The sequence below is a fragment of the Semicossyphus pulcher genome, unplaced genomic scaffold (assembly GCF_022749685.1).
Source record: "Semicossyphus pulcher isolate SPU_LCO1_2020_fin unplaced genomic scaffold, fSemPul1.0.p SCAF_48, whole genome shotgun sequence".
Lineage (NCBI taxonomy): Eukaryota > Metazoa > Chordata > Actinopteri > Labriformes > Labridae > Semicossyphus > Semicossyphus pulcher.
Genome location: NW_027211724.1, coordinates 137,673 through 209,761, shown reverse-complemented (window position 1 = coordinate 209,761; position 72,089 = coordinate 137,673). Strand labels below are relative to the sequence as shown.

Below are 72,089 nucleotides of genomic sequence, written 5' to 3'. Positions count from 1 at the left end.
AAGATAGTATGCGGTTTGGGACACACCCTTTGTCTGAGGAAACGTGTTTTTCAAACACTTGTCTCGTGTTTTTCTCTTGTGGATTTTTACCTGGACTCTTTTCGGTTTTCCTTGTGGCTCCTTGTGTTTGGTTGGACATTCGTTGGACTTATGTTTCCCTGATTTTGATTAGTAAGCTTTTTGTTTGTCTCCTTGTTTTGTATATTTTGTTATATTAAATATCACTGCATCTGGGTCCTCTCCATTTTGGTTTAATCTTGAGACTGCGTTATGTTTATAGTTTGTGAAAATCATTTGCACTTCGTTAATTTGCACTAAATATATTTCTCTAATTGTATTTAGTTTGTAAAGACTGTTTCCACTCTTTGGTACAAGGTTTCCAGTTGTGCATGTTCAGTTAATAATACACTGCCTGGCCAAATCATAAGCCACACACGAATATTTAATTATCCAATGGAAGGCTCTCACCTATTTGCTTCGTTAAATCCAGGCGGTGACTTTTTCTCTGATAAAAAGTCACCTTTGCTTCAGTGTCCTTTTGTGATGATATAATAACATTTCTATTTCCTCTCAGAACTTTTTGGACACTTCTACAGGGTCAGTAAATGGTACTAAATTCTTCACTGAAAAATGCCTAAGGTAATACTACAATAAATGGAGACTTGGAGGTTTGATGGTGACAAAAATTAATCTTGAAGTCTAAAACATCGAAGTCCAACTTTCTAAATAAACTTCCTGATGTTTATGTTCATGAGTTCACAGCAAAAAAAACAACACATTTTCATCAATTATCAGACAAAACAAATGTAAAACTTTTACAGGCGCCCCCAAAATGGTCTAGGTCTCTAAGGGTTGTTTAAGGGTGATTTCTTTCTGTGATGGACTTCAGTCTTTGATACAAGCATCAGTCACAAAGCATTGTGGGAAACATTCTCTGTTTGATCCTTCCGTCTCTAAACACATTTTTCACTCACCCCTCCTCCTGCCCTGCCAGCGGGCTCAGAGACAGCTTCGACAGGTTTTTGGCGTATTCTTCTTCAATCTTTATCCTGAAACACAAACAGGAAGTTTGGAGCCCGAGCTGCCTGGCTCAATGGAGCACGGGAACTGCTTCAGTGAAGGAACAGGCTTTAAAGCTTCAGGTTAGAATAAAATAAAACGTTCAGTCTTGTTAAACATCCTCTAAGACAAACATCTGATGCTCCTGTTTGGTCTGAAAGCTACGAATGCCATGCTAAATGATGCTCTGCAGCGTTAGCTCGTGCTGTATTATTACATGATTATAATCACTCTTAATAACACATCATTAACGGGTGTAAACAGGAGAACAGCTGCTGTGTTTTGATATACCGAAAGACCCCATATTTTAATACTAATTTTTTAATCTATTCTCATTTTTATACTCTATATTTACTGACTTGCTATTTTGTCTTTGTACTGCTGCAACACCCAAATTTCCCCCCGGGGATCAATAAAAGATTATCTTAGCTTAAATAAGTATTTGTAATAAATATCTGAGTGTAACCAGGAACAATTCAAACGCAGTCTCAGGAAGATCGGCAGAAACTTGATGCTTTTTAGAGGGTTACTATTACACACATGAGACCCAAAATCATCATCATATTGGGTCCATAAAAGCCTGCTAATGGACACTTCCTAAAGAAAAATATAATCTAGAAATCAATCAAACAAAGGTCAATATGGTCTTTTTTTTAAGTGCTGTTAAGTTTGCTGTTAAAATGTAAAGTTCTTAACAAGCTGTCACTCTGTTTCCTGGTGACATCTGAAGGTCTGACTAATAAACAGTCATCACCATTACATAATTCTGATTCAACAGCTAATGCTATGCAAGTAATATTCAAAGTCGATGACTATTAACTATTAGATTTTTCATGTTTTACCTCTCATGGATGAACTCAGACATCTCCTTCTGCATCTGTTTCCCCTTCAGCTGCTTCTGAACAAGAACCTCAAACCCCCCCACAGAGGGTGTCCCCTGAGGGTCCTTCTTATCCGTCTGAGGAACAGGAGGAGCAGGAGGAGCAAGAGAAGGAGGAGAAGAAATTGGAGACAAGTGTTGTACCGAGCAGCATGTTGCATCACAGATATAATAATCCTTATTATTGCAATAAACTTAAAAATATATCAATATAGTATATACGATAAGTGTAAATATATGTATATAAATAGAGTTTGTATAACTGTCTATACTCAGTACTGTGCAAAAGTTTTAGGCAGGTGTGAAAAAATGCTGTAAACTAAGAATGCCTTAAAAAATATAAATAATAATTGTTTATTTTTTATCAATTTACAAAACGATCAGTGAGCGAACAAAAGAAAAATCTAAAGCAAATCAATATCTGGTGTTACTACGCTTTGCTTTCAAACCAGCATCAATACCTTGCACATCAACCAATTGTACCAGACAGGTGCTAATGATCATCAGTGTCACATGTAGGTTGAAACACAGTCATTAAGTGAAACAGAAACAGCTGTGTAGGAGGCTTAAAACTGGCTGAGGAACAGCCAAACTCTGCTACCAAGGTGAGGCTGTGGAAGACAGTTTCATGTCACAGGTCAGACACCATGGCAAGACTGAGCACAGCACCAAGACACAAGGTAGTTATACTGCATCAGCAAGGTCTCTCCCAGACAAAGATTTCAAAGCACACTGGGGTTTCAAGATGTGCTGTTCAAGCTCTTTGGAAGAATCACAAAGAAACGGGCGACGTTGAGGATCGTAGACGCAGTGGTCGGCCGAGGAAACTTAGTGCAGCAGGTGAAAAACACATCGAGCTTATTTCCCTTCCAAACGGGAAGATGTCCAGCAGTGCCATCAGCTCAGACCTGCAGCAGAAGGCAGTTTGTTCGCCAAAGGGCTGGAGAGCGCTACGATAATGAGTGTCTGCAGGCAGCAGTGAAGCATGCTGGAGGTTCCTTCAAGTTTGGGGCTGCATTTCTGCAAATGGAGTCGGAGATTTGGTCAGGATTAATGGTGTCCTCAATGCTGAGAAATACAGGCAGATACTTATCCATCATGCACTACCATCAGGGAGGCGTATGATTGGCCCCACATGTATTCTGCAGCAGGACGACGACCCCAAACATGCAGCCAATGTCATTAAGAACTATCTTCAGCGTGAAGAAGAACAAGAAGTCCTGGAGCTGATGGTATGGCCCCCACAGAGCCCTGATCTCAACATCATGGAGTCTGTCTGGGATGACATGAAGAGACAGAAGGATCTGAGGAAGCCTACATCCACAGAAGATCTGTGGTTAGTTCTCCAACATGTTTGGAACAACCTACCAGCCGAGTTCCTTCAGAAACTGTGTGCAAGTGTACCGAGAAGAATTGATGCTGTTTAGAAGGCAAAGGGTGGTCGCACCAAATATTGATCTGATTTAGATTTCTCTTCTGTTCATTCACTGCATTTTCCTTTTGTACTTTTGCACTGTACTGTATATTTAAATGCAGTATATACAATGACTATAAATATATATATCAATACAGTATGACTGCAATGTTGTTTTTATGCCATACACTGTTTGTCAAATGTGTTAATTTGTATTGTTTTTTAATTGTATTATAATGTGTGTTTTTTCAATCTTCCTGCACAGGGACCACAGATTAGCTATATAACTAACTCTGGCCCAGCAGTGGTGTTGTGCACGGCCCCTGTCAAATAAACTAATAAACTAAACTAAATTGTAAATACAGTATATATAATGACTGTAAATATATATGTGACTATATAAGAACTGACCCAGAAATAATCACAGTAACTCCACTCGTTTGGTTTCAGCAGCTGCTGCTCTGGACCCTCACCAGGCAGAGGAAACGTCACCCCGTTTATCTGAAGGAAAGAAGACAGAAAAGAGACAATGACAGACCAGAGAAGAAGACAATAAGAAGAAGAAGTGTTTGCAAAAGAGATCTGTGACTGAACACAACATGAGAGGAGCTGAACTCATGTCTGTAAGACAGACAGACAGACAGACAGCTCTGCCCACTGAGAATAGAAATCTTCAGTAAAACAACAAAGTGAGTTCATGTTTCTGCAGCAGCTTTAGTTTCTCTCAGGCTGTAATTATGTAACATTCAGCATCTGCTAACACTGCTGAACACACACACACACACTAAAGGAAACATGGAGCATCACCAGCTGACATAAACTGATTATTCTTGAATCACTGACCAAAGGAGGTCAGTTATAATGTGTTAAAGTTACTGTTGGAGTGTAAACAGGGTAATATCTTTCTAAAGTCTCCTCTATGGCCACCACCGAGTCTCTGAGTCTGTCGGCTGTTTGCTGAACAGGTAGCATACCTCAAGTTTTTTAATCTTCCGATAGACTTCACATAATCTATAATCTATAATCACTAACATGAATTCTTTACAGACAGAAATAATGACAACAACCTAAATAAATGAACACACTAACCCTAACACACACTTTCATCACACACCTCCTTATATCACACACAACCTTCTTCACACACCTCCTTTATCACACACGCCTCCTTCATCACTCACACACCTTCTTTATCACACACACCTCCTTCATCATTCACACACCTCCTTTATCACACACGCCTCCTTCATCACTCACACACCTCCTTTATCACACACACCTCCTTCATCATTCACACCTCCTTATATCACACAGCCCCTTCATCACACACACACCTCCTTTATCACACACACCTCCTTCATCATTCACACACCTCCTTTATCACACACGCCTCCTTCATCACTCACACACCTCCTTTATCACACACACCTCCTTCATCATTCACACCTCCTTATATCACACAGCCCCTTCATCACACACACACCTCCTTTATCACACACACCTCCTTCATCATTCACACACCTCCTTTATCACACACGCCTCCTTCATCACACACCTCCTTTTATCACATACCCCCTTCATCACACACACACACCTCCTTTATCACACACACCTCCTTCACCACACACCTCCTTATATCACACACAACCCTCATCACACATACCCCCTTCATCACACACACACACCTCCTTTATCACACACACCTCCTTAATCACACACAACCTTCATCACACATCTCCTTTATCACACACATCTCCTTCATCACGCACCTCCTTCATCACACACACCTCCTCCATCACACACCTCCTCCATCACACACACCTCCTTTATCACACACATCTCCTTCATCACCCATCTCCTTTATCACACACACCTCCTTTATCACACACACCTCCTCCATCACACACCTCCTTCATCACACACACCTCCTCCATCACACACACCTCCTTTATCACACACATCTCCTTCATCACCCATCTCCTTTATCACACACACCTCCTTTATCACACACACCTCCTTCATCACACACACCTCCTTTATCACACACACCTCCTTCATCACACACCTCCTTTATCACACACACCTCCTTCATTACACACCTCCTTATATCACACACAACCTTCATCACACACACCTCCTTCATCACGCACCTCCTTTATCACACACATCTCCTTCATCACACATCTCCTTTATCACACACACCTCCTTCATCACACACCTTCTTTATCACACACACCTCCTTCAGCACAAACACCTCCTTCATCACACACCTCCTTTATCACACACACCTCCTTCATAACACACAACTTCTCCATCACACACACCTCCTTCATCACACACATTCATCACACATCTTCATCACACACATCTCCCTCAGCACACACACCTTCTTCATCACACACCTCCTTTATCACACTGATACATACACAGTTATTTATATATTTGTGTGAGGATGTGAACTTGTTTCGTCTTTAATGTTTCAGTTTGACACGAAAACAAACGGAGCCACAGATCTGTGACAACACATGTTGTCCTCATTCTGCTTCATAAACATTCAGTCTCCTGAGGTCTGTCTCCAGGCTGCACACCACGCTTCATTACACATTATTTATATATTAATTATACATATATATATATATATATATATATATATATACATATAGAAATAAATGTATTTAATAATATGTCCTGACATAGTAGAAGAAGAAACGATATGTAACATGAGAGAAAAAACGTTTGCAGTCGATCGTTTGGGGGGTTGGGGTTAGGGACTGGAGGATGCTGCTGCTGTCGCTAAGCAACAAATACCTTGCATCCACACACACACACACACACACACACACACACACACACACACACACACATACACACAGCGAAACATGATATTAAACATTAAAATAAACACTGTCATGAAGCAGCAGCAGGTGTGAAGATGAGATAAAGGTGTGAAGGTGAGACGAAGGTCACTCAGCTTCTCTCCATGTAAGCATCTCCATGACAACAGTCATGTGTCTCCATGACAACCCCTGAGGTTGTGTAACTCAGTGAAAAAAACGTGTCTGATGGCATCACGTTTGTTGCCGATTTCATCAATACACCTGCAGCGATGTTTTTATTTCACCTGCTGCGCGTGTTCATGTTTGTTTGTTGTTTGTGTTTGTTCAGAGGAATGTTGCTGTTTCAGCTCTTTGTGACATTTACCTAAACACACACCTGAAGATCAAAAAACACAGCTGATAATCGATGTGTAAAAATAAACAAAATACTGTTATTCCTTCTTTTCTCTCTCTCTCTGCCCCCCCTCCTGTTTCCATTATTTCACACAGTCGGTGCTCATGCTGTCGTCACCATGGAAACTGGACCTGCTGCAGCCTGACATCAGAGCAGACTGCAACACACAAACCTGTCCCCCTTACCCCTCCACCATAGGTCAGACCCCCCCCCCCCCATCATGGTAACAGATTACATAACAGCTTCTCTCTGATGATGAAGATTCTCCTCTTCATTCTGAAAGCACACAGTGTTCGGTTCACAAACAAGCTGTTTGACCCGTTCTGCCCCACCAATCACAGATCAGAACCAAAGACCTGCACCTCCTCTTCATCCCCCCACGACACACTGATGAAGAAACAGCCCCCCCACCCCCACCCCAAGAGTCCAGAATGCATCAGGAGTAAACTTCGGAAGAGGAGAGAGACAGAGAGGAAGAGGAGGACGAAGCTCCTGTGTGTGCAGAGAACAGGAGGATGATGAGGACGAGGAAGAGGACGAGGAAGCTACAGTACTACAGATAAAAAATGATAAAGGAGGTGATGAATAGGGCGAAGATGGAGGATGATGAAGAGGATGAACATGAAGGTATTTGTACTCACTGTGGTCTTGGTCTCCTTAACCTCGTTGATCGCCCTCCTGGCAGGGGAGAGAGAGCCAGGGGGCTGGGGGGTGAGACAGGATGGGTCGTCAAAACTCTCTTCTGTGTCAAAGCTGGCCTCCATCTTCATCATCCTCCTCTTCCTCCTCCTGCTGCTTCCTCTCCTCCTCCTCTCCTCTGCACTGAACACCTCGCTCTGTCGCTCCTCCTCTCTCTCTCCCTTTTTTCTTTCCCTCCCTCTACCCTCCCCCTCTCTACCTCTCTCTCCTCCTCTCTTCTACATTGGAACACCTCGCTCTATCGCCGTTCTTGGCTAAGTGAGGGGGAAGGAGTCAGGCAGGAGGGGTGGGGGGGGTCGCGATGAAGTGTATCCTCAGGTGATGCTGCAGTCACACCAGTGTCTTTAAGGAGGCTCCTGTGTGGAGATCTGCACCCCCCACCCCCCCACCCCCATCGCCATCAGGCGCAGCTGATGGTGGGGGGGGGCAGCTGGTGGAGATGTTGGCGAGACGAGGATGTGAAAAAGAGCAAATGTGAAAACAGAAAAATACAGAGAGGAGCGGGAGGTGAGGGGGGTTTATCTACGTGATGCTCAACACCCCCCACCCCCGGGGACTCAGATAGTGGGGGAGGAGGAGGAGGAGGTCGGTTTGATGTTAACGGTTAAATGATGATCTCTAAAGAATCATTACGATCAGGAGAGAGAGAGAGAGAGAGGGGAGGGAAACAGGCAGCCAATCAGACACAGCCTGTGTGTGTGTGTGTGTGTGTGTGTGTGTGTGTGTGTGTGTGTGTTTCACATTTCATTGTAACTGTTAAAATAAATCTCAGGATCTTTTTGTGTGAATTTTGTATGTTTTGTTATTTTATGAAAATCAATGTTAAACAGTTCAGAGCGATTCAAATAACATATATAATATATATACTGTATCATGACTGTATCATGACTCTATTATATACTTTATCGTGACTCTATGTTATGACCCTGTCTAGAGGGTGAGGGTGCAACATATAAACAACAGGAGAAAAAGTGGAACTGCAAACAATGAGCAGTTTATGTGCAATAACAATAATCTTATGTACAATAATCTTATGTACAATGTTCAGACGTCAGGGTGAATTCAGGCCAGAGTAACAAACAAAACGAAGCTACTGAAAACCCAGAGAAACTAACTAATCCCTCGGGAAAGAAAGAGCAAATAAAAGACGTGAACTGAACCTGACTCCCTAACTAACTCCTAAACAGGAGAAAAGTTGTTAACAAAAATGGCGAATCACCCCTTCTGCTTCAAAAGTAAGTAAGTAAGTAAAACAAAAGCTCGGGCTCAAAGCTAGCGCGAAGCTAAACCCAAACTTAACTTACAGCATACAAAACTAACACAACACAGACACACAACAGTCCAAAACAGCTCGAAATGTGGACTGATACACCAGAAGACGAGGAGGAGCGCAGCCCTGCAGCATCACTTGTCTCCTCGATCACTCGACCACCCGGAAGCTAAATAGAAGAAGCCACCAATCCGCTTCGACGATGACCCCTGCTGATCAGCCAATCACACGCAGCAGTGACGACACCTGCTAAACAGCCAATCACGAGCAGCAGTGACGACACCTGCTGAACAGCCAATCTTGCTCTGCAAACAAAAGATGTACGAGGGAGGGAGAGCTCTCACTCGCCTCCCAGGATGAATCAATCAAAACAGAAAATACACAAATACACACGATATACACTTCATATAAATACGGCTCCGGCCGTAACACTCTAAAATACACTTTATAATGACTTTATAATATATTTCATAATGACTTTATCATATGAATATTGTATAATGAATTTAGCATATTTATACTTTACAATGACCTCATTACATCAATTATTCGTTTGCCCTCTAACATACTGTGCTACTATAAACTACACCTAGCTTTAGCATTGCGCTACAACAAAGGAGCAGATAATTCAACATAAACCAACCTGATCTCACTTGAGTTTATGTGTCAGGGATATTTTCATAGATGCATCAGTGCGACATCCTTTAAGGATGTTTTATTGGCTCAGAGCAATTCAGCTCAGCCAATCACAGCCGTGTATCTACAAAGTGGTTTACACCCTTTTCCCTTTACACAGAGATTAGATACTCTCCTAAACCAGATGTTTGAACAAGTTGTAATCTGCCCTCATGTTAATATTTTTTATTCAGGTCAAACTGTAAGTGATATCAATCGTCAGTGTGTGATGATGAACTGGAGGACACGTGAGCGAGCTACATAGCCTAGCAGCTACTGAGACATCATGTCTTTGATAGTCTGCAGGTCTATGTGAGACATACACATTACATTAGCAACATACAACATATATCATGCACGTGTGTGTGTGTGTAAAGGCTGAGCTCTGAGCTTTACAGTTTGTCCTGATTTCAGCTTTTCTCCTTCGTGACTCATCAGCTGTCGACTTGCTGCGTCTCAAATAAGCTGAAGGTAAACAACATGTGAGTGTGACCCCCTAGGAGACACACACACACACACACACACACACACACACAGAGAGAGAGATAGAGAGAGAGAGAGAGAAACAGGAGGCAACTCTAAAAATAACAAGCATTACTTTGTTGTAAGCAGCGTTCAGACATCTTTTTCCTCTGATGACGTCTGAAGGTGGTCTGCGAATATAAACAGTGAGTCACATTTTCACATCAGAGCAGAAATCTGTCAGAACACATTAGAAATATTAAAACATATCTAATATGTATTCAAAACACATATACACACAACACATTTACAAATATTGTAGTGACCAGACGGGGGCCGTCGCCCATATTAATGCGTGAGGCGCAAAGCATTATGGGACTGTTGATGTTCACGTTTTAGATTGTTGTTTTGATTGTTGTGGTTATGTTGTGTGTTTTCAGTGTTTGTGTGGCTAGGACAGCATTAAAGTCTATCTAGCAATGTAGTTACCATGACCAAGACTCCAGTGTTGATGAATGACATGTGTCCATGTATTACTCATCGCCTGGCCAAAGAAAAGTCCCCACCTGGATTTAACTAAGCAAATAGGTGAGAGCCTTCCACTGGATAATTACTGCAGTGATTAACATGTTTCAGCTGGTAACAAGTTATCTAACCCTAACTGTTGCAGTGAGGAGCTTCTCATTTCTTAAACAACCATGTCAGAAGACAGATCCTGGTGTCGTGGAAAAGATTGTCCTGCATCAAGCAAAGAAAACAATGTGATGTGCCCTGAATGACCAGGTTTTTCCATCAATGGATTTTTTCTTCCCTGATGGCACGAGCGTATTCCAAGATGACAATGCCACGATTCATTGTGCTCAGACTGTGAAAGAGTGGTTCAGGGAGCAGGAGACATCGTTTCCACACATGGGGTGGCCACCACAGAGTCCAGACCTTCACCCCACTGAGCGTCTGTGGGATGTGCTGGGGAAGGCTTTACGCATCAATTAATGCAACTCTGGACAGAAATAAATGTTGCGACGTTGCATAAGCTTATCAAAACGATGCCACGGCAAATGCGTGCCGTAATCAAAGCTAAATATTAGTGTGTGGCTTTTTTTGTGAGAAAATCTGTCTCCCCACACTTTTGTCCATGCTAGCTCGCCACAATATTTAAAAACATTTAAAGTAATTCAAACATATTTAAACATATTTCAAATATGTTTATTTATAATATATTTGAACTAATAAAAAACTATTAAAAAAATTAAGATTGATGTCACTGTACTTTGTGTGCTTTAAATACAGAGCAGGAAACAGAATGTGGTCTAACTAGCATCAGCTAGCAGATGGCTAAAGTCTTCAGGTAGTGAAAGTGGATGATTTAAACAGACGTGATGTGTTCATAAATTAAAGTTTCACCTCATGTTTTTATCACAAACAGCTGCTGAGTGTTTATAGAGTTTAAACATGGTATGAAAAGTGTTTATCTGAACACTAAATCAGCTCCAGGTATCTGAAGTTTGTTTGTCCTCTGTTGGATTCTTGGTGACATCAGGAGAATCTCAATGCTGATTGGCTGTCGTGTCACAGCGTAGAGCTCATGTTACATCTTTTAAATTAAACCTCACATATGAGTGCTCTGCAAGGTCCCCGAGCAACTGTATAGTGAAGTTTGCAGATGACACAGCTGTGGTTGGACTAATCTCCAACAACGACGAGTCTGTGTACAGGCAGGAGTTGGAAGAACATGTGGACTGGTGCAGAGCAAATGATCTCTGCATTAAAGTGGGAAAGACTAAGGAGATGGTTGTGGACCACCAAGAGGAGAGGCCACCCCCCCACCCCTCTTCATCGGAGGAGCAGCTGTGGAGATGGTGTCCACCTTCAAATACCTGGGCCTGCACATCTCTAATGACCTCATGTGGGCAACAGCCAGCATCATAAGGAAGGCCCACCAACGCCTGTACTTTTTGAGGAGGCTGAAGTGGGCCGGCCTCAGCCCTGCTGTCCTGACTTCTTTTTACCGATGTGTGGTGGAGAGCCCACTGACATCCTCCATCTCTGTGTGGTATGGGAACTGCTCTGGGGCTGACGGGAAGGTGCTGCATCGAGTGGTTAAATCTGCTCAAAAAATGGCCAACAGCAGTTACCCTTCCTTGGAGGACATTTATGTCAGCAGGTGCAGAAGCGCATCATGTATCACCAAGGACCCCTCCCACCCGGCACACAAACTGTTCACCCCCCTCCCCTCAGGCAGAGGGCTGTGCAGCTTCAAAGCCAGATCAACGAGGCTAAAGTGCAGCTTCTTCCTAGAGGCTGTGAGGCTAATGAACTCCCTGACTTAAAGTCTGTCCTCTGCACTTTGTACTGCTGTGACTGCATGCGGCTATTGATGCACTATTCTTCAACATGCGTCTTTTTAAACTGTGTTTTATTTATTATAGGCTCAGGATATTTATTAATTATAGGGTCTATTTGTACGCTGCTGGACCTGGGTAACGAATTCCGTTCTGTCATGTTTTTAACATGTTTGAATGACAATAAACTAAACTGAAACTGAAACTGAAAATAGAGGTGTATTTGTGTATTCACATGTAGTCATGGCTCTGTACTGACTCTTCTGTAAATGGTAAATGGACTGTACTTATATAGCGCTTTCCTAGTCTTTGCAACCACTCAAAGATGCTTTTACACTACATGTCACATTCACACATTCATTCATACACTGATGGCTGTTACTTAAAGTTCCCAACTGTCAATCAATCATCACGGGGAGCAGTTTGGGGTCCAGTGTGTTGCCCAAGGGCACTTCAGCATGTAGCCTGAGGGAGCTAGGGATCGAACCTCCGACCTTCCGATTGAAAGACGACCGACTCTACCCCTGAGCCACAGCCGCCCGTCTGTGATCTTGTCCAGTTAGAAATGTGTTCATTTTGGAGTTCTTGGTCTCTTCTCTGTTTGGCTGATATCTGACAAACTGCAGCTCACTGAGATTCAGGCTTCAGGAAGAAACGTCTGTTCTCGGTTTAACATTAATAATGTCACATCATGATTCTGCAACGATTGTGTTAATTCGTCGCTGTAAAATGTGCCTTTAATTAACACAAATGGCGCCAGTCCCGTTCTGTTGATGTGATATATTCTTATTTTTAATGTATGTATAATCCAGTTGCTCACTGTTTGAATTTGTGCATATTAAGTTAAAGTGACTGTTCAGAATACTTTCAGTTTCATTTTAGTCTTTAACCTTATGTGTTGTTGCCAAGCTTTTAGTCATTAATCTGTGACTATGTTGTAGTATGTATTAGGTGAGCTGTTGCTGATGGCTTCTTTGTACTGTTTCATGACAGAACAACACACACACACACCTACACACACACACACACACGCACACACACAGACTCAGGATCATCATTCATATTTAGTCTTGGAACATAGAAGAGTGCATTGTAATAGATGTACACTCTGCGATTATAAATGGGAGCAGCCAGCTCATAATTATTGAGCCTCCATCAATCAGATTATTATCATTATTATTATCAGAGTGTTACAGATAAAATTATTGTAAGTAAAGTCAAATTAAAACAATCACCATGGAGGAAATATATCAAATAAGATCAGATATTCAGGTTATAATGTAATATAACAAATATAATAATGTGTTAATGATGCTTCTTAAACCTCATAAACTCTTTAATGTTTAAATTCAAATTCTTCTGTCTCTATGCGTTTAAAATATGTAAAAATCTGCTGTGAGGGGACGAAGGTTCAGTTTGAACCAGATGGTCTCTCTGTGTGACTCTGTGGGAATCAGCTGACGAGGACAACGGCCATGTTGTTTCTGGAACAAACAAATACGAAGGTTAAAAAAAGAAAAAACTGGAAAATCTGATTATTCATGTTTTCATTTACAAACGTTAGTTTACATCAGAGCAGAAATATTTACACAGCAGGTTGAGACAGACAAATATAATTATACTTAATACGAATAAGAAGAATAAGAATGAATATAAAAACAATAGTTATTATTAAACAGAATTTGTCATGATTGCTGAAATATTAAAATAGGAAATACTTTTAGTTTTTGCTGAACAATATTTAAAGAGTTTAAAGAGAAACTGTTTCACCCTGTTGTTGTTCAGGAGAAGAGAGAATGAACTTTATTTCCTGAAAGTAAAAGAGGCCGACTGTCGTCCATCTTGTAGATGAACATCATTTCCTCTTCTGTCGTGTCTTTCAGCTGATGAAACACGAATGATTCCAGTCAGCCGAGCAGGAAGTCCTTCACACCTCACAGACGACTGATTCCTCTAAAGAGACACAAACATGAACATCTGAGAGTTTTTGTGGGGAACAGATGAACGGATGAATGAATGAATGAATTGACACGATAAAGATGATGAAGGAGGGAAAAGGATGTCATTATAGTTGGACTGAAACATGTTTTGTAAAAGAGATCTGATTTGAAGAAAGGATCTGAAGAAATGAGATCTGATTTGTTTCAATGTTTTGATTAAAATATTTGTTCTTTTTTTTCCAATAACTTTTAAAATTTAACACCAGCCAAAATATTTTCTGATCCTTTAAAACATCCGGTAATAACATCACATAACATCGGATAATAACATCACATGATAACATCTGCTTATGATATCAGATAATAACATCTGATAATAACATACGATAATAACATAACATAATAACATCTGATAATAACATCACACAATAACATAAGATAAGAACATCTGATAATAAGATCACAAAATAACATCTGATAATAAATCACTTAATAACATACGATAATAACATCACATAATAACATCTGATAATAGCATCACATAATAACATCTGATAATAACATAACATAATAACATCTGATAATAACATACGATAATAACATAACATAATAACATCTGATAATAACATCACACAATAACATAACAATGACATACGATAATAACATAACACAATGACATCTGATAATAGCATCACATGATAACATCACATAATAACATACGATAATAACATAACATAATAACATCTGATAATAACATCACATAATAACATACGATAATAACATTACATAATAACATCACATAATAACATAACATAATGACATCTGATAATAATATCACATAGTAACATACGATAATAACATAACATAATAACATCTAATAACATAACATAATAACATCTGATAATAGCATCACATAATAACATACGATAATAACATAACACAATGACATCTGATAATAACATCACATAACATACGATAATAACATCACACAATAACATCTGATAATAGCATCACATAATAACATCACATAATAACATACGATAATAACATTACATAATAACATCTGATAATAGCATCACATAATAACATCACATAATAACATACGATAATAACATCACACAATAACATCTGATAATAGCATCACATAATAACATACGATAATAACATAACATAATAACATCTGATAATAACATCACATAATAACATACGATAATAACATTACATAATAACATCACATAATGACATCTGATAATAATATCACATAATAACATCTGATAATAAATCACTTAATAACATCACATAATAACATCTGATAATAACATCACATTATAGCATAAAATATCACAAAATAACATCTGATAATAAATCACTTAATAACATCACATAATAGCATACGATAATAACATCACATAATTACATCTGATAATAACATCACATAATAACATCACATAACATCAGATAATGATAATAATCACTTTAATCAGACACACTGTCCACATTTGTCAGAGGTGTAAAATCTTTGCAGCGTTTAGCCTTCAGAATTCGTCCACAGGTCAGAAATGTTCCACAGTGTAGAGAACCGAGGGGACAAGATTTGTCTTGTTTTTATTACATTTTATCATATTTAAATTAATAAATTAATCTTCTTCATGTTTTTCTGTGATCTGAGGAGCAGATGTAAAATCAGATAGTTTCCTTAAGTCCAGGCAGTAGGTCATACACAGTAGATCAGTCAGAACAGCAACAGTACAGATCAGGGTCAGGCTTTCACTCGGTATCCAAGAACAATCCAAGGTCAAAACAGAAACAGACTTACAGAGGGGTATAGGCAAAATCAGAGTCCAAAAGGCAAAGCAGAGGTCAAAAACACCTGAAGGCAAAACACGAGAAAAAGGCTGGAAAGCTTGTTGCAAAAAGACGAAGACAATCTGGCAGAGTACAAGTGACATGGGGCGGCTGTGGCTCAGTGGGAGAGGCGGTTGTCTTTCAATCAGAAGGTCGGAGGTTCGATCCCCAGCTCCCTCAGGTTACATGTCGAAGTGTCCTTGGGCAAGACACTGAACCCCAAATTGCTCCCGGTGGTGTGATATCTGATTGACAGTTGGGAACTTTATGTAGCAGCCTCTGCCATCAGTGTATAAATGTGTGTGTGAATGTGATATGTAGTGTAAAAGCAGCTTTGAGTGGACACAAAGACTAGAAAAGCGCTATATAAGTACATTCCATTTACCATTTACCAGTACAATCCATTTACCATTTACCATTGGTGGTGGTATATATACTGAATGACTGATTGGAAATAGACAACAGGTGTGGCTGATTGCAAGGCGGGAAACGTACAGGAAATTACATCAAAAAATGAGGATGAAACTAAATTTAACAAAATTAAACAGGAAGTACAAGTAAAAACAGAGTCCATGAAAACAGAGTCCAGAATCATGACAGTTTTGTATTATTCAGCAACTACTGTGACTGATGAGGGTCAAAGGTCGTCCCTCTCTTGTGCATCAGGTAGATGTGAAAACAATAAACCAAACAGTTGATGGAGGGCTTCACTCAGAGTCCCAGGGTTACAACAAGTAACCAACATCGTGTTTTAACTGGTCAAACCATCTTGTTAACTGTTTGCTAACTGCTTGCTAACTGTTTATCTCTTAGTCTAGCTGTTTGTTGTGTTTGGTACTGATTATCAAATGCTAGCATGGTACCATTACCATTACCATTGGTACCAATATTCTGATGATATTCATGGATTATATTCCTCTCTTTGTCCTGAATACTATAATACTGAATACTATACACTGGCAAGACTTAAACGACCTCTAACAGAAGCTTCAGTCTAATGTTAGCCTGAAACAACAGAAGAACACACACTGAGCAGTGATTGGTCCATTGTCCTCTCTCAGGATAACAACGTTCCTCTTCTCTGTTTTCTTTAGCATGTCTTTATTTAACCTTCCTCCCTGTCAGGCTCTGATGTCTTTGTTTCCACAGCAGCTGTCTGAAATAATAATGTAAAAACAGAATGAGGTCCACGTTAAAGGTCGTCTGTTGTTCATGTCCGTCTGTAATCACCTCCGTCTGCAGGTTAACACCCTCAAACACGTCCACTTACAGAGACTCAGTAATACAGAGGAGGTTAAACTGAGTTAAACTGGGGTTTGTTCTGGGTGGGGGGGTGTATAAGTAAGAACAGGAGTGTAAAGGTTTTATATATACTATATGTACTTATTAACAAAGAATACAGTGTACACCTGTGGTGACAGTGTCTATATTTAACCTGCATGTTGTTTAATCCTGATAATGAGCAGGTCTGTGAGACCCCTCATGTCCATGTACAGAGGACAGGCAGGTATAAAAGGGACACAGAGACAGTTCATCTCTGTTATTCAGGAAGTGAGACCTCATCTGTTATCTGCACGATTATTTTGTTCTGAAAACGTTTATTTTTTCTTAAACCAGACCCCACGCTTCAGACTTCCTATTCCTGAAACACTGCAGTAAGAAGGTGAGTGTAAATGAACAGATTATTTTTCGGTCCTGATATCTGTTCTTTGATTATCGACCAATAGAGATCAGATCAGATATCTGTGATTTGATTTAAGCAGCTGTTTGTGTCCATGTGTGTAAAAAAAAAATCTCAAAGAAATATCCAAAAGAACTGAACACCTGATTACATGTCGTGGCACAAAATGAATTACATTTCATGATGGCTCCTCAGAAACAAAGTAGTGTTTATAAGAGAAGAAAAAAACCTTTAAAACATGAAGTTAATGTGAAACATTTTACTGAAGATATAAAAACATGGTTTCAGATCATGTTTATGTTACATACGTGACTTTAGGAACTTTACCTTACAGATGTGAGGAAAAGTCCTCTTTGACCTTTAGTCTCACACGGACGTGAACGCTACTGTGGGAAAAAGCTGTTTTTACTGCGTCACATGGCCGATGTTTGAAAGGGTCGGAAACATAAAAAAGATCCGTACTGACATTACGTTAGCTCGTTTCTGTGCTGCAGACACGCAGTTTTAACTCTTCTAATGTCAATTCCATGTAGTGTTAATTTCCGCAGCTATTTTAGATCAAGTCTTAGTCTTAGTCTTAAAATGAAAATGCTTATTAGTTTTAGTCACATTTTAGTCATCTTTAGCCTTTATAGTTTCAGTTCAGTTTTAGTCAATAAAAAGTGGTCACATTTCAGTCATTACTTTTGGTCAAAACGTTTTCTCTCTTTAAACTAATTCAATCAGCCTGATACAGGTTCAAGCTGCGCAGGCTAGTAACCACGGCAACTGAAGAAGCCAGGTATACGATATGGCGGACACACCGGTAAAAACGTGAGATGACAACAACCGCAGCTGTTGTATTACGCCACCATAGAGAACAAGCTAACGTTAGCCCGACTGCAACACCAACGTAACACAACGTCACAGTAACCGCAGACTTAGACTTAGACTTAGACTCAACTTTATTGATCCCTTTGGGATGACTCCCTCTGGGAAATTCAGTCTCCAGCAGCTTATACAGTACAATACAATAGGAAAGAATCAGCACACAGAGGGTAAAAAATAAAGATCAAAATATATATATCTATCGATATATATATATATATATAAAAAAGTACAAAATTAGATAACAATCTTAGCAATGTGAAACAAAGACAGCAGAAATGAAGCTGGGGTAATTACCTGTCGAGCAGACCTGTCTAACTCAGCATCGCTTTTTGATCCTCTCAGTCCCGTAGCTCTCTCCACCTCAGAAACATCGCTCTGATGTTTACTCTGGTTTTGTTTTCTGTCTCGGTCTAACTCTTTCTTTTTAGCTTGCTTCTCCTCATTTCTCTTCTTCGGTGTAACGCTCTTTGTAGTGTCAGCCTCACTGGCAATGGAGGGTTCTTTCATTCCTGGTGGTTGTTTTTCAGCCTTCTAGCCTGTAATATGAACCTCATGCTGAAATCAACTAAATCACATGCTGCAGCGCAGGCGGACCGAGTATGACTAATGACTGTACACGATGCACACATGTTTTAAATACCTCTGCCATTCCCATCATGATATCTTCTAGAATTCATCATTCACGGGCAAAGTGGTCTGTTATGACAGATCCACTTCAACCTACTGTCTCCTGGTTTTCTAACCCTGAATCATCCTCTCTCTGCCTTAACAACCCTCATACCTTTACAGCCTGAGAAGGCTTGGGGTTAATTCATTGGAACGTCAGAAGTTTGTGTCACCAAGAAAAATTAGATCATTTAAACATATTAGTCTCACAGGCAGATCCTCATACTCTGGTTATCACAGAAACTTGGCTTAAAAAAGGTTCAACGGTTCGGATGTGTCAATACATTACTTTAACTTATTTAGAATAGACAGGAACGGTAGAGGAAGAGGTGTTGCTATGTATGTAAAAATGTGTTTCAATGTGTCTATCCTAAATGCTTTGAATTTATTGCCCTTAAAATTGACTGTGGACAAAACAATTAAATAGTGGTGATGGGAATTTAAAGCCCTCCTTCAGCTGACTTTGCTGCATAAAAACTGCAGGACCCATCCATCCATCTATCCACCTAACCCTAAGTGACTTCAACCTTAAGTGGTTAGGGTGAGGTTCATGAACATCACACAACTGATCACTGTGCCTACCAGACCCAATCAGACCTCAATCAAACTCCCAACAGATCCACATGAACAGATCTTATTTTGACAAATGGAAGTGAGAAAGTTGCTGCATCTCACAGTAAGTGACCACTGCCCTGTTGCTTGCGTCACAGATATCCATTTGGAAAAAAAGGACTGAAGAACGGTCTTTAAACGCAATATAAAAATCTTTAATGCTTTAATGCTGACATGGCATTAGTTTGAGCGGGGCCAGCAGCGGTGCACAGAGCACAGGTGCAGGTGTGCTGGGGGACTGAAGCAAAGTGATCAGATTAAAGTAGTTTGTGAATTAAAACTTAATGAGGTGAAGAAGAGAGAACAATTGAAGTGTGGAAGGAAGAAATAACCATCGATAAGGAGGGTCAGTCTACATGTGACGTGCTTCTCACAGAAATCATTGATATATGACATTAATTGAAATCAATTGATTACATAGCCTGTAATTAATTCAATTTTTTTTCACCTGACAGCAATAGTTTTGATATGATGTGCACATGCGCACGTACCTGGGTGGTACAACAAACCCTCTACCCTGCTGCTGAAAGTCCTAGAGGAAACACTGCTTTCCCATGCGCCATTGTTGCGTTGACAGTTGCCATGAGAACGCGGACAGGCGGACCCCGGCAGGTGTCAGTCAACATGGGATCTGCCACGCCTACACAGTCCTGAGAAATGGTCTGAACAGCCAAATGAGCTGATTTTCAACAAGGTTTTCTATGTGGTTCTGAACGTTTATTTTCACTCAGATTTTTGTGGATGCTGTATGACACACTGAGCTCTGATATCATAGATGCATTTTTGCTATTTGAGGCCGAGTTTCCAGGGCCTTTAACGAAAACAAGGCATTTGTGTCGGCACGATTTTTATTATCAACTATTTATTTTAAGCTCCTCAACGTCTCGTCTTCATCATGGAAAAAAGGTTGTTGACGAACATTTATCGTCAGAATTTTCGTTAACGAAATGAACACTGCCTCCGTGTTAGTAAAACCTGTTGTGTTCTTTGTCGTGTTGTGTTTGTCGTCTTTGGCGTTTCATGATGTTTGATTAAAGTGGTTTTGTCTTTTCAGATATTCACAGTATCAGTACGACTTTTAAATTGACAGCTTAAGTTGAATAGACCGTAGATCAGTCTGCATGTGGCTGATATCAGATATAAAATATAAGACTTTAAAATCCACTGATGGATTTTCTGTGAGACTCAGGAGGTCAAAATGAGCTTGGATGGAGAGATGGCGATCTTCGGGCCGGCAGCTCAGTTCCTCCGTAAATCTGAGCGTGAGCGGACAGAAGCTCAGAGTCGCCCGTTTGACAGCAAGACGGCGTGCTTCATCAGCGACGACAAAGAGCTGTACGTGAAGGCCGAGATCCAAGAAAGGGAGGGCGGGAAGGTGACGGCCAAGATGCTGGATGACAGGGTGCGTGGAGGGTTATAGACCAGAGGTTTATCTTGTTAACATTTTGTTTTTCAAACCTTTAGTGTTCTAACTTCAGCCTCACGTTCAGTTTTATCTCACTCAGACTCTTTTATGGCTCTGTTTTCAGACTTTAACCATCAGGGAGGATCAAGTGTTTCCTATGAACCCTCCAAAGTTTGATAAGATTGAGGACATGGTGATGATGACGCACCTCCATGAACCTGCGGTGCTGTTTAACCTGAAGGAGAGATACGCAGCCTGGATGATTTATGTGAGTCTATAAATGAAATATAGAGTTACATATCAGAGGACCAGGGAGAGAAAAGGTTTAAATCCTCTGAAGAGAATCACGTCACACAAATTATTTTTATATCTTACCGTCTCATTAAAGCTGTAATGAATCAGTAAATATGTCAGGTCAAACTGAGCATTGAGAGGAAACGTGCTGATTTCAATTCTATTTCAACATCATAGAAACCACACAATGACCTTCATTTATAAACCACATACTGAGCTCTGCAGCTGGAAGCTCATCATTTTCTTCAACAGTTCATATGATCTCTAATATGATTTATCCTTTGGAGAAAATGAGAACAAATCCATCCATGATTGAGCATTTTATTCTGAAAGAAACCAACCAGTCAATATGGCTTCTAGCTAGTTAGCTAGCTAGCGTAGCTTAATGTTTCTCCTGCAGACGTACTCGGGGCTCTTCTGTGTGACGGTGAATCCGTATAAATGGCTGCCAGTCTACAACCCAGAGGTGGTGCGAGCGTACAGGGGGAAGAAGAGGATGGAGGTTCCTCCTCACATCTTTGCCCTGTCAGATAATGCCTACCAGTTCATGCTAACCGGTACGTTAGCGCCCAAAAAATCAATGCTAACCAAAAATTCTGACCCTTTCTCACATTGTGTCTCCATTCTGTCCTCAGATCGAGAAAACCAGTCAATTCTCATCACGTAAGTTCAGCTCAGAGTTTCTCTATTAAAAGATCGAACTGTTTAAAATACTAATTATATACAGTATATATATATACACACACACATACACATATATATATTGATATATATATTTATGTTTTAGTGGAGAATCTGGTGCAGGAAAGACCGTCAACACGAAACGAGTCATTCAGTATTTTGCGACAATTGCAGTTTCTGGAGACAAGAAGAAGGAGACGAACAGTAAAATGAAGGTGAAGCGACTTCCGTGTGTTTTTTACAGTGAAAATATGATTTTGTTCTGTTTTGAAATGTTTGCCGTTTGTTCAGGGGACTCTGGAGGATCAAATCATCCAGGCCAACCCTCTGCTGGAAGCTTTCGGGAACGCCAAGACAATGAGGAACGACAACTCCTCGAGATTTGTGAGTTCATTTCATTTAATCCACTATGGATTTATTAAAAAGACTCAAATGTTGTTTTTTGTTAAACAGGGAAAATTCATCCGGATCCACTTTGGCACCACTGGTAAACTGGCCTCTGCAGATATAGAAACATGTGAGTTCATGCACTATAGTAAAGAATAATGACAGGTATAAATGGTGTTTCATTAAAAACGATTTTGTTGGTGGTAGATCTGCTGGAGAAGTCAAGGGTGACGTTCCAGCTGGCAGCTGAGAGGAGTTATCACATCTTCTATCAGCTCACCTGCAACAAGAAGCCCGAACTGATCGGTAACACCTTCAATCACTTTGATTAATCACTTTAATTTCACTATCTTCATACACATATATTTGAGCTTAATTTCTCCCTTCAGATCTGCTTCTGATCACCACAAACCCGTACGACTTCTCCTTCATCAGTCAGGGCGAAATCAGCGTGAAGAGCATCGAGGACTCCGACGAGCTGATGGCCACAGACGTGAGTTAAACACACGGAGCTCCTTTGGTCTTTATTTGTATTTTTTAAAGATTTTTTTGGCCTTTATTTGAAGAGAGGACAGTGGATAGAGCCGGAAACAGGGAAGAGAGAGTGGGGATGACACGCGGCAAAGGGCCGAGGCCACGTTGAGGACTATAGCCTCTGTGTATGGATGCTGATCTAACCGCTCAGCCAAACCAGCGCGCTGTCTTTATTTTTATTTTTATCTTATGTTTTTATCTTTGACACAGGAGGCTTTCGATATCCTGGGCTTCACTAACGAAGAAAAAGTGTCCATCTACAAGCTGACGGGAGCAGTGATGCATTATGGGAACATGAAGTTCAAGCAGAAGCAGCGGGAGGAGCAGGCAGAGCCGGACGGCACCGAGGGTGAAGATCAACCTTTAAATGAATGCTGTTAATAAGTAAAGGAAGCGTTTTTAAAAGTTATAATATTTAGGTTTGTGCTTTGTCGCGTTGAGCTGTGCTCCGTCCTGCAGAGAGACTGATAACTAGGCCTTGAATTAGGAATCTTGGTTGTCGCCATCTTGTTTTTGGAGCCAGTAAAGACCACATTTAGAGGATAGGATGGAGCTGGAGGGCCAAGTTATGAGCTTATACCAGTGTTAGCTTAGTGCTAGCTGTACTGAAGAAGAGTTAACACCAGGAGCACCATAGATGATTTAAATGATTCGGTCATTATGTGTGATACGTTTCCCTCCTGCCCCGACTTTTCCTAAATACCTTTCCTGCACGTGCCTGCATCGTCACAATGATGTCATTACATTTAGAAGAATAGGTGAGTTTGGTTGTTGTTTTTCACCCTCAGCGACCCCCCTAGCTGCCCTGAGTGACGCTGTTGAGCGTTGGTACTTTGCATTGGTGTAATGGCCTGATAAGCGCACCGAGACAATGGCTCGGACATCGAAACTAATTATGCACACAAGCTCTTATAATCACTCAGGGAGCACAATAGAAGTAAACAATTGTAGGCGGTCTTATTATTTAGGAAAGGCTAAAAATGCTTTATAGATTCAGCTCAGGTGACTTGGAGATTATTCTGTGAGGAAATAGCAAGCCGACACTGCAGACAAAGCAGGATGAATGCAGGGGAGGCTTTGGAAATGCAACAGAACATGGAGTCTACAGGAGGGTCAGACATCGAACACCAAGACGCACAGATCCTTTGTCTGTTCTGAAGAGAATGGAGAGGGTGTGAGATGACACCGTGTGCACCGTGAGCACAGTGAGCACATTGCAGGTAGACTGAGAGAGAGCACACAGGGGGACAGTGGACTTTAGTCAATACACAACTTTTATAGTCCGACAAAAAGCGTGATTATTTTCACTTTCATTTCTGATTTTTTTATTGACACAAACGCTGAAATTGATGATGAGGGATGGAGAGACTTGACGGGCAGTGCTTAGTGATGTTCTTTTGTTAGACAAATGTGATCACCGGCGCCATCTTTTTGGATTATTTCTTTGACATGAGAAAGTGAAAATAACACATTTTACTCTGCTTAGAGCATCCCAGGTGCAACCTGTTATTAGAGCATCTGTGTGGCTGTGTTTGTGGGGGCTGGGTGAACGGTGTCCTTGCATGTACGAGATGTAAAGTGATGATGTAATCGGCGCATTGACGAGAACAAAAGGATACAGACGCTCTTGAGCGTCGGAGTATACCAAAGCAGTATCCCACAAACGCTTGGCAGTCCAAGTGTTATACTAGGAGGACCATTTTCTCATAGACTTCTATATAATCATATTTCTTTTACAACCAGTGGATGTGCCCCCTGCTGGTTATTAGCAAGAATGCAGGTTCAAGACATTTTTGCATTGGCTGCAGTTTGTCGTTGTGTGTGGACGTTTTTTATGACTGACAATGAAAAAAAGAGAAAATCCCCCCAAAAAATAAAATGTTGACTTTTAGAAGAACCACAGTAAAAACTGTCAGAGCGGCGCAGTTTGGGTCTCTGTTAGAGTCAGAAAGACACCTGTGATAACCAAAGAGAAAGAAACTGACATTGTTGTGGTTATTTACTTTAACTTTATAGTTTTTCTTTTTGTGTCAGAGGCTGATAAAGCTGCTTACCTGATGGGTATGAACTCTGCCGATCTGCTGAAAGCTCTGTGTTACCCCCGAGTGAAGGTCGGGAACGAGTACGTCACCAAAGGACAGAATGTGCAGCAGGTAAGACAAGAACAATGTATTTATCATATGTATTTATCATATAGACATGTATATAACGGCCGACCATCAGACGCTTGGTGTCGTGAACAAAGTGGACGTTGATCTTTTTTGGTGGGATGCTGGTTTATTAACTGCTGCTTCACAATATCTCAACAAAGTCACATCCTTTCTCAGTGATGACAAAAAGGAAAAAGGTTTGTGTGTTGACCAATAGGAGCACAGATCACTGGTCACCTGTAATCTCTCTGCAGGTTTATAACTCCATCGGCGCTCTCGCCAAATCTGTGTACGAGAAGATGTTTCTGTGGATGGTCGTACGAATCAACCAGCAGCTGGACACCAAACAGTCAAGACAGCATTTCATTGGCGTTCTCGACATCGCTGGGTTTGAGATCTTTGACGTGGGTGTCTAAAGTCTTTAGATCTTATTTTACCAGAGGCTTCAGAAATTCTGTATTTTATTTACACAAAATGTTTTTTCTTCAGTACAACAGCATGGAGCAGCTGTGCATTAATTTCACCAACGAGAAGCTGCAACAGTTTTTCAACCACCACATGTTTGTGTTGGAACAAGAAGAATACAAGAAAGAGGGAATCGACTGGGAGTTCATCGACTTTGGGATGGACTTAGCAGCCTGCATCGAGCTCATTGAAAAGGTATTTAAATATATAATGATATTAAGTGTTTCTGCTGCTGTAATGTTGTTAATTAAAACATGTTGTGTGTCCAGCCGATGGGCATCTTCTCCATCCTGGAGGAGGAGTGCATGTTCCCAAAATCCACCGACACGTCCTTTAAGAACAAACTGTACGACCAACACCTGGGGAAGAACAGCTGCTTCCTGAAGCCGAAGGTGGTCAAAGGTAAACCTGAAGCTCACTTCACATTGATGCATTATGCCGGCACAGTGGACTACAATATCAGCGGCTGGCTGGAAAAGAACAAAGACCCTCTGAGTGAGTCGGTGGTGCAGCTTTACCAGAAGTCCTCTGTCAAAATCCTCACCATGCTGTACGCCAGCTTCTCCGGGTCCGACGGTACGTTTGGGTTTAAACGATCATTCATCATTCATGTTTAAATATTGTATATTATACATGATTGATGAATGAATGATTAATCGTTACTTCCCGTCACATTGATGTGTCATTAAAGCAGAAGCTGCAGCAGGAGGAGCCAAAAAAGGAGCAAAGAAGAAAGGGGCATCTTTCCAAACTGTGTCAGCGCTGTTCAGGGTACGCTAATAACTGACGTTAGCCGAAACAGTAAGAGCAAAATACAAAACATAACCTCCAACATAGATGTCTGTACAAAACATCCTCACACATCAGAGCTATCAAACTCATTCTCTTTGGTCTATTTTAAATGTTAAACTGATCTGTTGGTCTGAACGCCCCAAAGTCTGAGAGGAACCAAACTTTAAATCCAACACGGATGAAAGACAACAGAAAAACTGAACTGTAAATCAAATGATAAACAGACACATACATGCGTGCTCTTGATTGTATTTTTTTTTCTGAGAATTTTATCGCTTCCTGATTTTCTCTCAGGAGAATCTCGGGAAGCTGATGACTAATCTGAGAACGACACATCCTCACTTCGTCCGCTGCCTGATTCCAAATGAGACCAAAACACCAGGTGGTTTTTATAATCCTCTCATTCTGTAAAACACTGTAAAACAACATGTACAAATAATGACTGCCTTTTTTTTGAAGGCTCCATGGAGAACTACCTCGTGATCCACCAGCTTCGCTGTAACGGCGTCCTGGAGGGAATCCGGATCTGCAGGAAAGGATTTCCCAGCAGGATCCTCTACGGAGATTTCAAACAGAGGTTATAAAGTTTCAGTTTAATATTCTGGGTGCTGGTTTAGCTCAGTTGGTAGAGCAGGTGCCCCACATGCAGAGGCCGCAGTCCTCGAAGCACTGATCGCAGGTTCAACTCTCAGTCTGCAGATCATTTGTGCATGTCTTCTCCCACCCTGTACTGCCCACATTTCCAGTCTCTCTTCTGTCATAGTGTTAGGACTCCATAGTTATAACGTTTAAAGTGAAATATTTCACAGGTTTAGCCTTCATACTAATAAACTTTCACAGTGTTTGGCCTCCATGGCTGCTTCTCATGTCTCTTAAATTGCATCCATGCATCCCTTACTATCGTCTTAGTCCCTCCCATCAGAGATGCATGGAGAGACGTGAGGAAACCAGGAGAGGAGAGAGGAAACCAGGAGAGACGTGAGGAAACCAGGAGAGGAGAGAGGAAACCAGGACAGGAGAGAGGAAACCAGGACAGGAGAGAGGAAACCAGGAGAGACGAGAGGAAACCAGGACAGGAGAGAGGAAACCAGGAGAGACGAGAGGAAACCAGGACAGGAGAGAGGAAACCAGGAGAGACGTGAGGAAACCAGGAGAGGAGAGAGGAAACCAGGACAGGAGAGAGGAAACCAGGAGAGGAGTGAGGAAACCAGGAGAGACGAGAGGAAACCAGGACAGGAGAGAGGAAACCAGGAGAGACGTGAGGAAACCAGGAGAGGAGAGAGGAAACCAGGACAGGAGAGAGGAAACCAGGAGAAGAGAGAGGAAACCAGGAGAGACGAGAGGAAACCAGGACAGGAGAGAGGAAACCAGGAGAGACGAGAGGAAACCAGGACAGGAGAGAGGAAACCAGGAGAGACGTGAGGAAACCAGGAGAGGAGAGAGGAAACCAGGAGAGACGTGAGGAAACCAGGAGAGGAGAGAGGAAACCAGGAGAGACGAGAGGAAACCAGGACAGGAGAGAGGAAACCAGGAGAGACGTGAGGAAACCAGGAGAGGAGAGAGGAAACCAGGAGAGACGAGAGGAAACCAGGACAGGAGAGAGGAAACCAGGAGAGACGTGAGGAAACCAGGAGGGGGATGCAGGTGCAGACCCAGGGGTGTCTCAAAGTTATCCCAGAGGGATAAAGACAAAGACAAAAGACAACGAAACTGTATAGAGCCGCTTCAGGCTTCCTTAATGAAATGAAGCACTAAAATGATTAACTAAATCATCGCTCAACCCAAAAGGCTGGAGTCACACAAATTCTCCAGCACCCCAAATTATTCCCTGGGAAACAGGGAACCACAAATACACACAAAGTTCTGAGTTGGTGTTTGCAGATACACCGACAACTAGAGAAGCCACATGGAGAACCTCTCACTACACCTCCCCACACCTGGGCTTAATCAAAGCCAATCAGTGCCACACACACCTGATTGCAGTGAGTTGATTCTTTCACCACTCTCACAGGGCGAGACGGAAGGTTGAGTGCCCTCACAGTCTCTCCCACGCTACAGGATAAAAAGTGTTCCTGACAGAGACTCTGCTGCTCTCTCTGACTTTAATTCATTCATAATAAAATCTTAAATAAAGGTTCAATTAAATTTAATAGAAATTAATCAGTTTTTGCTACTTTTGATTTTTAGACAATTAACAGATATTTTTATAAATGTTGACTCAGAAAATGATGATGAATGATCAATATTATACATTTCGTTCTTAACGATCCCAGGTTGTCAGATACCGACTCTTTACGTTGTTTATAGTCGGTTTCAAGGCGCCCTGTAAAGTCTGTTTTAAGGTCCGCTTCTTCCTCTCTACGTTTCACATCAGTCCGATCTGCTGCAGCGTCCAATCACTAACTGATCTGTAATAAGGGGGCGTGTCGGCCAGTAAAAGACTCCTGTGGAGGCTGCTCTCGTGTATCCTCGCTTATCGCTCCTCGGATCTCCCTCCTCTCTCCTCGCTCCTTGCTCCTCCGAGCAGCGATAAGAGCTTTGAGACGGTCCTCAATATGGCGGCTCCGGAACTACTTCCAGTTAAAGCGAAGAGCGAGGAGATATCAAATAAGAGACCTGAGATCCAGCCCGTAACAACCGAGTTTCACAGTGTTTGGCCTCCATACTAACTGTTACCACCCCCTGCAGGTACAGGATCCTGAATGCCAGTGCCGTTCCTGAGGGTCAGTTTGTGGACAACAAGAAAGCAGCAGAGAAACTTCTAGGCTCCATCGACATCGATCACACGCAGTACAAGTTTGGACACACAAAGGTTTGATTTTTTTAAGGAACAATGGTTAAACATAGAGAGACGGAGAGCGAAATGATCCATGCAGATTAATAAAATGGTCTGCTCAGATTAAGAATCTGTCATTTCAGGTGTTCTTTAAAGCGGGTCTTCTCGGCGCTCTGGAGGAGATGAGAGAAGAGCGGTTGGCTCAGGTTGTCACGTCGACTCAGGCTCAGTGTCGAGCTTTCCTCGTCCGGGTCGAGTTCCAGAAGATGATGGCCAGAAAGTAAAAATATTCACTGATTAATGTAAAAGTACACATGTCGGTGTGTAGAAATATTGCTTTAACATTAAATTACACTTTAAGAAAGTATTTAGTTAGAAACAACAGGCAGCTTTCTGATTGGGTACCAGAGGAGCGGTGCCACGAGGAACACATGCTACAGGTGAATAGAATAGAATACTCTATAGTCATAATACAAAGTACAACGAGATAAGGAGAGCAACCATGCACAGGTGAGAGGGGGAGGCCCAGGGTGGTCAGTTTGGTGATCAGAATGTCCGGGATCATTGTGTTGATTGGGTAAGGTTTAGGGTTAGGGTTAGGACAGGGGGGGATGACTGCTTGGGCCAGGAAGAGACTGAAGATGCTGGTGAAGATAGGTGTGAGCTGGTGGCACATGCTCTGAGCACCTTGCCAGGCACTCCATCTGGGCCGGCAGCCTTCCTGGGGTTCACTACCTCCCGTCATGCTCTTGTACAGAGAGTGAAGGGGTGCAGCATGCTGGTGGGGGCAGGGCTCGGGGGGAATGAGTGTTGCCGTGATGATTCAAAGTGAGCAAAGAAACAGTTCAGCTCCTCTTCCATTGATACACTCAAACCCCCTGTTGTCACGTCACCGCCCCTGTAGTTTGTGATGTGCTGTAAGCTGCCACTCCTGCCTTGAATTATTGCTGGAGTGATGGATCTGTTCTCCTCGTATGGTCTGCTTTGCCTTTTTTAATTCCTCTTTTCAGGTCAGCTCTGCAGAACCGTACAGAGCTCTGTCACCAGACGTGAAGGCAGAGTCGCGGGCCCTGAGGAGCTTGCGGACCTGGCTAGTCATCCAGGGTTTCTGGTTTGGGAAAACCCGAATGCTTTTATCCACAGTCACGATGCCACTGCAGAACTTGATGTATGCTCGTACAGTCACTGTGAATGTTTCTAAGTCCTGGTGTTCAAATAGAGTCCAACAATCGAGGAGCAGGTGAAAACAATAAGGGCGGGGCACACAAGCGGGAGAACACACACAGGCAGGAAGAAGGACAGGGCTGACTGACAAACAAAAACAGGAAGTGAAACTAAATAAATGAGCTGAAATGATAAACTGACAGACATCAACATGACAGAGTGAATTGATCCCAGTGCCGCTCTGACAGGGAGGCGATCTACACCATCCAGTATAACTTCCGCTCCTTCATGAACGTCAAACACTGGCCCTGGATGAAGCTGTACTTTAAACTGAAACCTCTGCTGAAGAGCGCTGAGGCAGAGAAAGAGATGGCTCAAATGAAGGAAGATTTCACAAAAGTCAAAGAAGATCTGAACAAATGTGAGAACAGACGCAGAGAGCTGGAGGAGAAGATGGTTTCCATCGTTCAGGAGAAGAACGACCTGCTGCTCCAGGTCCAGGCGGTGAGTTCATTATTTATTATTCATGATCATTAAAAGAAAATTATTATTATCTGTTTACCTGTAATTAACGTCATCAGGAGGCAGACAGCCTGCAGGATGCAGAGGAGAGGTGTGAAGGACTCATCAAAAGTAAGATCCAGCTGGAGGCGAAGCTGAAGGAGGTGATGGAGCGGCTGGAGGATGAGGAGGAGGTGAACGCCGAGCTGACAGCCAAGAAAAGGAAGCTGGAGGACGAGAGTGCGGAGCTGAAGAGAGACATCGACGACTTAGAGCTCACGTTAGCTAAAGTGGAGAAGGAGAAACACGCCACCGAAAACAAGGTAAAGAGTTCATGTTCATTTACTGTCATATGTACGGAGGAACTGTGAGTTTTTCTTTTGTGTTTAGGTGAAAAACTTGACTGAAGAGCTCATGAGTCAGGATGAAAACCTCAGCAAACTGTCAAAGGAGAAGAAAGCGCTGCAGGAGGCTCATCAGCAGACGTTAGACCACCTGCAGGCCGAGGAGGACAAACTCAATTCTGTTAGCAAGGCCAGGACCAAGCTGGAGCAGCAGGTGGACGAGGTGAGACACAGGTGCACAGAGTGTCACTGTGTTTAACATGTTATAAAGATGTTTAACACGTCTGTGCTCTCAGCTGGAAGCCTCTTTGGAACAAGAGAAGAAGGTCCGGATGGATCTGGAGCGAGCGAAGAGGAAGCTGGAAGGAGATCTGAAGCTGAGTCAGGAGTCCATCATGGATCTGGAGAACGAGAAGCAGCAGCTGGACGAGAGGATGAAGAAGTGAGTTCACTCTGAATAAAACAGGCTAACTTCATGTTAGCATGTTTATCTCAGCTTATTAAGGTTTCCTGTCTGACCATGGTTAAAACTAAAATATGTATTTGATGTAGGAATGTTCTTGATTAAAGGTTCAAGCTACCCATTATTTTCATATCAGTGGAAGAAAAGGCGGTCCTGATGAGTGATGAGCTGATGTCACCTGAATACATTTGTCAGTATGCAGACTTAAAGGTACATGTCTGAACACAGAGACGACAGCAGCATCAGAAAGTGTACAAAGTGTCTTTAGAAATCACAACAAAAGTTCCTGTGAAGAAGAGAACCAGAAAGTGTCCGAGCAGCCGGACTGCGTTTGTCCACTGTGGGGGGGCACAGAGAGAGCTCAGTGTTCAGCTGTCGATGGTCCTGATTCTACTTGAGGCCAAAACTACAGCATGGAAACGTTCAGGGTTCACGTCCTGCTGGTGACCTTTGAACCTCTGCCTGTCATATGAAGACAAAAACCTGCTGCGTCTGTAGCTCAGTGGTAGAGTTGGTTGTCTCTCAGTCGGTGGGTTGGTGGCAGAGCCATCGGGTAAGAAGATCTGATTGGAGATTGGCAGCTTCTGTCATATGTGTGTGTGAATGGGTGAATGTGACTTGTAGTTTAAAAGCGCTTTGAGTGGTCAGAAGACTAGAGATTGTAATTCATGTCGGCGTTAATGACTCCCGGTTACGTCAATCGGAAGTCACCAAAATTAATGTTGAGTCCGTGTGTGCATTTGCAAAGACAATGTCGGACTCCGTAGTTTTCTCTGGACCCCTGCCCAATCTGACGAGTGATGACATGTATAGCCGCATGTCATCATTCAACCGCTGGCTGTCGAGGTGGTGCCCAGCAAACGATGTGGGCTTCATAGATAACTGGCAGACATTCTGGGGAAAGCCTGGTCTTATCGGAAGAGACGGCATTCATCCCACTTTGGATGGTGCAGCTCTTTTGTCTCGTAATATGGCTAAGTTTGTTAGTCGTAAAACCTGACAAACCAGAGTTGAGACCAGGAGGCAGAGCTGTAGTCCTACACACTCCTCTGAGCTTCCCTGTGAGCAGTTTCCCAGCCACAATGTTCATGTTATAGAGACTGTGTCTGCCCCCCAACCCAGGCCTTTTATTACAGTTAATTCAAACTCAAATAAAAAAGGAGTAAATCAAAAATTTTTAATAAAAATTAAAACAACAACCAAAGTTATGCCAAAAAATATGAGAATTAAATGTGGTGTGTTAAATATCAGATCCCTGTCATCTAAAGCTCTATTAGTGAACGATCTGATATCAGATGATCATATTGATTTACTCTCTTTAACTGAGACTTGGCTGTGTCAGGAAGAATATGTCAGCTTCAATGAATCCACTCCTCCCAGTCATCTTAATACTCATATTCCTCGAGACACTGGTCGAGGTGGTGGAGTGGCAGCTATCTTCAGTTCTAGTCTTCTAATCAACCCTCGACCCAAACTTAGTTTCAGCTCTTTTGAAAGCCTTGTTCTGAGTTTTTCACACCCAGCTTGGAAAACTTTACAGCCTTTTTTATTTGTGATAGTATACCGCCCTCCTGGCGCATACTCTGATTTTCTAACTGAATTCTCAGAGTTTTTATCAGATTTAGTCCTGAGTTCAGATCAAATAATTATTGTAGGGGACTTCAATATTCATGTAGATGTTGATAATGATAGTCTTAGCATGGCATTTATGTCCCTTTTGGACTCTATTGGTTTCACTCAAAGTGTAAACCAGCCTACTCACCGCTTTAACCACACCCTCCACCTTGTTCTAGCTTATGGCCTTGAAACCGAAAACTTAATTGTCTTCCCACAAAATCCTCTTTTATCAGATCACTATTTAGTAACATTCGATGTCCTATTAACCGACTACTCTCCAGTTAACAAAAATGTACTCACAAGATGTTTGTCTGATAGGACTGTAGCTAAATTTAAGGAAACAATTCTTTACCACATCTGTTTACTACAGAAAGCTCTGATGCTAATGTTAGTCCCTCTCAGCTTGATCAGTTTGTTGATAGTCCTGCAGGTTTGCTGAGAAGTACTCTAGACTCGATTGCCCCCTTAAAAAAGAAGATTATTAAACGACAGAGGCTAGCTCCATGGTATGACTCAGAAACTCGTAACTTGAAGCAAATGTCGCGTAAATTTGAAAGAATGTGGCGATCCACCAAAACAGAAGAGTCTCGTTTACTCTGGCAAAATAGTCTTAATAAATACAGGAAGGCCCTACGGCATGCTCGAGGTGTCTACTACTCCTCCCTCATAGAAGAACATAAAAACAATCCCAGGTACCTTTTCAGCACTGTAGCCAGGCTGACAGAGAGTCACAGCTCCACTGAGCCAAGTATTCCTATAGGCCTCAGCAGTGATGATTTCATGAGCTTCTTTAATGACAAAATCCTAAAGATAAGAGACAAAATTTGTAACCTCCGGCCGTTAACTGGTGCAGATGTATCTTTGGAAACTGCTCAAAAACCTGATGTTTACACTGTTTTTCTCCAATTGACCTTCCTGAGCTAAATTCTCTGATATCTTCATCTAAACCATCAACCTGTCTTTTAGACCCGATTCCAACCAAGCTGCTTAAGGAAGTCTTTCCCTCAATTAGCACTTCTTTACTAGATATGATCAATATGTCTTTATCGACGGGCTATGTACCCCAGTCTTTTAAACTAGCTGTAATTAAGCCACTTCTTAAAAAGCCTACCCTAGATTCAGGCACCTTAGCTAACTATAGACCTATATCTAACCTTCCTTTTATCTCAAAGATCCTTGAGAAAGCAGTCGCTAATCAATTATGTGACTTTCTTCATAACAACAGTTTATTTGAGGACTTTCAGTCAGGATTTAGAGTCCACCATAGCACTGAGACAGCCCTTGTGCGAGTTTCAAATGATCTACTTACTGCTTCAGACAGAGGACTTCTCTCTGTACTCGTCCTGTTAGATCTTAGTGCCGCTTTCGACACGATAGACCATCACATCCTGTTACAGAGACTAGAACATTTAATTGGCATTACAGGATCTGCACTAAGTTGGTTTAAATCTTATCTATCAGATCGATCTCAGTTTGTTAATGTTCATGATGTGTCCTCTATGCAAACCAAAGTTAGTCATGGAGTTCCACAAGGTTCTGTGCTCGGACCGATTCTTTTTACCTTATATATGCTTCCTCTGGGTAATATCATGAGGAAACACTCCATTAATGTTCATTGTTATGCAGATGATACTCAATTATACTTATCTATGAAGCCAGACGAAACCAATCAGCTATCTAAACTAGAAGCATGCCTTAAGGACATAAAGACCTGGATGACTAGAAACTTTCTGCTACTTAATTCAGACAAAACTGAAGTTATTGTGCTCGGCCCAAAACACCTTAGAGACTCTTTCTCTAATGATATAGCTGCCCTAGATGGCATCAGCCTGGCATCCAGCACTACTGTTAGGAATCTGGGAGTTCTATTTGATCAGGATATGTCCTTCATCTCCCACATAAAACAAATATCAAGGACAGCCTTCTTTCATCTTCGCAACATAGCAAAAATCAGACACATCTTGTCTCAAAACGATGCAGAAAAACTAGTCCATGCATTCGTTACTTCCAGGTTGGATTATTGTAACTCGTTACTATCAGGCTGCCCTAATAAGTCACTAAAAACTCTGCAGCTGGTACAAAATGCTGCAGCACGTGTGCTGACAAGAACTAGGAAGAGAGATCACATCTCTCCTGTATTAGCCTCTCTGCACTGGCTTCCTGTAAAATATAGAATAGAATTTAAAATCCTTCTTCTTACTTACAAAGCTCTTAATGGTCAGGCACCATCATATCTTAAAGAGCTCATAGTGCCATATTACCCCTCTAGAACATTGCGCTCCCAGGATGCAGGCCTGCTTGTGGTACCTAAAGTCTCTAAGAGTAGTGTTGGAGGTAGAGCCTTCAATTACCAGGCCCCCCTCCTCTGGAACAATCTACCAGTCAAGGTCCGGGAGGCAGACACCCTCTCTTCTTTTAAGAGTAGACTTAAAACTTTCCTCTTTGATAAAGCTTATAGTTAGGGCTGGCTCAGGCTTGGACTAGCCCATAGTTATGCTGCTATAGGTTTAGACTGCCGGGGGGATCTGACACACCAAGCTTCTCTCTCTCTCTCTCTCTCTCTGACTCTCTGACTCTCTCTCTCTCTCTCTCTCTTCCTCTCTCTCTGACTCTCTCTCTCTATCTGTCATATTAATGCAGCTCATTAACTCTGTATTTTCTGGTCCCATTAACATTACTAACCACATATCTTCCCGGGAGTTCTTGTGCTCCCTTGTCTTGAAGGTTCCTGAGGATCGTTGCTGCAGACCACCTGCTGCTGTGGACCTGCTCGACTGCAACAACTACTAACATCAGCCTTCCCCATAGTATCATTATTGTTGCTGCTAATGCTAATAGTAGACCTGTTGACTTCAACTGTTACAATTACGATTACCTCAGCCTTTATCATTACTCTGCTTCTCTCGCTAATTTATTTATTTATTTATTTATTTAGCCAATCTTCACCCTAGTCTACCACTATTGGCATTGCAACCATAAGTATGTGTCTGTTGTTGTTCATGTAACAAGGACATATGTTGTTGTGGTAACAAGAACATATGTTGTTGTTGCTCTCTTTGCCTGTCTCTATCCTGCATCTCCTTCTATCCCATTTTCGGCCCATCCAGTCGAGGCAGATGGCTGTTCAACATGAGTCTGGTTCTGCTCGAGGTTTCTGCCTGTTAAAAGGAAGTTTTTCCTTGCCAATGTGCCGAATTGCTAAGTGCTACTCATGGTGGATTGATGTTGGGCCTCTCTTTGAATAACTTAACAAAGAGTCGGTCTAGACCTGCTCTTTCTGTAAAGTGTCTCGAGATAACCCTGGTTATGATTTGGCGCTATACAAATAAAATTTGATTGATTGATTGATGATGAGATGCGCGATATAAATGCAGTCCATTCACAATTATTATTATATTATATATATATATATATTTTTTTATGGGATAGCTATCCAAAATGGACCTTCGGCAGAAATGGCATTTGTTCATAATCACGGCCATCGTTTGGGTCATTCACCAAGCCCAAAGTCTGCAAGCAGCATGGCACATTTGAACGCACTTCCCGGCAACTTCTAGAGAACAATATGTTGCTTTACGATATGTGAAGAAGACGTGCTGCATTCAACTGTCGGCTGACGAGGAGAAGGGAGCACATACGCAGCATGTACAACGACATTCTAACATTCAAACTGTTAAACCGAAGACGACTCAGGTAAGCTTGATTTGTTAGGCCCAGGATGTGGGGCTGCTAAGAAAAGTTACTTTATTAGCAGGGTCCTTTTTTCAATAACAACAGCTCTGGTACATATATAACATATATAAATATAAATGTAGTTTTTAATTGAATTTGTCCAAAGAATATTCAACAAAACAGCTAAAGGCTTAAAACAACTGACTAAAGGCAAGGACAAAAAGTTTCACGTGTCAAGTTGAGAGACTTCAGCACCCGGCAGCACCGGACAGCGCCCAGCAGCAACACAATACATCCAAAATGACAAGTGCATTTCTTCTGCAGAATCCAACGACCGTGCATCGGTGATGTTTTGGACAAAACGGATATCACAACATCAGGAAGAAAATGAATAACGAGAAGAAGTGCAGGCGCAAACAGCCTGCCTGTTGACTGTGCGCACAGATCACAATCAGATCACATTTGTATTGTAAACAAAAATACATGCATCCCGCTTTGCATTAAATGTTACAGATTAAACGTATCACAATCTAAAGCAATGAAAATAACAGCCTATCTAAAGTGCAGCAGGTAGTGCCTGGTATACAACGCAGCTGGCTATGGGAGCCTGTTTAATCCAAAAATGTGCTCTGCTTCCAGCAGTCAGAACTAGGTCGGCTCTTACCCCAAACGAACCGCAGCAGAGTTTGTTTGGAACCTCTTCAAAGAGGTGTCGCTCCGGTTGTTTTGGTCCGCACCCTATTGCGATTGCGCTGTTCCCACCTGCCCAAACGAACCGCACCAAGGAGGTAGACGCTCCAGGGTTCGATTCAACCGAACTAAATAAGGCAGGTTTGAAAACACTCTCAGTTTACAGAACCAGTTCAGGACCAAACAGCAGACAGACTCAGGCAGAGAGCAGCAGCAGGGAGCATTTAGATATTTCAGTCAGGAGGCGTTAGAGACCAAAAACAGAGTGAGAGAAAGTTTAAATCTCCAGACTGAAAAAAGACTTCCAGTGTAAAGTTGTTGCACGTTCAACTTTGTTGTTTGTCGTGTTTCGTTGTCCACAAGTGTCCAAAAATGATCTAATGTTAGTGTCATTGAGAAAACTGTGCAGATTAAAGTCCAAAAATACCTCAGTTATCTGAAGAGAATCACACTTTGCAGACTGAAAGAAACAGATGAATCAGTGAGGGATTTAAATACAGGACGTTTTATTTTGTAGGAAAGACTTTGAGTCGTCTCAGCTGCAGTCGAAGGTGGAGGACGAACAGGCTCTGAGTGTTCAGCTGCAGAAGAAAATCAAAGAGCTGCAGGTGAGGAATCACTCACAGGTTCAGTTTGAGTTGACTAAGTTTTATTTATTAATTGATGTTTTCTTCTCTCTGATTTTTGTCTGCAGGCTCGGATCGAGGAGCTGGAGGAGGAAATCGAGGCGGAGCGCTCTGCTCGGGCTAAAGTAGAGAAGCAGCGATGTGACCTCTCCCGAGAACTGGAGGAGGCGAGCGAGCGTCTGGAGGAGGCCGGAGGAGCAACCGCCGCTCAAGTGGAGATGAACAAGAAGAGGGAGGTGGAGTTTCTCAAACTCCGCAGAGAGCTGGAGGAGAGCTCGCTGCAGCACGAGGCAACGTCGGCTGCGCTGAGGAAAAAACACGCCGACAGCGCAGCAGAGCTCGGAGAACAGCTCGACAACATCCAGAGAGTCCGACAGAAACTGGAGAAAGAGAAGAGCGAGATGAGGCTGGAGATGGATGACTTAGCCAGCAACATGGAGAGCACGGCCAAGGCAAAGGTCCGTCATTAAATCCCTTTTATCCTCAGGTCCATTTAAAGACATCATAACTTCATTTTCTCTTTTTAATTTAAAGATTAATTTAGAGAAAATGTGCCGCTCGCTGGAAGATCAACTGAACGAGGTGAAAAGCAAAGAGGACGAGCATCAGAGGCTCATCAACGACCTCTCCAGTCAGAAAGCTCGACTGCAGACGGAAAGCGGTGAGAAATATTTAATCACTTCTGAGAATCGAACCGGCAGTCACTAACAGACTACTGTCAGAGAGGGGGGAGGCTTTCTTTTACTCTGATAGCTGAGCATTAACTCAAAACATCTTCACCACAAAAACTAAATCTTTCATCTCTCCCCTCATTATTTGTCCTTACACCTGTTTCTGGTACACCTTCCTGACTCTTCTGTACAAACACTCAGCTGAAATGTCTCGTCAGCTTGAAGAAAAAGAATCTTTAATGTCTCAGCTGACTCGAGGAAAACAAGCTTTCATTCAGCAAATCGAGGAGCTGAAGAGACTCCACGAGGAGGAGGGCAAGGTGAGCTCTGACAGAAGAACGAGCATGATGAGGTGTATTTAATACTATAATGATGATGAGGTCTAATGAGATGATTCTGGTGTTTTAATTGTCAGGATTTACTGAAGTGTTTCTGCTTCTTTTCAGGCTAAGAGTGCACTGGCTCATGCTCTGCAGGCATCTCGTCATGACTGTGAGCTGCTCAGAGAGCAGTACGAGGAGGAGCAGGAGGCCAAAGCTGAGCTACATCGCTGCCTGTCCAAAGCCAACAGCGACGTGTCTCAGTGGAGGAACAAATACGAGACAGACGCCATCCAACGCACCGAAGAGCTGGAGGAGGCAAAGTGAGAGAAACTCATCGCAGGCTCAAACAGGAAGAATATTGAATGGTTTTATTATTTTCAAAATAAATACAGGAAGTAATGTGGTCTCATGACATCTGCCCCCTGCAGGAAGAAGCTGGCACTGCGTCTGCAGGAAGCAGAGGAAGCGGTGGAGGCTGTGAACTCCAAGTGTTCGTCTCTGGAGAAGACAAAGCAGCGACTGCAGGGGGAGGTGGAGGATCTGATGATGGATGTGGAGAGATCAAACGCTGCTGCTGCTGCGCTTGACAAGAAGCAGAGGAACTTCGACAAGGTTTAATCTTCATGTGTTAATAACAGACTTAAATGATAGTTAATTTTTAATTTATAACATGTCGTTTAAGTGTTTGTGTCCACAGAGTGTTTTTGTCTGACAGAAAAGTTTCGCTTCTTTCATGATTCGATGTTGAAGCGACTTAAAGAAACCTCCGAACTCACCTGCTCAGATTCAGGTTTAAGACTATGAGGAGCATCAGAGCAACCTGGAATCAATAAATCTAACTAATGACAAATATTAAAAGTATTTGTAGTCATCAGTTTAAAACGTTGAGCTGTATTACTTCCTGCAGGTTTTATCTGAGTGGAAACAGAAATATGAGGAGGGTCAGGCGGAGCTGGAGTCGGCTATTAAAGAAGCTCGAGGTTTGGGAACTGAGAACTTTAAGATGAAAAACGCCTTCGAAGAATGTCTGGAACAACTGGAGACGCTAAAACGAGAGAATAAAAACCTGCAGCGTACGTCATCGCCCCCTCTGGATATAATCATGTTCAGTCGTGTTTTAAAAAAATTAAACCTATCACGCTCTCTGTTTTCAGAGGAAATTATGGATCTGACCGAGCAGCTGGGGGAAACAGGAAAAACCATCCACGAGCTGGAGAAATCCAAGAAACAGGCCGAGCAGGAGAAACTGGAAGCTCAGACATCTCTGGAGGAGGCAGAGGTAAAAATAAGTATAATAATTAACATTTTAACATCTTTAGAGACTAAGTTAAGCTCTGCTCTCAGGCGTCCCTGGAGCATGAGGAGTCAAAGATTCTGAGAGTCCAGCTGGAGCTGAACCAGGTGAAATCTGAGGTCGACAAGAAGGTTGCTGAGAAAGATGAAGAGATGGAGCAGCTGAAGAAAAACAGTCAGAGAATCGTCGACACGATGCAGACGACGCTGGACTCTGAGGTGCGCAGCAGGAACGACGCTCTGAGGGTGAAGAAGAAGATGGAGGGAGACCTGAATGAGATGGAGATCCAGCTGAGCCACGCCAACAGACAGGCGGCAGAGTCCCAGAAACAGCTGAGGAACATCCAGGTCCAGCTCAAGGTACAAGTACAGAAAAACATAATATTTAAAAGGTACAATACATAAACAGATAAAATATATAAAAAATGAAGGACATTAAAGACGTTCAGGTCCAGCTGAAGGTGTAACAATGAAAGAGGGACATAGACAGTGTTTCTCAGTGAACGCGTGGAGCAGAAACTTGTCCATCCACTAACAGGAAGTTCAGATCCACCTGGATGACGCCCTGAGAGGCAGCGAAGACATGAAGGAGCAGGTGACGCTGTCCGAGAGAAGGAGTAACCTCCTGCAGGCGGAGATGGAGGAGGTGCGAGGAGCTCTGGAGCAAACAGAGAGGAGCAGAAAGTTAGCGGAGCAAGAGTTGCTTGATGCCAGCGAGAGGCTGCAGCTGCTGCACTCACAGGTAAAAACACCTGCATTTATTCATCATCTTTCATCTTTCATATTTAAAGGAGAAAATGTATCAATATACAGGAGTGTGCAGAAGTTTCAGGCAGGTGTGACAAAATGCTGTAAACTCAGAATGCTCTCAAACATGGAAGTGTTCATAGTTTATTTTCATCAATGAACAAAATGCAGTGAATGAACAGAAGAGAAATCTAAATCAGATCAATATTTGGTGTGACCACCCTTTGCCTTCTAAACAGCATCAATTCTTCTCGGTACACTTGCACACAGTTTCTGAAGGAACTCGGCTGGTAGGTTGTTCCAAACATGTTGGAGAACTAACCACAGATCTTCTGTGGATGTAGGCTTCCTCAGATCCTTCTGTCTCTTCATGTCATCCCAGACAGACTCCATGATGTTGAGATCAGGGCTCTGTGGGGGCCATACCATCACTTCAAGGACTTCTTGTTCTTCTTCACGCTGAAGATAGTTCTTCATGACATTGGCTGCATGTTTGGGGTCGTCGTCCTGCTGCAGAATACATGTGGGGCCAATCATACGCCTCCCTGATGGTAGTGCATGATGGATAAGTATCTGCCTGTATTTCTCAGCATTGAGGACACCATTAATCCTGACCAAATCTCCGACTCCATTTGCAGAAATGCAGCCCCAAACTTGAAGGAACCTCCAGCATGCTTCACTGTTGCCTGCAGACACTCATTATCGTAGCGCTCTCCAGCCCTTCGGCGAACAAACTGCCTTCTGCTGCAGCCAAATATTTCACATTGTGACTCATCAGTCCAGAGCACCTGCTGCCATTTCTCTGCAGCCCAGTTCCTATGTTTCCGTGCATCGCTGAGTGGCTTGGCCTTGTTTCCATGTCGGAGGCTTTTTGGCTGCAGCTCTTCCATGAAGACCACTTGTGGCCAGCCTTCTCCGGACAGTTGATGGGTGTACCTGGGTCCCACTGGTTTCTGCCTGTTCTGAGCTGATGGCACTGCTGGACATCTTCCCATTTGGAAGGGAAATAAGCTCGATGTGTTTTTCATCTGCTGCACTAAGTTTCCTCGGCCGACCACTGCGTCTACGATCCTCAACGTCGCCCGTTTCTTTGTGCTTCTTCCAAAGAGCTTGAACAGCACATCTTGAAACCCCAGTGTGCTTTGAAATCTTTGTCTGGGAGAGACCTTGCTGATGCAGTATAACTACCTTGTGTCTTGTTGCTGTGCTCAGTCTTGCCATGGTGTCTGACCTGTGACATGAAACTGTCTTCCACAGCCTCACCTTGGTAGCAGAGTTTGGCTGTTCCTCAGCCAGTTTTAAGCCTCCTACACAGCTGTTTCTGTTTCACTTAATGACTGTGTTTCAACCTACATGTGACACTGATGATCATTAGCACCTGTCTGGTACAATTGGTTGATGTGCAAGGTATTGATGCTGGTTTGAAAGCAAAGCGTAGTAACACCAGATATTGATTTGATTTAGGTTTCTCTTTTGTTCGCTCACTGATCGTTTTGTAAGTTGATAAAAAAATAAACAATTATTATTTATATTTTTGAAGGCATTCTTAGTTTACAGCATTTTTTCAACCCTGCCTAAAACCTTTGCACAGTACTGAGTATATCTGACTGACTTGATGCTCATGCTGAGCTCTGTGAAGCCTTTCAGCTCATCGCTTTGGTTTTTGGCCCTTAAACTTTGCTGTTTGTATATTGTAGGGTTACAGCATAAGAATGCTTAAAACAGAGTTAATACTGAACACAGTGAAGTCATCAGAGAAACAGAGTGATAGCTTATATTCTGTATCTCAGGAGGAGATGGAGACCAAACACAGAGCTAACAGAGAGAATAAAGAAGTGATATTCCTCATGACTGTGAGTGCTAATTAAGCTGCTAACAGACATCTGTTATCATGGAGATCATAATGTATGTTCACAGCTTGTTGCTCTGCTGCCCTCTAGTGGACATAAAGCTCAGTTAATACAATCTCAGAGTTCTTCTGATGACAAACAGATTTTATGAGATGATAATGAAAATAGACTGAACTCCAAAACGTTTGTTCGGCGTAAAGAAATCATGATTTCACACGGACAGAGCGTCTGCCACAAAAATATATACATGAACAGATGGTTGTTCCACTTTAACCTGAAAAGAACCAATCAGAGCTCAGAGAGCCAGGTGTTAAATCTCCTTCTATTCAGACTCTGTGATATCATCATTCACCTGAATCATTACCTTTTTTTCAGGGACTTAAGGTCAATTGAACAGTTTTTATGTTTCTGTTACTGAAAACATTTTTTATATTCTTATATATATTTATGTGATTTATATCAAATGCATATTAATGTTATAATCTGCTGTGTAACAGAACAGCAGTCTGCTGAACGGGCGTAAGAAGCTGGAGGCCGACCTGTCGAGCGCTCAGGCTGAGATGGACGACAGCGTTCAGGCAGCGAGGAATGCTGAGGAGAAAGCAAAGAAGGCTGTCACTGATGTATGAGAAATGTATCTTTCCAGATCACATTTTATTTCATGCACAAACAGACTCCAGTTAATGTGGGTTTAATCACAGGCGGCCATGATGGCTGAGGAGCTGAAGAAGGAGCAGGACACCTGCGCTCACCTGGAGAGGATGAAGAAGAACCTGGAAGTGACGGTGAAGGACCTGCAGCAGCGTCTGGATGAGGCAGAGCAGCTCGCCATGAAGGGCGGGAAGAAGCAGCTGCAGAAACTGGAGGCTCGGGTGACGAGTTGTTCTTTAAATACTGATAATTCATTAACGATTCAGTTTTTGTGGTTCTGTTTGAGAAAGTGTGTTTAAGTGTATTTATTTATTTAATCTTTTATTCTAAAACTGCTCTCATAGAGGGAATTACAAGTTTTATCTTCAAAATGAACTTTTTCTCTTGAATTAATAATATTAATAATAATAATAATAATAATAGATATAATAATAATAAACCTTTGACTTCAGGTTCGCGAGCTGGAGAATGAGCTGGAAGCTGAGCAGAGACACGGATCAGATGCTGTGAAAGGAGCTCGTAAACTCCAGCGACGGATCAAGGAGCTCACCTATCAAGTAAACTGTCTCACATGTGATTCATTTTGAAGGAAAATAGCATCTTCCTCTTTCACGATCTATCTCTGCAGGGATCCTTTCTGTAATGTTGTCATTTAGAAGAACCTTCTGAGTCCTCATAATTTCTTGTCATCACTTCAGTCTGATGAAGACAAGAAGAATATGATGAGGCTGCAGGAGCTGGTGGACAAACTGCAGCTGAAGGTCAAAGCGTACAAGAGGCAGGCGGAGGAGGCCGTGAGTCACTTTATATCTGTTTAAAAATGTATATTATTGTTATTATTATTATAATACATTCATCATATATTACCTGTGTGGCAGGAGGAGCAAGCCAACACTCACCTGGCGAAGCTGAGGAAGGTGCAACACGAGCTGGAGGAGGCCGAGGAGCGAGCCGACATCGCCGAGTCTCAGATTAACAAGATGAAGGTTAAGAGTTGAGACCTGAACAAGGTGAGTCACCTATCAACTCACCTGTCAAGTCACATATCCAGTCCTACTGATCCTTACTGACGCTCATTAAATCTTTACTGGTTTCATACTTCTTATTTTCAGAATAAAGACAGTGGAGAATAATGTCTGGTTTCCACGATGACCATAACGTCTGCAGCGTGTGTGTGTGTGTTAGTGAACAACATGCTCTTAACTTTATTAAACTTTAACTTTATTTATCTCTGTGTTTAAAGCCATTATGTGCAGGTGGGATCTTTGAATTATTTCAATAACTGAAGTGTTGTTAGTGAAATAAAAGTGTGTCAGAGAGAAACAGGCAAAGCTTTCAATGTCAGAAGAACAAATCAAGATTGACAAGATCATTTATTGAATTCAACCTCAAACCAAACGATACAAAGTCCATCATCAAAACATGATGGAGGTGTTTCATTAGACAGCTGAAGCTAAGCTATGCTAGGCCTGCTTTGACCTCTGTTAGCTGAAGCTAAGCTATGCTAGGCCTGCTTTGACCTCTGTTAGCTGAAGCTAAGCTATGCTAGGCCTGCTTTTTGCTTTTTTAAAATGCAATTATTGTGTTTTAATATGAAACAAACACTAGAGGACACCAAAGCAGAAACATGAACTTCAATCAATCAATCAAATTTTATTTGTATAGCGCCAAATCATAACCAGAGTTATCTCGAGACACTTTACAGAAAGAGCAGGTCTAGACCGACTCTTTGTTAAGTTATTTAAAGAGAGGCCCAACATGAATCCACCATGAGTAGCACTTAGCAATTCGGCACATTGGCAGAAAAACTTCCTTTTAACAGGCAGAAACCTCGAGCAGAACCAGACTCATGTTGAACAGCCATCTGCCTCGACTGGATGGGCCGAAAATGGGACAGAAGGAGATGCAGGATAGAGACAGGCAAAGAGAGCAACAACAACATATGTTCTTGTTACCACAACAACATATGTCCTTGTTACATGAACAACAACAGACACATACTTATGGTTACAATGCCAATAATAGTGGTAGACTAGGGTGAAGATTGGCTAAATAAATAAATAAATAAATAAATTAGCGAGAGAAGCAGAGTAAGGTTAAAGGCTGAGGTAATCGTAATTGTAACTTGTCCACATAGTGGCTTTAAATAAGAAGAGATGCTGATGGTTGTGTTGTTGTGTAGCTGATGTATGTTGCCTAAATTCAATAAAATCTGAAGAAAAAAAACACCGCTTGATTTATTTCATTGATCTCAAGAGACGACTGTTATCTTTATACAACTATGTATGTAGTGTTGTACATAGAGACCCATTTGTACCTGTGAAATGTGATGAAATGAACTCAGGACAAATCATCTTTTATGAGACAAACTTTTATTCGTAAAACTGAAAACTGAAAACACAAAGAGAAAAATGACTCAGCTTTAAAAACAGATTCATGAATCCAAACAGAGAAATTAAAGAAACACTTTGTTGTGGTTTTCATTAACAATAATCAAATCTGTCTTTGTAGTTTCTTTATTTTAGACAGAAATATTGTTGCTTCACTTTTACTTTGTCGTTTTTTTAAATGTCATCTACGTCACTACAGGATTTATAACGTTATTACATCTACAGATCTAAGGATGTCATTACATCCTTACAACTATTAACTGATGTGAGTTATTATGATGTTAATATATTAAATATTAACTAACTACTGTATCTTTCAAACTTTAATTTCATGCATGTTTTAGTTGAAGTCTTGTTTCACATGGGGCTACTCGCCCTGTCCTTCCTGTGCCTGAAAAACAAACATATCGATACAGAAATATGAATATTTATTAAAAGCTTTCATGTCAAACAGCTTTGATCAAAGCCGATGAAAACTGTTCCACATAGTTTTAACTGGTTTCATATAAAAGCCAACATATTTTTTGTATTTTATCCATAGACCTTCTATAGAAATTGGACGTGAAGTCTCTTTTTTTTAAAGTGAAGCCAGAGCAGGAGTGTCTTAAACCTGCATTCTTTCTAATTTCCAGCAGGCGGCAACTCCGCTGGTTGTAAAAGCAGTCTGATCCTATAGAAGTCTATGAGAACATGCTCCTCCTCCTCTCCTGATGTATCCCCTCAGTAAACATGTTCCTAATGAGTTTATGGTCTCAGTCTCTAGTTTCAAGTCTTCTTCAGCAGCATGATGTTCATTTAGTCACTGATGCTCCCATTGAGAGTCACACACACCAGGAAGAGGGGAGGGGTTAGGGCGGGGCTACCTGTGAGTGACAAGTTGCTTCAACAGCTAATGCATATCCACCCTCATGTTCAAATATGGTCACTTCTGATTCTGACAAACAAAGATGGTGACGAGGAAAATGTCTTCAGACTTCAAAACAGTATTTCCCAAACCTATGAGTGATGTCACATTGGTCACGCCCACTTCTTATTTGCGGTCTATAATTTTTCAAGTTTTTCAGCCCTCATTCTGTATCTACTGAATGTATGAGCTAAAAACTAAATCTAATATTAATATTAAATTAATATAAATAAAGTTATAAAATAAAATAAAAGTTGTTATTATTAAAATGTGCATAATAATAATAATAATCGTAAAAAGCGACTCCATACCTTTGTTCCTATTTCTCGGCTCTTTGCTCGCATCTTGTTGGCAAGACATTCGGCCACATCAGCTCTCTCTTCAGCCTCCTCCAGTTCGTGCTGAGCCTTCCTGAACCTCGCCATGTGCATGTTAGACTGTTCCTCCTGTGGATTAACATGTTAAACTTATTGAATACATTTATATAATATGTAAACACATATGAACCCTTTATTGAGTAACAGAATGAAGACTCACGGCCTCCTCGGCGTGTCGTTTGTACGCCTTCATCTTGTTCTGCAGTTTGTCTACCAGGTCCTGCAGTCTGACGTTGTTTTTCTTGTCTTCTTCAGACTGAAAGACATAAAAACAAACTTCAGTCTAGATTCTGTGCTCATTATTTTAACATTTATACAGAATCAATAAAATGTTCAGGTAATAAAAGCAGTATTAGAACCTGGTAGGTGAGCTCTTTGATCTTCCTCTCGTACTTTCGGAGTCCTTTGATGGCATCTGTGGAGCGTTTCTGTTCAGCCTCCAGCTCCGTTTCTAGTTCTCGGACCTTCAGACATAATTTATAGAATATATTAGATATATCATATTTGTATTATGGTTAATTCTTATGGTTGATGTTGGTATCTATAAAGTATTCGTACCCGTGTTTCTAGTTTCTGCAGCTGCTTCTTCCCGCCCTTCATGGCCAGGTTTTCAGCCTCGTCCAGTCGGTGCTGCAGGTCCTTCACCGTCACCTCCAGGTTCTTCTTCATCCTCTCCAGGTGAGCGCTCGTGTCCTGCTCTTTCCTCAGCTCCTCAGCCATCATGGCTGCCTGGAGAAAGACGGAAGAATGCTGTTCTACTTTTCATGGAGACTGTTAATAAAAACAAAGTCCTTGTGAACCTCCGTACGTCAGTGATGGCCTTCTTGGCCTTCTCCTCTGCGTTTCTCGCCTCCTGAACAGCTTCTTCGATCTCAGAGTGAAACTGAGTCACATCGGCCTCCAGCTTCTTCTTAGTGTTCAGGAGACTCGTGTTCTGTTAAAGAAATCAAACGTATTAAATTCTGCTGGTTCAAAGGGTCTTGTCTGTTATAAAAGTGTCACCTGGGAGTGCAGAAGCCCCGCCCTCTCGCTGGCATCCACCAGCTCCTGCTCTGACAGTTTGCGACTCCGCTCTGTCTGCTCCACCATAGCTCGCAGCTCCTCGATCTCCGCCTGCATCAGGGCTGTCCTGCGCTCCATCATGGCCTCCTGCTCCTTCATGTCTTCCTGTCCTCTCAACGAGTCGTCCAGGTGGAGCTGAGCTTCCTGAACACATCACATCACACCATGCTCGGGATGGTTTCCTGAATGCATCATATCATGGTGATTAAAGTTTCCTGCCCGCATCACATCACATAATCTGCCTCATCTGGGACGGAGACAAGTCTGCTTACAGATGGGAGGTGAAACAGCTGGTCCTCTGGTGCAGTCAGAACCACCTGGAGCTCAACCCGCTCAAGACTGTGGAGACTACAGCTTACCTTGTCTAACCTGTCCTTGTTTACTATGTGTGTCTGTACATCGAGAGCAAAGAAAACCCGGAGTCAAATTCCTTGTATACGCCCACATACTTTTAATAATATAATAATAATAATAATAATAATGATAATAAAGCTGATTCTGACTCTGATTCTGATTTGTATATATACAGTATATTTTTCTGTACTTGTACCTTGAGCTGGACCTGGATGTTCCTCAGCTGTTTCTGGGACTCTGCCGCCTGTCTGTTGGCGTGGCTCAGCTGGATCTCCATCTCATTCAGGTCTCCCTCCATCTTCTTCTTCACCCTCAGAGCGTCGTTCCTGCTGCGCACCTCAGAGTCCAGCGTCATCTGCATGGACTCCATCACTCTCTGATGGTTCCTCTTCATCTGGTCAATCTCCTCGTCCTTCTCGGCGACCTTCCTGTCGACCTCAGCCTTCACCTGGTTCAGCTCCATCTGCACCCTGAGGATCTTTGACTCCTCTTGCTCCAGCGTGGCCTGAAACACAGTTTGAGTTAATTCACCAAAGCTTTTTCTTTTTACTGATATTTGATGTTTTTAACAGTTAAAGTCACCTCAGCTTCCTCCAGAGACGTCTGCATTTCGTACTTTTCCGTCTCCACCTGCTTCTTGAATTTCTCGAGTTCATGAATCGTCTTCCCGCTCTCTCCAAGTTGTTCAGTCAGGTCTGAGATCTCCTCTGTGTTTCATGACAGAGAGTTTAAATAACTGATTTTAAATGATTTATCTCAAAATTAGAGTTTACTCACGCTGCAGGTTTTTATTCTCCCTCTTCATGGTCTCCAGATGATCCAGAGCTTCTTCATATGAGTTCTTCAGTTTGAACAGCTCAGTGCTCAGAGATCGAGACTCCTTCTGAGAACTCTCCAGTTCGGCCTGAGACTCCTCGAACTTTTGCTTCCACTCAGCCAGAATCTGAATTTATATAATTAGAGATAATTATTAAAGATATCACATGAAGAGAATACTGTGGGTTTAAATTCAATCAAATACCTTGTCAAAGTTCCTCTGCTTCTTGTCGAGCGTTGCGGCTAAACTGTTGGATCGTTCCACATCCACCATCAGGTCCTCCATCTCGTTCTGCAGACGCTGCTTTGTTTTCTCTAGTGAGGCGCATTTTGAATTCACTGCTTCAATCTGCTCTTCAGCCTCCTGCAGACGCTGAGCCAGCTTCTTCCTGTTCAAAGAAAAACACGACTATTTAAAAGAGACTGGGAATATAAACTGTTATAATATGACAGATGATTAAATATGATCTATTTGTTCATCAAATTGTAAAAAATGGAAATAATTCTGTTTGATTTCAGGTTGAATATCTGTAAAATGTGAAAAAATCAACGAGGGTGAAAACTAATACGAGGAACTTTACAGACAATTTGATCTGATTGATCAGATCCCAGGTTATAATGTATGTAATGATCTGATGTATGGATGTGTGAGTACTTGGCCTCCTCTAGCTCCTCGGTGCGTTGGATGGCGTCCGTCTCGTACTTATTCCTCCAGAGAGCAACCTCCATATTGGCTTTGGATAAACTCCTCTGCAACTCAGCCTTCGCCTCCTGCTCCTCCTCGTACTGCTCCCGCAGGAGGTCGCAGTCATGACGGGCCGACTGCAGACTGTGAGCCAGAGCGTTCTTTGCCTGAGGAGGAAGATATAAAGTTTCAAGAAAAAAATAAAGTCAACCAGGAAAGTTTCAGTGTTTTCAAACATCTGATCACCTTTGTTTCCTCCTCGATGAGTCCCTTTAACTCGTCGATCTGAGTTGTGAATCCTTGTTTTCCTCTCGTCAGCTGAGAGATCAGACTCTCTCTCTCCTCCATCTGTCGGGAAAACTCAGCTGCCACCAACAAAAACAGGAAATGTAATTAATATGTTAAAGCTCCTGTTAGGAACTTTCGGTTTGTGTTGATTTTGGCGCCCCCTGTAGACAAAGCCGTACCTCTTATCTCTTTGCTGATTTTGTCCTGTACATGCTTAAGTGGTAAAAAAATATATTTTATGTGTTAATATTTAGAAAAGGACAAATCTACAAAGCAGTCAGAAAGCATACACACAACAAACACAACCATGCACTATAAAAACATTTATGTTATATCTCTTGTTTTTATTTTCTAGTAGTGTAGAAAGAAAATAATTACTGTTCTCAGTCTGAAATCGAGCCCTCTGATTGGACAGATCGTTAATTTGTCGCATGTTTTCATCATTTTTGCTCTTTAGCTCCATCAGCTGATCTTCAAATGAGCGACATGTTTTCTCCAGGTTCACCTAAAGGTTTATAAAAACACATTCATACAGTGAATGCATCATTTCTTTATGTTTGTTCTCCATATTTAAAACCTACCTTAGCTTTAGCGACCGTCTCCATGTTGACGGCCAAATCATCGACCTCCATCTTCAACTCACTCTTCTCTTTCTCCAGTTTCTGTTTGATTCTCTGCAGGTTGTCGATCTGTTCGCTGAGCTCCGCCATGCTGTCTGCCTGCTTCTTCCTCAGCGCAGAGGTTGTGGCCTCGTGATGCAGCGTTGACTCCTCCAGGTCGCGTCTAAGTTTCAGGAACTCGGCTTCTCGTTTCTTGTTCATCTCAATGTGTGCGGCGGTCGCTCCTCCCGCCTCCTCTAGCCGCTCGCTGATCTCCTCAATCTCCCGCGAGAGGTCAGATCGCTGCTTCTCGATCTTCGCTCTGACAGCTCGTTCAGCCTCAACTTCTTCTTCGAGTTCTTCAATACGAGCCTGAAGATAAAGAAGACGGGATATAAAAGATGCATCTGTTGTTATCAATGTGACTAATCATAAACTTTGATTACAGAGATTTCCTCACATGCAGCTCCTTCATCTTCTTCTGGAGCTGGTTATTGATTGCCTGCTCGTCAGATATTTTACTGAGCAGCTGATTGTTCTCAAACTCTTTTCTGAAATGAAAGAAGAAACAAAACTTCAAGTTAATTTCCTCACACACACTGAACATGATCAGAGTCTGATTTACTTCTTTATCTTCTCCTCAGATTGTTGTCTGTCGTTCTCCAGATCCATGATGGACTCCTGGGACAGTTTCAGATCTCCCTCCAGCTTCCTTTTTGCTCGTTCCAGATCCATTCGAACCTTTTTCTCTTGTTCTAGAGAGCCCTCCAGCTTCACAGCAAACCCCACACATTGTATTAGGAAGTAACACTGATGTGTAACATCGTAATGTAATGATTGAATACTTGAATATTTTCTGCTCTGTCTCACATCGTCAACTTGCTGCTCCAGCTTGGTCTTGGCTTTGCTCAGAGAGTTTACTTTGTCTTCCTCGGCCTGCAGGTTGTCTAACCCCTGTTGATGAGCCTCCTGCAGCGCTCGCTTCTCCTTCGTCAGCTTACCAATGTTTTCATCCTGACCTGCCAGCTCCTCCATCAAGTTTTTAACCTGCAAAACAAGGATTGAAACACATTCATATCAGCGAAAAACTGAGCACTCAGACTTTACTTGAACAGTAGAAAATGTCATGTTGCATTCTGAAAAAAATATCCAATTAAAAAAAATAAATAAATCCGACACTTGACCAATAATTTGAGGAAATAACCCTAACCCTAAATAGTTCTGGAGCTCTAGTGGCACCTACAGGAGCACTGAAAGACAAATGGATTGAAGGATTTAGTTAAAGCTCTTGCTTACATCCACTTTGACAACCAATTTTGTAAAAGGATTTTTTTCCCAGGATCACCATGACCTGGTTTATACCAAATTGAATAAAGTTTGCAAGAGAAATGTTTGTTAGAAGAGAAACTGGAAAAATCAATAATATGTGAACAAATGTGTTTAGAGAAACAAACAGTCGGGATGAAATGACAAACCTTGTTTTCTGAGGCGTGTTTCTCCTTCTCCACTTTAGCAAGCGTTATCTCCAGATCATCAATGTCCTTTTTCAGCTCTGAACACTCGTCCTCCAGCTTCCTCTTCTTGGCCGTCAGCTCAGATGTCATTTCCTCCTCGTCCTCCAGCCGCTCCGTAATCTCTTTGAGTTTGGCTTCGAGCTGGATCTTACTTTTGATGAGTCCTTCACACCTCTCCTCTGCATCGCACAGGTTCTCCGAGTCCTGTAGAAAGAGCAATAAGAGTATTAAAGTGTTTGATAGTTTGTCTAGTGTTTAACATTTTACTGAGATACATTTCTTTGACTCTCACAGCTTGAACTTGCAGCAGGAGATTATTTTTCTCCTGCAGGAGAGAAACCATCTTCTCCTCCAGCTCCTTCCTCTTGGACTCGGACTTTGCCAGATCGTCCTTACACTTGACAAAGTCCTCTTTCATGGTCGCCATCTCCTTTTCCGTCTCAGCACTCTTCAGAAGTGGTTTTATTTTGAAAAACAGCTTCATCCATGGCCAGTGTTTCACATTCATGAATGAGCGCAAATTATATTGCAGAATCCACACACAGTCCCTGTAAGATAAACCACATTTATTGGTATAAGTGGACTGAATTAATATTAAAAGTGTGTTTAACTGTATTGCATGTCATTGTGGAGGACTATTCTTACTTTTGTGCGATTAATTTGGAGAATTCTTTCCTCATGAGGTAACCACGACACAGTGCCTGAGTCTGAGTCACCAGAGATGCTAGTTTTTCATCTCGCAGCTCTTCCAGAGTGCCGAGGAGGCCGGCTTTGAAGAACACCTGTGATATATAAAACAGTCCCTCAAGGATTTCGCGGGCATTTTCTGTGATTGTTGCCACCAAATATGTCTGATTTTGTGGCAGCTTTTAAAAAAGTTGAAATGAAAGTTGCAGTGTTTTGAGGCTTTTTTCTGATTGACACATGTCACATCAATTTGAGCAACTGGGACCAAGGCTTTAAAAAAGCCATGTATTTGCTGAGCGAGTTGTTTTGTGATGTTTGTCAATGTGTAAAACTGAATGACACTTAAGTGCTCATTTAGCACTGCACGTACGCTTAAAAATGCTATCCATATGAGCAAAGGAAAATCACATGATTTATTTCATTAACACTGTTTTACTCATTATTTTAGGGTGCTGCAGCAGTATAAAACAATTGATAAAAGACAGGTTACTATCTGTGCAATGACCATAATATGGACTATGTGTTGTATGTACACACACAAGAAATTTGACTCTGGTTTAACTTCACTCTCTATGCACAAGCATTAAACATGAAATATTAAACTAAAAACTACAATATACTAATATATTAACTACACTGAACAAAAATTAAAGCAACGCAACGCAACGCTTGTGGCCAGCCTAAGGCACACCTGTGCAATAATCATGCTGTCTAATCAGCATCTTGATATGCCACACCTGTGAGGTGGATGGATTATCTCGGCAAAGGAGAAGTGCTCACTAACACAGATTTATACACATTTGTGAACAATATTTGAGAGAAATCGGAGTTTTGTGTACATAGAAAAACTCTTCGATCTTTGAGTTCAGCTCATGAAAAATGGGAGCAAAAACAAAAGTGTTGCTTTTATATTTTTGTTCAGTGTAATATTAAAATGTTTAACTATCATCTGTGTAACAATGAAAATTAATGGAGTGTTTCCTCATGATATTACCCAGAGAAAGCATATATAAGGTGAAAAGAATCGGTCTGAGCACAGAACCTTGTGGAACTTTGGTGTGCATAGAGGATCATAAATTTCCTGGAGGGACTGATAAAAGTTTGAAAAGGCTCAAACAATACTCTGAAGAACAATACCATTAAGGAACTATACCAATAAAGATCCATACCACTCAAGAACAACAGCATTAAAGAACCATATCAGTAAAGATCCATACCACTACAGTAATACCATTTAAGAACAATGCAACTCAAGAACAATATCACCAAAGAACAATACCAGTAAGGTCTGTAAGAACTAAACCCTACAAGACTCTCACCTTTGTGGATCCAAATCTGTACTGAGTGTGATCAACGTCGATAGATCCGAGAAGCTTCTCAGATGCTTTCTTTCCATCGATGAACTGACCCTCAGGGATCGCACTTGCATTCAGGATTCTGTATCTGCTCAGATTGAAATAAATTATTACAAATTATCAATATGCAAGTACAGGTGTTAGTCTTTCTGTTTTCTTTCAGGTAAGAATCAATGACCTTTGCTTGAAGTCAGCATACAGGATCCTGCTGGGAAATCCTTTCCTACAGATTCTGATTCCCTCAAGAACGCCGTTACAGCGAAGTTGATGGATTACCAGGTGATTGTCCATGGTACCTAAAGGAAGTACATATAAACTTAAGATACCTACAGCAAGATGTTTGTGAAGGTTATGGGCAGAAATATGTGTTCATTTGAACTTGAATAGTTCAAGTAAAATGAAATTGAATTTATTAGTTTGAAACTGAATTTCAATAAACTTGAAACTGAATTTCAATAAACTTGAAACTGAATGTAATAATCTGAAATTGAATTCAGATTATTTCAAATGTTTAATTCCACTTTCAGTTTTTACAATTAAAATTCAGTTCTTACTAAAGCTAGCTACCAGAAGCTCCGTGTAGTGAAGGAAATGGTCAAAAACTGCTGCTGATTGGCCAAAAAGGAGTGCTGTGAATCTGCACTCGATTGCTCTTCCTCATCAACCGGATGTGTGTCTCAGAAAACTGAAATTGAATTTCAAGAACTGAATTTGAATAGTGAGAACTGATTGTACTGAACTTCCTACAGGAAGTAGAGATGAACTCATTGTACCTACAGGGAGTACACATAAACTCAAGATAACTACAGCAGGAAGTACACATAAACACAAAATACCTACAAGAAGTACACATAAACTCATGATACCCACAGGAAGTACACTTACACTCATGATACCTACAGGGAGTACACATAAACTCAAGATAACTACAGCAGGAAGTAGACATAAACACAAAATACCTACAGGAAGTACACATAAACTCATGATACCCACAGGAAGTACACTTACACTCATGATACCTACAGGGAGTACACATAAACTCAAGATAACTACAGCAGGAAGTAGACATAAACACAAAATACCTACAGGAAGTACACATAAACTCATGATACCCACAGGAAGTACACTTACACTCATGATACCCACAGGAAGTACACTTACATTCATGATACCTACAGGAAGTACACATAAACTCATGATACCTACAGGAAGTACACTTACACACAATACCCACAGGAAGTACACATAAACTCATGATACCTACAGGAAGTACACATAAACTCAAGATAACTACAGCAGGAAGTAGACATAAACACAAAATACCTACAGGAAGTACACATAAACTCATGATACCCACAGGAAGTACACTTACACTCATGATACCCACAGGAAGTACACTTACATTCATGATACCTACAGGAAGTACACATAAACTCATGATACCTACAGGACGTACACTTACACTCATGATACCTACAGGGAGTACACATAAACTCAAGATAACTACAGCAGGAAGTAGACATAAACACAAAATACCTACAGGAAGTACACATAAACTCATGATACCTACAGGAAGTACACTTACACTCATGATACCCACAGGAAGTACACTTACACACATGATACCTACAGGAAGTACACTTACATTCATGATACCTACAGGAAGTACACATAAACTCAAGATAACTACAGCAGGAAGTAGACATAAACACAAAATACCTACAGGAAGTACACATAAACTCATGATACCCACAGGAAGTACACTTACACTCATGATACCCACAGGAAGTACACTTACATTCATGATACCTACAGGAAGTACACATAAACTCATGATACCTACAGGACGTACACTTACACTCATGATACCTACAGGGAGTACACATAAACTCAAGATAACTACAGCAGGAAGTAGACATAAACACAAAATACCTACAGGAAGTACACATAAACTCATGATACCCACAGGAAGTACACTTACACTCATGATACCCACAGGAAGTACACTAACATTCATGATACCTACAGGAAGTACACATAAACTCATGATACCTACAGGACGTACACTTACACTCATGATACCTACAGGGAGTACACATAAACTCAAGATAACTACAGCAGGAAGTAGACATAAACACAAAATACCTACAGGAAGTACACATAAACTCATGATACCTACAGGAAGTACACTTACACTCATGATACCCACAGGAAGTACACTTACACACGATGCCTACAGGAAGGAGACTTAAGCGCATTCACACCTAAAGTCCGTTTGTTTGATCCAATCAAAGACCAAATAGTTACAATGTTGCGTTTTGCCTCCAGTTTGGTTTGTGTTCACATAGCAGCTTTAACCAACGGACCAAAGTTTTAATGCGTGAGGAAACTGCTCTCTGATTGGTCCGAATTTCAGCGTGGTTAAATTCTCTGAAGTAAACAAAGAGAGAGAGCGCACTCCTCAACATGATTGCCAACTTTAATGTTTTGTTCTCAGATTTTTTCTTTACTTTTAACCAATATTGTTCCACAGATCGATCAGTTCCACTATCCTTTAGTTTCTCACTGAACAGTTTGAATACCTCTGTGTTCTCATGCGTTTCAACAAGCATTTGTGAAATTGCTTGGTTGCCCATATTTCTATATCCTCGTCGCTCCCCCTCGTCTGTCCTCTACTTATCTCGCTGTCTGGCTGCGTGGCTGTCACAATGCACTGTGTTTTTGGTTTGCTTCCTGTTTTAGGTCCTACTTTAAGTCTGAGTTCGATGTCAGTGTTCACACCAACCTTCACGAACCGCACCGAGGGTTTGGTTCAATTGAAATAAACAAGGCTGGTGTGAACCCGCCCATAAACTCATTAAAAACTCAGCTCAGTTTAACCTCTTCAGGTGTCTTTATTATCAGATTACCTATTTTATTTCTCACCTGGATTTGGGGTCAAGGTTCTTACCTGGAGTTTTGGTCTCGTTGGGAATCAGGCAGCGCACAAAGTGAGGGTGTGTGCTCCTCAGGTTGGTCATTAATTTCCCCAGATTCTCCTGCAGGACATCAGTTATAAAAACATCTTTTAATATCGTCAAACTCTGTGAATGAAAGTTCTTCCTTCCTGCTCTAATTAAACCTCAGCTGCAGCTCTGTTACTATAACTTTATACTAACCTGCCTCCTGACACATCTCTACACTCTTATACCTGCCTGTGAATACACTGTAAAATGTTGCAGTCAGACATTTCTATGTATTGTGTAATTTGATCCCAGATCAGCAATTAACTGATGACAGCGAAGCCTTTCTTATCTCCACAAACAGAATTCTACATGCGAGTCAGAAAACTAACCGGTCGTCCCTTAACTTTAAAGCTCCTGTGAGGAGTTTTTCATGGGTCATAAAACAGACTGAAATTATTTCTGATGACTCTATGTGACATTCAAAAGCAAACAGACCATCAGAGACAAGATTGGTTATTTCTTAAGCGGCAACCTCCGGTGTTGAAAAATGAAGCCAATGTGAGTGGCCACTTGAGGCTGGCTCCAGAAAACAAGAAATAACATTACAGCAGCTGGGAAAATGCCCATTTTTACAGCTGAAATAAACATGTTTACAGCCTGGTACAAAAAACGGTTTTGTTATAAATAGCTAATTGTATTGTTCAGGATAACTGTACGGGGGGTGAATTTTTCTATAACACACCCGTTTTAATTATATTAAGCCTTAAATCATAGGGGCCGGATCACTTGATTGACAGGTGGATCCTGCTGGCTGTCTGCTAGACGTCAACACAGACACAGACACTGAGCTTACCTTCACCTGTTTGTGTTGTTGGAGACTTTTGGGGATTTTTTCATTCAAAGTTTGGACAAATAATTTCTCTGTGGGATTTATGGAACTTTCTGGCTGTGCAAGAAGTCTGAGCTCCAGCTTTTTGGTGAGTTAAATGTTAGTGTTACTGTATTGAAATATTTTTAGCACTAAGTAGCAGGTATACTGTGCTCCCTTTAGCTGCTTGTTAGCCTGATCAGTGTTTATTTATTTAATCGTCGGTCAGTAAATAGGAGTCAGGAGTTGTTGGCTTTTCCCCGGAGAGATTACAGCGGACCGTAGTGATGAAGAGACCGGTTCTTTTAAGTTTCCCATTAAGTGTCGGCTCGCCGCTCTCTCACCGGGCGAGCGAGCAGCGAGTCCGCTACTTCTTTAGTCTGATAACTAAACACCTGCAGTCAGTCACCGACAGAATCTCCTCCTGGGAAAGTCAAACCAGCTCATTCATGATTTATACAGTCTATGGATAAGATAATAACCGTTAGCTACGCTGAGGAGCATATAGCCGAGCTTCATAGCCGTAGCTGGCTGATTCATGCGGCCCGCCCATAGTCCTCAGCCATAGGCTGTAGTTCGGTCGCGCTCCGCCTCTTTGCCTGCTTCTGGATTAGCCGTCTCTGGCATTTCCAATATGGCGACCCCCAGCGGCGGCGCAATTCGGGCTTCCAAACGCTTCTTCAGAAACCAATGGGTGACGTCACTGAGACTACGTCCATTATTTATACAGTCTATGTTATTTCTATATAGTTATTTTTAATGCCTGAAACTGCTTTAACTGTTTACGTTTTCCAGGGCTAAAATTTTAAGTGAGTGATACATGTGACTGTTAGAGAAAGCAGGGTGAGATTTTTTTGTTAAGAATACCACTTATGCATATACAGGACAAAATCAGCAAAGAGATAAGAGGTACGGCTTTGTCCACAGGGGGCGCCAACACAAACCAAAACTTCCTAACAGGAGCTTTAACTTACTCACGTCTCATATTCAGAATGTAAACAAAGATCAGCTGATGGAATGAAGTCCTGACCATATAGCTAATATCAGTTATATCAGTTATTAAGTATCAGATATCTGCTGTCACCAGAAGCCTTAATTATCAGCTGATTCCCGCAGAAGTTAAACTGATTTCAGCCCATGGTTTCTGAGATTTATGATTGGTTGCTGCACTGTGTGGTGGTAGCATCTCTAAGGACCAGTGTAGAACAGGAAAGTGATCAGTAAATAATGATATAGCTTAATTTCACTTGTGTACCCTGAACACAGCAGACACCGTCTGAAACGAGCCGCCCTTCTTCTTCCCTGCTTTCTTTCCACCTTTTCCTCCTGCAGCGTCTCCACCCGATTCTACAAACAGACAGAAGTACGTATTTCAGAACTTTTGGAAGACTTTCTTAATATTGAATTCTTGAAACTGTTTCCAGCCCTGATGCCGGCTGGTCTCTGTTTGACAAAGCTTAACTTTAGTTGATTACGATTAATTTGAATTATGTTAATTATTCCAAAGTTTTGTACCTGCTTCACCTCCTGAAAATGACGCGTACAGGAAAGCAAGCAGTTTCATGGGAGACTTCTGGTAAAGCTGCACCACCGACTCGTTCAGAGGGTCTTTGTTCTTTTCCAACCAGCCGGCGATGTTATAGTCAACCGTGCCGGCGTAATGAACCAATGAGAAGTGAGCTTCAGGTTTACCTTTGACCACCTTCGGCTTCTGGAAAGCGTTTGTTTTTCCCAGGTGTTGGTCGTACAGTTTGTTCTTAAAGGACGTGTCTGAGGCTTTGGGGAACATACACTCCTCCTCCAGGATGGAGAAGATGCCCATCGGCTGTTGGATAAATCATAAATATATAAATATTTATTTACATAAATAAATTCAAAATGTGCCTAAAATTTAAATTGATGTTCAGAACACATATCTCACCTTTTCAATGAGCTCGATGCAGGCTGCTAAGTCCATCCCAAAGTCGATGAACTCCCAGTCGATTCCCTCTTTCTTGTATTCTTCTTGTTCCAACACAAACATGTGGTGGTTGAAAAACTGTTGCAGCTTCTCGTTGGTGAAATTAATGCACAGCTGCTCCATGCTGTTGTACTGTCACAAACAAACAGTCAAATTATTAAAAATCAGAATAAAAGAGAGGAAGTGTAACTTCTGTAAATAACTTCAAAGTTAAACTCGCATCAAATATTTCAAACCCGGCGATGTCCAATACTCCGATGAAGAACTGCCTTTGCTGCTTGGTGTCGAGCATCTCATTGATCCGGATCACCATCCATAAAAACATCTTCTCATACACGGACTTTGCCAACGCTCCAACCGCATTGGTCACCTGATCAGGTTCAAACAGACACAAATCAAATACATAAATACTGATATTCACAGGTGATTACATTTGGACTGCGTAAGGTGTATCAAGCAGAAATGTTTTCTTTCAAACCGGATATGGTTCAGGGTGGGTGGGGGGTTGGGGGCATTTTTTTTATTTAAAGTTGATGACTCAGAGACTTGTGGTGTTGACGTTAGATCTTGTTTACCAGCAGTTGTTCCCATACCACAGTTTCAAATCACTGAGTGATCTAGTGAGGGGACACTGGCATTAATACTGTCCTTCTGCTTCTCTTTGCTTCCATATTCATTATTTTCTTGTATTAGCATGCCTCGCTGTGCATTATCACCTTTAATTGTACAGGTAAATAACAGGTGTACCTGTGGGACGGTCTGGCCTTTGGTCACGTATTCATTCCCCACTTTGACTCGAGGGTAACACAGACCTTTCAACAAGTCTGCAGAGTTCAGCCCCATGAGAAAAGCCACTTTGTCTGCCACTGAGAGGTAAACAAGTATAATTACATTACAGACATAATAATATTATAATATTACATAAACTTTATACTGTAACTAAATATTCTTCTTCCTCAATAAAAAAAGAGCCCAGTCTCACCCTCGGTGCCATCGGGCTCTGCCTGCTCCTCACGCTGCTTCTGCTTGAACTTCATATTCCCATAATGCATCACTGCACCAGTCAGCTTGTAGATGGACACTTTCTCTTCGTTGGTGAAGCCCAGGATATCTGTGGCAGTCTGTGACATTATAGTCAGACATAGTAGAAGAAAATAAATTCATGAATATCAAACAGAAACAAACTCTTACATCGGTGGCCACCAGCTCCTCTCGGTCGTTGATGCTGGCTACAGAAATCTGACCCTGACTGATCATCGGGAAGTCGAACGGGTTTGTTGAGATCAGAAGCATTTCTGAAGACAAAAACAAAGAGAATTTAAACTTCCTGAACGTTTTCTGTAAAATCTGCAGGATAAAATGTCCTGTTGATACCGATGAGCTCTGGTTTGTGTCCGGTGAGGATCTGGTAGAAGATGTGGTAGCTCCTCTCTTCAGACAACTGAAATGTCACTCTGGACTTCTCCAGCAGATCTGCAGAAACATTTAATCAAACAAGGATTATTCATTGATTATCTAAACTGAACCTCTAACCGGATGTTGACTGGAACTCGGGACATTTATGAGACAGTCCAGGTTTTTGCTCACCTTGAATCAATGATGGTAAGTTTACTTAAAATGAAGATTATTATTATTATAAATAAAAAACTTACAGGTTTCAATATCAGCGGAAGCCAGTTTTCCTGTGGTTCCAAAGTGAATTCTGATGAATTTACCCTGTGGAATATAAAATCGAATTACACAAGAAAACTGACGTTTATAATGCACATTAAAGGTAGAAGACGTTGTTCCAGTTTATTATTTAAATAATAATAAAATATAAGAGTTCACACGTACAAATCGTGAGGAGTTGTCGTTCCTCACAGTCTTTGCATTCCCAAAAGCTTCCAGCAGCGGATTCGCTGAAATGATTTGATCCTCCAGCGTCCCCTGAAAACAAATCAGCTCCATCAGAATCACATTGTGTACTTTTTCAAGTTTCTGGTTTATTTCTTACCTGAATTTTTCCAGACGAGTGTTCCTTCTTGTCTCCTCCAGCCACTGCAATTGTCGCAAAGTACTGGATGACACGTTTGGTGTTGACCGTCTTTCCTGCACCAGATTCTCCACTTTGAAAATGAATAAAATAATTCCAGTTCAGATTTGTTTCTGACTAAAATTAAGAAGCATTTGAACCTAAATGCAGCATGACTCACGTGATCAGGACAGACTGGTTCTCACGATCTGTTGGGACAAAAATACAAACCAGTTTCAGTCTGAGTAAACATTACTTGTTTGGTTTAAAGTGAAAAAAATTCACAAAACCCGACAGGATCCAAAAAAGTAAACCAAGCCTTGTACTACTCCAGAATTTAGATATTGAGTTTTTAACTTCCTTTTGAAGTGGGCAGATCATCAGAGATTTAGCTGAACACGAATCTTTGAACACCTTGTCAGTCTTCCTAACCTGTGAGCATATTTTGATATGCATTATCAGAGACAGAGAAAATGTGGGGCGGAGCCTCCATCCTCTTCTTCCCTCTGTAGGCCGCCACCACCTGTGGGTCGTAAACCGGTAGCCATTTGTAGGGATTCACGGTGGCACAGAAGAGGCCTGAGTATGTCTGCACATGAGAATATACATGTATAACTATAAATGCATATTTATAAATATATATACATATGTGTGAGCTATGACACAAGAGAAAAAGAAAGTGTCCGTCTCACTCACGTAGATCATCCAGGCTGCGTAACGATCTTTGAGGTTAAACAGAACAGACGGCTCGTTGAGGTGCGTCATCATCGCCATGTCCTCCATTTTGTCGTACTTCGGAGGATTCATCGGGTGAACGTCTTCCTCCTTTACTGTTACAGTCTGGAAAATAAAGTTTGGAAAGAAGATTTTTATTAAAGAAAATAGAAATGTTCTCCTGCAGATCCAACAAGATTCAATAACAAGAAAATAAATCATGTTAAGGCAAGAATTGATTTGTAACATAAAACTTCAAAACATGTTGGAGCCTTTAAACCAGCAAAACACCAATTTAAAACAGTTAAAACCGCCTATTTATCTCATCCTGCATCGTTCACATGAAGCTGTTTTGAAGATGCTAAGTGTCTGTTGGATCATTTCATGTGCTAGCTTATTTCTGTACAAAAATATTGTATCTAAAGTTTAATTTGGTGATTTAAAGTCTGCAGGATAAAACAGAAATATGAACCTCATCAGCCTCCGTCTTCACGGTGACCTGGCTTCCGTCCTTATTCTGGATCACTCCTTTGATGTACAGCTCCTTGGCATCCGGCACAAAGCAAGCGGTCCGGGCATCAAACGGACGGTTCTGAGCCTCCACTCGCTCCTTCTCAGGTTTGCGGAGAAAGATGGCCGCTGGCCCGTACTGAGCCATCTCGGCATCGCTGCTCATGATGAAAACTGAGGCCAAAAAACAAGAAAATAAGTCATTAAACATTTATAAAGATTTTTAATCCCATAATTTCTGTCTGACTTACCGAGTTCACACACCGTTTAATTATAAATCAGAGATTCGACAGTGCTGCAAGTGAAACACTAAAAAAGAGAAGACAACCAGAGCTTAGACACCTGTGGACAGAAGAGGAAATAAGGTACAGTAGTTATAATACATAAACTTTTAAAATGATGGGTCTTACAAACAGTCAGTGAACACCTCGTCTCTGAGTGAACACCAGCAGTAGTCTGAGCCTCCTTTTATCAGGATGAAGGTGCAGCTGTAGCAAACCAGACGCTCCAAACTTGGCAAAGTGACTCAAATGTCAATCAAGCAGCTTAATCGATTTGTGCCGACTCTTAAATATGGAACAGGACCTCCAGGTGCTAATAGAAACATGTCAGCAGCTACAGGTGCTGATCCTCAGGCTCTATTTTTACATGAGGCCTCCATACTGTCCAACCTGTCATTAACCTTTTAACGTCTGTTCTTCAGCAGGACTTCACCTCATGTTTAATGATTATGTAATCATAGTATTTAGTATTCATTCCATAATCATTAACTATTGAATTTGAAGTATTTATCGATAGAAAACATACTTCAGTGTCACTGTGATGCTACATGACCTTCGTGTCTTCTGGACTCGACCAGCTGCTCGTTCTCCTCCGAGGCTCCTCGTTGGGATTAAGTGATTAAACTTCACACAATGTCAGAACAAAGTCAACATTTTTAGAAAAGTGTCGAGAACGTTTCATATTTTCCACTTGTCAGCCTATGTACAGAAATTGCTTTGAATTGACCTGATTTTTATTCTACAAAATATTTTAATGTGTCCAACCTGTTGCCTTCTAATTAACATTTAGAATCAATTATTTAAATTAAAATTTACATGACTATTACGAGTCAACCCTTCGATAATTACTTCCTGAGCTGCTGAGAATGTTTCATGGTTCTAATTTGGAATTTAGGCAGTTTAAGAATTTCATTGTCTTTGTTTTGAGGTATTTGAGTTTTGCTTTTATTAAACCATCAAGTGTTTTATAAATCATCACAAGGTCTGTTATCCAGTGGAATCACCTGATCAGCTGTATTACACTGTGAAATATAATCAAGGAGATTAAAAACCTTTTTGAATGTATTCACTTTTTTAAATGAAAAACCACAAAAGAACAAAGCAGACAATAATGCTCAGAATATTCTAGAATGGTTTAAACTGTTTATTTAATCCTTTAAACCTGTTTAGTCTTAAAGCATTTTAATAATCAAACTATGCACATTTTAACCTTGAATGGCAGCTGATAAGAGCAGCTGTGGTTAATCTAATTCAGTTAGTATCAAATTATTCAATAAGAACCACATTGTCCGAAAACTAGTAAAACAGCTTAATGCAATTCTGTCTTTTGAATCTATGTATAGCTATAACAAGACATTTCTTTATGTTAATTAAATTAGAGAAACAGCATCATCAGCTCAATTAGGATAAAATATCAAGTGTCTTCGTTTGATCCTGTAAACGGAGAAGATAAGTGGGCCCAGAATGGAACTCTGTGGCACACCAACAAATAAACAGGCCGATGAACAACATTTATAGTGAACATGATAGAAAAAAAGTCTAAAATATATTATAATATAAATAATATTCTATGTCCAAAATATCTTTTGGACATAGAATATATACTGTTAGCAAATAAAAGAACTAACCACAAATACATGTCTAATATTGAAAAAAGAAAAAATAAGTGTTTTGTGCCAAGGTGAGCCGGACACCTTGAGGGAAGTCGTCTGGTTTGTTTACACGTTAACACCTGATGTGTCGGCATTTCAGGCTGTGTAAACATCACAGGCGGGTAGTAACACATGACGACGGCTCTGCACCACATTTAGAAACAGCATGGCAGCGTCAGAAACACGAGCTGTCATCATATTAGGGGAACTAGTGTGAACAGCAGCTTGTCATGTTGAAAATACTTAACATCATCTACTAATAACAATGAGGCCGAGTGTGTGTTTACAGCTTTATAATCAAATCAAATCATCAAATCAAATTTTATTTGTATAGCGCCAAATCATAACCAGGGTTATCTCGAGACACTTTACAGAAAGAGCAGGTCTAGACCGACTCTTTGTTAAGTTATTCAAAGAGAGGCCCAACATCAATCCACCATGAGTAGCACTTAGCAATTCGGCACATTGGCAAGGAAAAACTTCCTTTTAACAGGCAGAAACCTCGAGCAGAACCAGACTCATGTTGAACAGCCATCTGCCTCGACTGGATGGGCCGAAAATGGGATAGAAGGAGATGCAGGATAGAGACAGGCAAAGAGAGCAACAACAACTTGTTACATGAACAACAACAGACACATACTTATGGTTACAATGCCAATAATAGTGGTAGACTAGGGTGAAGATTGGCTAAATAAATAAATAAATAACTAAAGTCGATGCTTAAAATCAATTTATGAGTAAATATATATGTTATACGGTGTATATGTGACAGTTGATCACATTTCCACTGTGATTTGTAGGACTTTATTGTCAAAACTGAACCGGGATGTATAAATATCCAAAGTAAGTGATTTTAACTCTTTTGGATACATTTACTAATTGCTCCATAATATTGTCAGTTAAAAAATTCCTCCTCTGAAACTTTTTTTTTCTTCAGATTATAAAAAGAGACATTTTGCAGATCAGAGCTGGTCTCACAGATGATGAAGGTTTTTATTCCTCTTCACTAAGCCGCGTCGTCAGCTCGTTCTTCAACTTTTTCCAGCTCGTGTTGAACTTTCTGAAACTTCAGCAGATGAACTCTTGGGTTAGGGTTAGGGTTGACTCATTTCATCAGTCAAATCTCTTCCAGTGACATTCATACTAACAAAACAGTTAGTACTTTTTACCTGATGGGCGAGCTCTTTAATCTTCCTCTCATATATCTGCAGCCTTTCATCGCCTCATCACTGCTTTTCTGCTCTGCCTCCAGCTCGTTCTCCAGATCACGGACCTGAAAACAGAATGAATCCCTTTTTTCGCTACTGAGAAGATTTATTTTTCTTTCTTTCATTTTTTCTTACCTTCATTCCTTACCTGAACCTCCAGTTTCTGCATTTCTTTCTTCCTGCCCTTCATGGCAAGCTGCTCAGCCTTGTCCCGTCACCTCCAGGTTCTTCCACCTGTGACTAAAGTCAGAGTGAGATTTAAACTCTGTCAGTTTCTCTCTGTAGTGAATGAAAAACAAACTTGCATCCATGACAGCTTTTTAGCTTTCTCGTCTGCATAATTCACCGCCTGGATGGTTTCCTCGATCCCTGACTGAAGCTGATTTAAATTTGACTCTGTCTTCTTCTTAGAGTTTAGCAGGCCATTCTGATCGATAACTCATATTCAATCAGTAAAAATGAATTAACATTTGGGTGGTTTGATCGACAGCTAAACATTTTTTCATCACATTTATTCTGAATCCAGTGAGATTTAACTTTTAACCTTATTGTGTTTCTATAGGAAAGACATAATCTGACCATAATCAATAAACTGCAACGTCATTCTCATTTTAATACTTTAGTACTTTATTATTTATGATTTAAATAAAAAAGCACTCAGCATTATGTTACAGCAGTGAAACACCTGAACACCTGAAGTTAACAGGAAAGAAAACAGCAGAAGAGCCGCCTTTGTCAGCTCCAGTTTTCGTTTGCTCTGTTATGAATGTAATAAAAACGGGTTTGAATCTGACAGTTTTTTCCTGTTTGTGCTTCACAGAAATAACAGTAGTACAAATGCTGAATCAACATTCCCACTAATAAAGTTTTTGGAAAAAGCACTTAGAACACTTGTTCTTAAATTTTCTCTTTAAATGAACAAATTGGATTTTGTTATTTGAGCTGATAAAGTTTATGTAAATTAGCTGTTGTTTTACTTTATTTTGTCCAGCTGTATCTGGTCTTTTATTGTGGACTTGCTGTGTTTATTTCCTGTTAAACATCTCCTCACGTGAGTGTGCAACAGCTGAATCCCCTCGTTGATCTCTAGCACTTTTCCTGTTCAGCCATCTTGCGACTCCTCAGATTGTTCAAGGGCTGCCGCCATCGCCTCAATCTGGGCCGTCATCAGAGTGTTTCAATGCTCAGCGATGGCGAGCTGCTCCCCCTTATATTATATGACGTTATATTAATATAGACTGGTACTTTAACAAACCTTTAGCTGAGTCTGCGTGTTCCTCAGCTGTTTCATGGCCTCGGCTGATTGTAAGCGTGACCGAGCTGGATCTCCATCTTGTTCAGGTCGACCTCTAGCTTCTTCTTCATCCTCAAGGCGTTGTCCACCTCAGACTTAATCTGGTACAGCTCCAAGTGAAGGTGCAGGATTTTGGCTTCCTCTGAGCCAGACTTTTCCTGTGAAGCAAAGATACATTTAAAAAAAAAAAATTAATAAAAACCCTCATCACTGTTTATAAAACATGCAGAGCATGTCTGTGTATTTCAGACTACATTTATGTATTTCAGGCTGTATTTATGTATTTCAGACAGGAAGGTCTGCCAGGAGGGAGTTGCAGTAGTGTCTTGCGTGATATTACAAGAGCCTGTACCAGCAGGTGTGTTGCATGCTCTGAAAGGTAGGGTCTGATCTTCCTGATGTTGTACAGGGCAAATCGACATGACCGAGCAATTAAAGTCACATGAACCTTAAAGGTTAGCCGGTCGTCAATTATGACGCCCAGGTCCCGGGCAGACCTAGAGATATCAGCAAGGCATGATGAGATACTTGGCGAGGCTGCAGTGTTGTCTGGTGGGAAACCATGGGAGCGGATGATTGCACCAAGTGAGGTGGTATATATTGAAAAGAGAAGGGGACCGAGCACTGACCCTTGAGGCACCCCTGTGAATAAGCTGTGGGGTTTGGACACTTCTCCTTTCCAAGATACTCTAAAAGATCTCCTGGAGAGGTAGGACATGAACCAGAGGAGGGCAGATCCTGAGATACCAAACTCAGAGAGAGTAGAGAGGAGGGTTTGGTGGTTCACTGTGTCAAAGGCGGCTGACAGATCTAGTAGCAATAGAGCTGAGGACTGTCCAGCAGCTTTAGCTAGACGCAGTGATTCCGTTACCGACAGTAGTGCGTTTTCTGTAGAGTGGCCCTGCTTAAAGCCAGACTGATTTGAGTCTAAGTATAGATGTATTGTGTCACTTTCGCAACAGCTGTGATTATAATTGGCTCTGGGTAGAGGAGCACTAACAGAACCCCCCCTCATGTGACAACATGGCAGCAAATATGTTTTGCTGTGATGAGGCCATGGGATGTGAATTTAAGGTCACAGGAAGAGACAGAGAAGAAGCAGAGAGAAAATCCCCAGCAGCTGGCTGTGATGCCTTGCCCCGAGGGTAAATAGATCCGACGACGGGGGCGTCTTAACAGGATTAGGGGGTTAACGAGAGAGACAAGGACCCGGCCTGGGAGTAAAGCTATGACAAACCACACACAAGCCACATGCAGGAGAAATATTCAACCTTAGAACACAAAGATGGAAAACATCCTATCACCATCTGTAAGTCTTGTCACAAACGTTTTTAAGAGATTAAATCCAAACAGACACAACTTCTCAACAGATGTGTGCTATTTTAAACCCAAACTGCAACAACATGAGGAAGGAACAGAACTACTTTTGAATTGATAGCTCGATGGATCCGCCCACCAGTGGGTCGAGTTTAGGTGTGAAGACCCCGCAGATTAATCCTGCTGTCAATCAACAAGAAGTTCCATGTTTGCTTTCATGGCTGCTGCAGTTTCTGTTCAGCAGTAAAAAGTAAGAGTGAGGAAACTCTTGTCAAAACATGTTTTTTTTTTTACATGAGAAGTAAAATGTAATCCGTGTCCGTGTCTGCTTTCTTCTATTGTCACTGTTTTAGTGTCACATGACCTTAATAGAAACGTGTTGGCTGAAAAACTTTAAGATTTTGGTATTTAGCTTTTCTAAAAATCAATACTACCTACCTACACCATTCAGTTAGTACTACCAGTCAGATCTTCAAGTAAAAGTACCATAGAGTAGAAAATATCAATTATAAGTAAAGTTCATGTATTGCATTGACAAACTTGAGCGGGGGGAAAGAGAAAAGTAATTTAGGGTCCTTTTAAGCTATCTAAAGCTCATAGTTCGTTTAGATTGTGTTCTGGGGTGTTGTTGGTTACAGGGGTAATAATCTGGGTGTAAAGTGGCACAGAGGGGCTGTGTTAAGTCTCTTAATTGTTCATACATGTGTCAAAAATGCAGCCAATCACAATGCTATCTCTCATTACCTTGAAAGGTGAGTATGCATGTGCTTTGTATATGGTGTATTTGAGCTTTTATTCTCAAACACACCAGGCTTTGGCTCATGTATTTTTCTTCATCCACTGTGCCCCTGAACTAACACACACAGCTCTTAGACTAAGGGGATAAATGCAAAATCGCAAAAGTTGCGATCCTCAGGGAAGTGAGATAGCGAGATGGGACCTTGATCTACCCCCCCCCCAACCCTTATCATGTTATGGCCAACTGAAAATTTCCCCATATAAGTCAATGGGAGTAGTTAAAATTTCACGAAGTGTCACACCCAAAAAGTGTCCCCCGAAAAGGGTTAGGGTTAGGTATAAGGGTAAACAGGGGAATGAGACATTGTCTCATTTGGTTAGGGTTAGGTTAGGGTTGGGGAACTGAGCCCGTCCCTTGAATGGGTTAGGGTATCTCGTCTCCCGACGACCTCCCCACGCTGCCCGACGGCAACGCAGTTGTACAGAGGCCGAAGGCAATGCACGGGCCGACGCATCTCACTCAGTGAACCTCCTAGCGGTATGCTCTTGGACCCGGTGGTAAATATGAGAAAAGTGGTGAACTCCTCTGGCTGAAGGAGGGATAGGGGAGAACAGAAGAGTGGTTAGGGTTAGGGTTAGGGTTGGTTTTGGACCTAGGGTTAGGGTTAGGTTCGGGACAACGGATCCTGCTTTCTAGAGCTGTCAGTTTTAACTGACTTGTGCTTCTAAAAAAGACAGGGAATGCATAGGCCATCTGTGGATTCCCTGATTCAAACCTCACTCTGATACTCGGCAGGTCGGGCTGAGAAAGCATGTCAAATTTATTTAATGTTCAGTCCAGTGGGATATCTGGTGTCGAGTTGACGAATCCAGTATCTCTCTGTCTGCTGCCGTTGTGCAGCTGTCCAATTAATGTTGTGTTCGAGTCCGCTCACTTCTAGTGATTGAAGGCCGTGTTCCAGAAAATGTGGGACTAATTTAGTGTGCATTTCTTTCTGGTTCTTAATGTTATATCTGTGTTGTGCCAGTCGGATTCGGATGGAATTCCCTGTTTCTCCTATGTACTGGCTCCCGCATTTGTTGCATGTGATGATGTACACGCAGTTTCTTGTGTCCAGATTGATTTTCTGGAGGATGGGAAATACCTGTTTGGTTCCCCTGTTCCTTACAGATTTTTTCTCTTTAAAGAACTGCGGTTTGTTTTTGTGTGGTTGTCCCGGTTTTGGTTTTAGTTTACTTTTGACTAAGATGTCCTGTAAGTTTTTGTTTTTCCTATATGCTGATATGATCCTAGGGTTAGGGTTAGGGTTAGGGTTAGGGGATCTCCATTGAAAATGAATGGGGCTTCCAACATCCAACTTTATGATTCCATGTCCTCATCTAGTAGTATTGAAGGTGTCATTGCGAAATTCCAAATTCCAACTTTTGCTTCCAACTTTTTTTGTTTTTCTTCCAAGTACATGCAGTGTCCACTAGATGGCACCAGAGGATAAATGTTCAATTCCGGAATTAGATTCCACATTTTTCATTCTACTTCCATATTCCATTTTTTAACATATTATATGACTTGTATAGAGAATATCCCCTATTTCACCCTCCATTCCACCCTCTTATAGATTTCAACCCACATGTGATGGAAGGATGGTTCTGTATACTTCAGGGTATTGTAAAAGTGTGTCATAAGGTGGTAGGCCCCACTTTATACAACCTTTCTCAAATTTATAAGGGAGAGATGCTGGCTGATAAAATTCCACTTTTTTCATTTCATTTCCATATTCCATGTTTTAACATATTATATGACTTGTATAGAGAATA

The 72,089-nt window shown here is 41.5% G+C and overlaps 3 protein-coding genes across 3 annotated transcripts in view; 1 reads left to right on the top strand and 2 right to left on the bottom strand.

Annotated features, from left to right (window-relative positions):
• gas7a (growth arrest-specific 7a) overlaps positions 1-7,436 on the bottom strand; it is a 16,614-nt gene extending 9,178 nt beyond the window's left edge. The window contains exons 1-4 of the mRNA XM_069680810.1: positions 7,226-7,436; positions 3,765-3,854; positions 1,902-2,017; positions 975-1,049 (exon numbers count right to left, since the gene is read on the bottom strand). Of these exons, the coding sequence (XP_069536911.1) occupies positions 975-1,049; positions 1,902-2,017; positions 3,765-3,854; positions 7,226-7,357 (413 nt within the window). The 5' untranslated portion in view covers positions 7,358-7,436. The remainder of the gene's footprint in view (positions 1-974; positions 1,050-1,901; positions 2,018-3,764; positions 3,855-7,225) is intronic.
• A 13,408-nt stretch (positions 7,437-20,844) lies between these two features.
• On the top strand, positions 20,845-45,443 carry LOC138608272 (myosin-4-like). Its single transcript, XM_069680809.1, has 39 exons — positions 20,845-21,048; positions 21,176-21,319; positions 21,746-21,902; positions 21,981-22,008; positions 22,133-22,241; positions 22,318-22,410; positions 22,480-22,543; positions 22,621-22,719; positions 22,803-22,906; positions 23,158-23,296; positions 24,982-25,100; positions 25,352-25,501; positions 25,587-25,757; positions 25,832-26,138; positions 26,260-26,333; positions 26,649-26,736; positions 26,814-26,931; positions 29,043-29,166; positions 29,274-29,410; positions 30,543-30,798; positions 30,876-31,118; positions 31,186-31,362; positions 31,436-31,581; positions 38,099-38,189; positions 38,276-38,665; positions 38,742-38,868; positions 39,080-39,198; positions 39,325-39,521; positions 39,630-39,813; positions 40,109-40,274; positions 40,356-40,480; positions 40,546-40,854; positions 41,033-41,236; positions 43,589-43,714; positions 43,793-43,963; positions 44,195-44,299; positions 44,441-44,536; positions 44,621-44,752; positions 44,855-45,443. The coding sequence occupies exons 1-38, from the start codon at positions 20,845-20,847 to the stop codon at positions 44,738-44,740; spliced, it is 5,781 nt and encodes a 1,926-aa protein (XP_069536910.1). The 3' UTR covers positions 44,741-44,752; positions 44,855-45,443.
• Positions 45,444-46,499: 1,056 nt separating this feature from the next.
• On the bottom strand, positions 46,500-63,950 carry LOC138608265 (myosin heavy chain, fast skeletal muscle-like). Its single transcript, XM_069680804.1, has 39 exons — positions 63,747-63,950; positions 63,257-63,400; positions 62,993-63,149; positions 62,742-62,769; positions 62,543-62,654; positions 62,383-62,475; positions 62,199-62,262; positions 61,921-62,019; positions 61,738-61,841; positions 61,529-61,667; positions 61,294-61,412; positions 60,767-60,916; positions 60,508-60,678; positions 60,102-60,411; positions 59,842-59,933; positions 57,724-57,811; positions 54,952-55,069; positions 54,738-54,861; positions 53,377-53,513; positions 53,024-53,279; positions 52,693-52,935; positions 52,088-52,264; positions 51,843-51,988; positions 51,678-51,768; positions 51,200-51,589; positions 50,997-51,123; positions 50,577-50,695; positions 50,301-50,497; positions 49,851-50,034; positions 49,607-49,772; positions 49,412-49,536; positions 49,026-49,334; positions 48,416-48,619; positions 48,222-48,347; positions 47,972-48,142; positions 47,773-47,877; positions 47,574-47,669; positions 47,348-47,482; positions 46,500-46,523 (listed from the first exon to the last, which is right to left on the bottom strand). The coding sequence occupies exons 1-39, from the start codon at positions 63,948-63,950 to the stop codon at positions 46,500-46,502; spliced, it is 5,844 nt and encodes a 1,947-aa protein (XP_069536905.1).
• Between the last annotated feature and the right edge of the window lie 8,139 nt (positions 63,951-72,089).

What these genes read in the sequence shown, in the direction of transcription:
- LOC138608272 (XM_069680809.1), top strand. Translation starts at nt 20,845, where the DNA reads ATGAGCTTGGATGGAGAGATGGCGATCTTCGGGCCGGCAGCTCAGTTC. An exon ending in AGACGAACAGTAAAATGAAG is followed by an intron (nt 22,242 to 22,317) that starts GTGAAGCGACTT and finishes CCGTTTGTTCAG; the next exon opens with GGGACTCTGGAGGATCAAAT. An exon ending in ACAAGTTTGGACACACAAAG is followed by an intron (nt 29,167 to 29,273) that starts GTTTGATTTTTT and finishes CTGTCATTTCAG; the next exon opens with GTGTTCTTTAAAGCGGGTCT.
- LOC138608265 (XM_069680804.1), bottom strand. Translation starts at nt 63,950, where the DNA reads ATGAGCAGCGATGCCGAGATGGCTCAGTACGGGCCAGCGGCCATCTTT. An exon ending in ACACAAACCAGAGCTCATCG is followed by an intron (nt 61,842 to 61,920) that starts GTATCAACAGGA and finishes TTTTGTCTTCAG; the next exon opens with AAATGCTTCTGATCTCAACA. An exon ending in TCATCGAGGAGGAAACAAAG is followed by an intron (nt 50,498 to 50,576) that starts GTGATCAGATGT and finishes CTTCCTCCTCAG; the next exon opens with GCAAAGAACGCTCTGGCTCA.